Genomic DNA, 72,089 nt, shown 5'->3' with positions numbered 1-72,089 from the left:
TTACCAATGTTGTTGAATACAGTACTGGAAGTATTAGCATGAACATTCAGGGAGAAGAAAGAAATAAAGGATATCAAACTTAGAAAAGAAGAAGTCAAAATATCCATGTTTGCAGAAGACATCATAGTGTAAATGGAAAAACCTAAACACATCACCAAAACGCTGTTAAAACTGATAAACCAATTCAGTAAAGTTGATTACAAAATAAACATTTAAAAAATAGTAACTTTTTTGAACACTAATGATGAACTCACTGAAAGAAAAATAGAAAGAAGGAAGGAAGGAAGGAAGGAAGGAAGGAAGGAAGGAAGGAAGGAAGGAAGGAAGGAAAGAAAGAAAAGAAAGAGAAAGGAAGAGATATTCTTAACATCTATGAACTACATTGAATCTGTTGTTTATATTAATGTTACATTGACATGAAAAAATAAAGTAGCAAAAAAAAAAAAAGAAATTCAATGGTAGAAAAGAATTTGCCCTTGGCCGGCGCCGCAGCTCACTAGAGTAATCCTCCGCCTGCGGCACTGGCACCCCTGGTTCTAGTCCCAGTAGGGGCGCCAGATTCTGTCCCAGTTGCTCCTCTTCCAGTCCAGCTCTCTGCTGTGGCCAGGGAGTGCAGTGAAGGATGGCCCAAGTCCTTGGGCCCTACACCTGCATGAGAGACCATGAGGAACTGCATGGCTCCTGGCTTCGGATCGACACAGTGCGCCGGTCGCAGAGGCCATTTGGGGGTGAACCAATGGAAGGAAGACCTTTCTCTCTGTCTCTCTCACTTCACTGCTTGTAAAAAAAAAAAAAAAAAAAAAGAAAAGAAAAGAAAAGAATTTGCCCATGATGCTAGGGCAATAAATGATGGCACCTACCAAACTTAGATGATTTCAGAGAGAAGGGGAAAAAAAGATTCATAAATGACTGAATAGTTACTTAATTGTCTAACATAAAAACTGAATTTTTAGGAGCATCTAAATATGAAGACAAAATTAAGCATGAGGTATTGAATGAAATGTAGATCAGCCTACATTTAAGAAACATTGTGGAGTTGGACAGGTGACTTATTTCCAGTGCCTTAGTTTACAGATATAAATAAGGAGGGATTTTAAGCTGATAAATTTTATATATTATTTATTAATTTAGAAGTATTCACATTTTTATGACAGTATTTTTTTCAAACAAAAATAACTAATCCCCATGCTGTCTTTCTGTCTTCATCAATTTTATTATTGCTGTAACAGACTATCCAAGACCAGTTAATTTATAAAGAACTGAGGTTTGTACCTTACAGTTCTGAAGGCTGGGAAGTTCAAGGCCCAAGGTCCAGGAGCCAGAAACTGTTGAGCATCCTCTTGCTGTGCCATCCCATGGTAGAGGTTGGAAAAGCAAATGCAGAAAGCGAGGAATGGAAGGAGACAGGGAGAGGGAAGAGGTAGGAGAGGGAGTGAGAGGGAGAAGGAGAAGGGAAGGGGAAGGAGGAGGGAGAGGGAGAGGGAGAGGAAGCAGAAATTCTTTCTTTCCTATTTCACCAGAACTAACCCACGGCCATGATAAAGGTACATGTCGTGAAGGCAGAGCTCTCATGATGCAATCATGGCACAGAATCTCTGCCCCCATGGCCATGCTGTTGCTTTGGGGATTCAGTTTCCAGCACATGAATGTTGGGGAATGCATTCAAGCCATAGCACTATCCATCTATCCATGTTAAATGTATTTTCATATTTGTTAGAATATACAAAATATTTGTCTCATAATGGAGAGATAAAAGAAAATAAATCCTGCTGTAAAATACTTTTAAATTTTATTCCCTAAGACAATAAAAAGACATCTGTTGTCACTAAATAATACCATCGACAGAATTGTTTTGATAGTTTCAAAAATTTGGGTTTAATATCTGAGATGCAGTAAAATGATCTTTTATCTTAAAGGAACAAATTAGATTCATTTTAAATGTACTCTTGCCTACAGCCACTTATTATATATAGTAAAAGTGAGAAAAATCGAAACTCTTGCCTTTTGTGAAATAAAAAAAATTAACTCATCTCTGTTCAACAACTGCTTTATGATTTTTCTGAGTTTATGAGAATTCATTGAGTTCAAGATATTTTTGTGGTAACACTAGATCACAGTACAATGTTTTCAAAAAGATTTTAATGTAAAGTTCTTGATTTTATAAAACTAATAACACTCATAGTTTTGATCTTCCCATGCTTGACTCAGAATTCTTCAAATATCACTTATGACAAATGAACCAATTGGAAGAATGAGTGCCAGCTTGAATATAAAGAATAAGGTTAATTTAAAAAAAAAAATAAGAGAGTAAGCAGGGCTGGCACTGTGATGCAGCGAGGTTAAGCCATCAGCTGCAGTGCCAGCATCCCATATCAGAGCTGGTTTAAGTCCTGGCTGCCACACTTCTGATCCAGCTCCCTGCTATTGTGCCTGGGAAAGCAGCAGAAGATGGCCCCTTGGGCCCCTGCGCCCATGTGGAAGACCCTGAAGAATCTCTTAACTCCTCATTTGGGCCCGGCGCAGCCCTGGCAGTTACAGTTATTTGGTGAGTGAACCACAGGAAGATTCTCTCTCTCTCTCTGTAACTCTGACTTTCAAATTAATAAATAAATCTTTTAAAATAAATAAAGAAAGAAAAGTAGAAAGAGAAATTCTACTGCTTTTTTTTTTCTTTTATCCCCAGGTATTGTTTGTAGACACCCTAGAGTGTGCACAATCCACTTAGTAGCCCATTTCCTCCTCTAATTAATTTAGAAAGCAATAAACATGAAAAACCTGCATGAACAACTTGAAAAATTAATCACATTGCTATTATAACAAGTTCCCAAATTATGAAGTGATTTACACTCTAATATGAAGAGTATATTTATTTGAAAAGTTCGCATTTTAACAGAACATTTATGCCAATTTTTTTCACTGTCATAATGAACATTTTTTTGCTCCAAAACATAACTTGAAGCTGTATCTGTTCAGCTATAGTTGATTAGTCTGAGTTGCTTAGAGGATGTTTTGGGATAGGAAAAGAAACAGGAAAGACTGCCTGCAGAGCACAATAATCAGAAGATCTTACATGGAAATTTTTAGTAATAATATTTTTACAGTGAAAATTGATTGCACATTGGGGAAAGGAGGGTGGGAGTAAGAAAGAGAACAGGAACTTGAGAGAAAATTCAAGGGTTTGAACATCTGATTAAGAAGTACAACTAAAGAATCCAGTAAGCTAAATAAATCTGTGCAGGTGGCTGTGAGTAGAGAATGATTGTTATTGCTGTCATGGGTCAGAAAGTCATTGCTTTTCACACAAAAGAGATAATTGATGTTTCAAACATTATGGACCAAAAGTTCGGTAATGAACCTATGGTTAGTATTGGGGAAATCATGCCTTTCCTTACAAGTTTTGAGGAGCTTTCCTTTATACAATGTCTTTTAGGACTGAAAGAAAATCTATCCCAATCATAAAACAGACAATTGCTTCACCTTTATGAATTAATCTATTTTTCATCTTCATTTATCATGAGTTTCACTGAAACTTGCTTGCAGTTTTTCAGAAAAAGAGAGAGCTAAAAAAAAAAAATAAAGAGCATGCTGAATTGTTTTAATGAGATAAAAGAAGGCAACAGAAGAAATATGAGAACAGAAGCCATATATGAGGGTAATGTGCTTTCAGTTGCTAGTTCTTCCTAATACATTTCCCCTAAATATGTGGCGATTATTTCCTTTCTCCTACTAGCTTTACTCTCTTCCATCTTCCTTTTGTTGCTCATTCTATTGTTAAAGCAAAATTCTTTCCAGGGGAATTTCAAAATTGATGTTTTGTTGTTATTATGATTACTACTATTATGTGAGAGTGAGCTATCTAATCTCCCTTTCTTCTGTAATATTAGAGTTAATGATCATCTGTACTATAAATCTTTTGAGATATAAAACCAGGTAACTACTTGAAGCACGCATCATACCTTACACATAGTCACAGCTCAATAAATGTTTTCTTTACCTGAGAAACAGACTGACAATTGTGCCCCAAATGATCATTATTTCTCCAGCTGATATATGTATGATGTAATTTTGTCAAATAAGCAATATGTACATATTTTTATAAATTAAGTTATAAAGGAATTTAATTATTCCCATATTTTATCTGTCATGTCAAAATACGAAGAACACTTAAGACAAAATACATGAAAACCATTGAAGCAGGAAGAGATCTTGTTTTGAACCCAGGACCGCAACTGCTATGTATTTTTTGTTTAAAAAATGGATAGAGGCAGAGACAGAATGACAGAGAGATCTCTCATCTCATTCACTCTCCAAATGCCCAAACAGAGTGGCATTCACACTAAAACCAGGAACTGGAAGCTCAAGCTGGATCTATCATATGGATGGCAAGAACTAAATGTTCAAGCTTGCTACCTCCCAGTGTTTGCAGTAGCAGAAAGCTGAAATTCCTGTGGAACCAAGACTCCATCGCAGGCACATTCATATGGGATGTGAGCTTCCTGAGCAGTACCTTAGCAGCTGTGCCAATCACCTGCATCCCATTACATAGCTCATCTTCCTCACCACAACACTTCTTACCTCATTTTTCCCCTACCTGAATGATATAATTTTAATTCTAATTACAAGATTGCACATCCCTTTCTGAAAAAATGTATATATAAAACATCAAGAATCTTTTTATTGCAGTACTTAGTGAGGCTTACTAAAGTACAGCTTGATGCAGAAATTCACACTTGTAAGAAGGATTATAGTAAGCTCAGTAAATATATGGAAAAACTCTGTTTCTGTATCTTTCTTCAGACTTCTCCCACCCAGGAATTGATGATGATTCTTGGTGTAGCTTTTTATAGATCCATTGCTGTGTTTATATTTTGTTTTTGTTACATGTCAAGTTGTACACTTTTTGGTTCTGGATCTTTTTTCTTTCTTTTTAAGAGTTAATTACTTCTCTCTCTCTCCTTTTCTCCCCCCCACTTCTCTTTTTTTCTGATTAACCCTGAGTGTTAGTAACCAATGATAGTTTTTCACTCTGCCCTGAGTTGCTTATTTATTTTACAAAGTATAAGACTGGAACTATTTTCTTTTAAGATTCATTTTATTTGAATGGCAGAGTTACAGAGAAAGAAGGAGAGAGCTTCCACTTGTAGGTTCACTCTCCAAATGGTCACAATGGCCTTGGGCCAGGCCAAAGCCAGGAGCCCAGAACTCTATCCAGATCTCCCACATGTGTGGCAGGGGTCCAAGCACTCGGACCATCTTCCCTTGCTGTCCCAGGTGCATTAACATGGAAGTGAACTGGAAGCGGAATAGTCAGCGGGGATACAAACCCACCCACCACAATGCCAGTCTCAAGACCTGAGCTTTTTAAATCCCGAGTTTCCTGTGAAATGGGAGTGGGGACAACAACAACAAAAATCAAATAATTTTGTTGGTACAACTCCCTTCATGCATGGATCCTGAACTCATAGTAGATTCTCCACAAAACAGAAACATCCATGTCATAGCATATTCTGTACTGTACCATTAAATGTCAAGTCTTTGGGGACAGATCATCAGTGCACTTGGGCTACTCTGATTGCTGAAGATAAGTTTCTGATGGCTGTGAATGCCATAAAATCTGTTTCCTATAAATTGAATTATTCTGAAATATGCTTCTGTTTTCTGCACCTTTCCTACACAGCTGTACACTTGCTACTCAAAATGCTCACTTAGGTTGTTATTAAATTTTATACGCTTTTTGCATTATTGATTTAACATTTTATTATATTTTACCAGGATTTTTGGCTAAAGATATCCTAGAACATATACTCTAACAATTTTATAAAGGGAATCCTTGCATGAAGACTGCTAGGTATCAAAGCTCTAAGAACAGAGGTCACTTATAAAATGGTTGACCATATATTTCTTTGTTATCTTTGGTAAAATACAATACATTGTAGTATTGTGAATACGGTAACTTCTAGGTTAATGGCCAGACCAGTTATGACTATTCTGGCATCGGGAGTACTCCAGTGTAATGTCATGTAAACCCCACAAATAGCAGGTGGGACTCTCAGGGGAAATACCTTGGAGAGCTTCTAGCTCTGGTTCTAGTCAAGCTGACATCCTGCCCAAGAAAACCAAAGGCTTCATGGTTTAAGGAGGCAGCCTTGTCTTAGAATACCCCGTCTCTGCAAGTGTCTGAGAGCTAAGACACAAACTCAAGATATACTTCTGATGTTGAGCCTACCACAGTTTCTGTGTGTGAGTTGGGGTGTGGGGATTGGTGGGGTTGGGTGTATTCCATCTAAGAGTTACAGGGATACAAATGATAAATGGTAAGAAGAAAAGAAAGACTGAGCTATTGAGTGCATTAAGCATTCATCTTCTAGATTCCTTAAGCTAATTAGTCTCAGGTCATTCATGTCAGGTTGATTCTCTCACAGTATATTTTTGTCACTTAGATATAGTATTTCCTATTTGTCAAAAATTAGAATAGGAAACAGCAGTAATAAGTTTCTAATAATAATAATAATACCATATTTTTTTCTTTAAAAAGAGAATCCTATCTATCCTCTAAAACTAATATTCACTCATTAATGGGTACACTCATCATCTATCCATGCATTTATTCATTATCCATTTATTTAACAGAAAGCTTTTAATGATAAATTAATTGCCAAGCACTCTTCTAGATACTGGGGATAGGGACATGAACAGGCCAGAGTCTCTTTTCTGAAGAAGGGATTAAATCTCATGATTCAGTTGGGTAAAAATTCAACAATTAAAATAGATAGTCTAATGAAAAGTACTTCACAGCATAAGGATGCCTGATTAAATTAGTGAAGTCAGGGAGAATTTTTCTGAGAATGTAGCCCTTGATTTACATCTTGAAGGAAAAGAAAATGAGTACTCTAAGTGGATAGAAGGGAGTAACAATTCTCCATGCATATGCAAAATCCTGTAGGTATACAGTGAACATAGCTTATTCTGGAGCTACATGTCAGTGGTGAGGTAGGTATGGTCAAGTTGCAGAAAGCCAACCCTTTTATGACATTCTAATAAACTTTATTGCTCCCATATCCCTAATAACAGTTACTGCCCATCTTCTGGAGGAGTGAGGTAGGATGTGAGGGACTGAGGTAGGAGTTAGACTAGGCAGTTACACTCAGGTCCCCACTGTAATGACAAAAGAAGTCCCTTTAAGAGTAGACAAAATGCTTGCTTCTGCCCAGAAGCTGCCTTTTAGCAAGACAAAAGTGCCCATCCCACTCCTCTGAATTTCTAGTTTCATCCTGAGAATAGAAAAACTAATTTACCTATCCCACCCTTCTGATGACTTCTTTATTTTATCATGAGCAGGCTAGACAGAATTACAATTCTGGCACTCTTGTGGGTTTTATATATGCCCCCTGATAACTGTTAGCATTTATTATGTTTTTCCTCTGGATTTTACTTAAAATATCCCAATTTGACCCTCCCACTTGGAGCTGGGACTTCAATAAATCTTGCTTCTCTCACTGTGACAGAAAGAATGAAAGAACAAAAGAACAAATGAAAGAAAGAAAGAAAGAGAGAGGGAGAAAGAGAGGAAGGAAAGAAAGAAAGAGAGAGGAATGGAAGAGGAAGGAAATATCTATCTTCTTCTAAAGGCAGATTTTGTCCCTTGAAGCCTTGGCCCCTCTCCCTCTTGTTCCATTTTTACCATAAGAATAGCAAGAAAGTGGCAATGCCGTCCTTCAGAGCTCACAGTTTGCTATACACAAGTCACCTTTCCCATCCTTCAGATGGCTCTTTGTTCTATCATGAATAAGATAGACAGGTTAAAGGATTGTAAATCAAGTCTTTTGATGGGTTTTGTCTCTGCCTTGTAACTGAATGTCAAGCTGACCTCACCAGGTCTCCTCAATTCTTTCCTGGTACCACTAGTGGATATTTCCTAGGTATTTCATGAGTTAGCTCTGGGTTAACAACCAAAAATACCCCTTCCTCCTCCTGGGCCTTCGTCCTCTATTCTTCTACTCTCTCTCTTTTAACCTAGCCACCTTGGCATCTCTACCACCCTGCACCGAGAGGGCCATAAAGCCCCGAGAGAAATTTCAGAAATTCTACACTCATATATGTCTCCCAACCTATGGAAATACTGATCAAGACTACTGGCCTTCCAAATCAGCTGACTCACTGGTTTAATTATTATTTCCAAACAGATCTTCTTTTGCATAATTGCCCCTCATTCTGTCACCCATCAGATTCTCCTTAGGAATCTCTGGAGGGGAGCCCATCTGCTCTGATGGATGTCCTCTCCCATTAAACCTAACATAATGGTAAATATTAACCTCATACATAAAATTTTGTTTCAACTATAACTGAACATTTGGTTTAAAGGGAAAACATTGTCTTTAAAAATTATTGCTTTGTAAGTTGCCAAACTTGTTTTTCAACTTGGTTTAACAGGTTTATGATAGCAATGGGTATCTCTGTTTTAATGTCACTGATTTATAGTTAAAATAAGTAGAATTCCATATAAATACAATTTTGGCCTTAATTCAGATGGATGTATGATATAATATCAGCATCTTCAGTCATCTAGGTGTAATTGCTAAATTTAAATTGGGTAAATGTAAACATTGGTATTCTTGACACCTTATACACTATAGAAAAACTATTTGGGTTTGTTAACATGTTTTCATAAATTGTCCATATGAAAAATAGCTCAACATGGCTTAAAGGTAACCAAGATTGAAATCTGATGTGTTAGTTTATTTAGAAAATATTGTGTTAATTTGGATAATTTTAAAGCAATGAAATTTTTGCAATAGATGTATGTTTGCAAATATATTGAAATTTTCTTAAAAATCTGTTTAAAACCTGCAGCATCTCCTTTTAATAGTTGTTGCTTAACTGGTGACTCTGTTTTCTGTCAGTTTTCTAGCCAGCTCCAATAAGCTCTTCTATTCCCTGTTTCTGAATCTGTTAACATTGTTCCAAGTTATAGAATACGATTCCATGCATCAGCTCTTAAATTTAAGGTTTAAATCCAATTTTTGGGGATAACCAAAGAGACACATATTTTGTGTTCTGTTAAAGTAATCTGTTGTGTTCTTTTCACCTCTCTGTTAAGTTCTGATTGTTTAAAACAGCTGAGTTCTGGTTTGTTTAAATATAGGCTTATTCTAAAACATTTGAGTAATCACTTTGTATCAGTGGTGAAATCTGGTCTACATTATGTCATGATGTTAAGGGATCCTGTTTCTACCAGATATTTTAAGCCTCCTTGACACCCTTGACAGGCATTCAAAAAAAAAAAAGCTTCCAAATTCTTTAGACTTTGATATTTCCACTTGGTCCCCTGGAAATGTCAAAGTATATGTCTCTCATCTTGAAGAGACACCAACTACTCAGGCTATATGGATTATATTACAGGTACTGTCATATGTGAAGCAGTACTAAATTTTAAGTTATGATAATATAAAATGCTACTGATACAAATGTCCAAAAGTTAAAAGGTCTAGCGATCCCATGTTACCAGACACAATAGTTATCTTAATAACAAAGGCCCAGAGGCCTAAAAGGGATAAATGTTTTGTAAAATCCAACAGATGCTTTCAAAAATATGGTGTGGAGTAAGCAAATGCCTCTTATTTGTTAATGAGTTTATAATTTAATCATGGCTTTTTAAAGTTTTTGGTCATTCATAGTTTGTGCTCTCCTTCAAACACTAAAAATCAGATTTGGTGCTCATAAAAAGCTAAAACATGTCAGTTCTGTGTTTAAAATATATCCTCTTATAGGCTCTGAAAGACTTATGAGTGACTTCTATTGTATTCAGCATTTATCTGCTTTCTCTGCAAGCAGATAAAGCCAATATTGGACTACAGGTTCTAACTGAGAAAAAATGGGAAACTGACTCTATACTGAAGAACTCTCTTGGATATACAGTTTGACCTTTAGACTTTATAGAAGGGATGGCTAACATTTTTCTTTAATAATAGCATAGCCAAAATGAGAGCTTAAATTATGATTTCACAGCTAGATTTACTTTGCCCTGGGCACAGTAAACAGGCAAAATGTCCCTGTCAGACTAAATGGAGGGAGACAAAGTTTCAACGTGAGAACTTAATTTTCCTCATGGGCACTGTCTACCTCACAGAAAAACTATGGATTTCTAGTTTAGGCCACCAAAGATTAAGGTTAGAGTAACCCCCTTGACTTGCATTCTTTCAAAAGTTTCCTCTGGTCTACTTTACCAAACCAGGAGGAAGGGAAAACGAAGCAGCAGAAGAAATGTAATGTTAGGTGTCAGGCCAATTAGTGGCTGCTCTACACATTTCTCTGCCATCAAGGAGACCCAACAGGCTAGTCCACTGCATTGATTTTTGAGGTGAAAAGCCAAGGTTTCATCAGTAGTCACCTTATGACGAGCCCTGGCAGCTCTGCCAGCCAAGAGATGGGTCACTGGAAATGGAAATGTCCTGGAGTCAAAGGACTCCCAGCTCAGAGCTGCAGACCTTGTGTCTCTAAGCTGGAAAGCCCTTCACTCGGCCCAGCTTCCAAAGTAGCTATCACTGCTAAGGGGATGGCCAAGCAGAGTAATCAACACTGCAAGCAGAACTGTAAATTTCCTGTTGGAGATGCCACCTGCCTTCTCCTGGCCAGCCCTCCTCCTAGGCCAACTGAGTAATGGAAGTCAACAGGGTGCCTTTCCCAAGGAGGTTCACACCTCCCCTCTGATGTACCACATGTGAAGAGATGGACGGGTCTGGGTCTCATAACTGGCAAGGTCTTGGAGTCCACATGATTATTGTCAAGTCCCTTCTTTCACTTTCTATTTGCCTGTCAATGGGAAGGCTTGCTCATGACTTGGATAGCACCTTTATTAAGCCCTTTAGTGATGACTCTGTCCTTTGTTTTGGACCCTGTCTAGCCCACTTGGGGCCTCATTCCTTTGAAATCATACCCTCTACTCTTACAGCAATGGCTCTACTCCTGAACCATGTGTATTTGTGGTCCTCTCTTTCTCTTAACATTGTATGATTATTCAGAATATTTCTACAGACAAACCCTTCTACCCACAAGAGAAGAGAGGACTTTCTGCCAGTTTTGGTTGGGATTAGCTTCTCAGCCTCCCTCTCCTCAGTAGTGATCTCAGGAACAGCTTTGGGTCACAGTGTTATCTCGACCAGCTGACTCCAAGAAAACTCCAACAGTTATAAGAGGAGGTCACTAGGTCCATTAAGACCTCAGCTGAGGCCATCTGAGGATAGGATAAAGGAAAGAATCAAAGCCTACACCAACCAGGTGATCAACCAAATGCTACTATAGGGATGTACTCAGTTCCCCACCTAGGAGATCATGACATGAGACATTGCCCCCTGCCAGTGGAGAGTAACTCATCACGCCATGTCAGCAGGAAGCAGCTCTAGATGACAGATCATCATCCACACAACACTTGCTTTATAAAAAAGGGGGGAATGTTAGTAAAATGGTACTACTTTATCTGGGGCACCATATTAAGCCCTGGGCCCCATCTTAGGCTCTGGCCCCATCACCATCTTGTACAATAAGATTCAATCCAAAACCCAGAGGCTGGCACTGTGACACAGTGGGTTAAAGCCCTGGCCTGAAGCGCCAGCATCCCACATGGGCACCAATTCTAGTCCCAGCTGCTCTTCTTCCACTCCAGCTCTCTGCTATGACCTGGGAAAAACAATAGAACATACCCAAGTCCTTGAGCCCCTGCACTCCTGTGGGAGACCTGAAAGTAGCACCTGGCTCCTGGTTTTGGATTGGCACAGATCTGGCCATTGTGGCCATCTGGGGAGTGAACCACTGGATGAAAGACCTCTCTGTGTCTCTACCTCTCTCTGTAACTCTATCTTTCAAATAAATAAAAATAAATCTTAAAAAAAAAGGCAGTTCATATGCATAAAAAAATCCTAAGCCCAGCCTGGCTTGCTGGAAGTCAGGTGACCAAATGGCCCAACCATAAGCATCAGCTCCACCCCTACTCTAACAGGATTTACTGTGCCCACTTCCTTTCCTCTGCGAAGCTATATAAGACCTATTCTCCTAGTAGAGGCTGCTGTTCTCTCCTGCATGGGGAGGCAGTTTGTCAGGGTTCCCCCACCTGACAATAACCTTTTTCCCTTACTTCAGTGTTTGGTATGTTTTGTGTATCTTTCAATAACCAATATGGTTATGTCCTTTCTTACAAGCTATCTTTACATTATATATCAACAAGCTGAATATGCTAAATCATTGCCTTAATTTATTAAAGTAAACATTTATCAATGGATCAATCAATCAATCTATCTATTAGAGAAGTAGAAGTAGAGAGCGACAAAGAAACAGAAAGAGATCATGGCCATCCACTGGCTGTCTCCCTAAATGCCGGGACAGCTGGGACTTGGCTGGGGCAAGGCAGGAATCTGATTACTTGAGACATCATTGTTGCCTCCCAAGGGTCTGACTTAGCAGGAAGTTGGGTTAAGTAGTTGGAACTGAGACTTGAACCCTGGGACTCCAATGTGAGATACAGAGATCTTTTCTGCTTGGTTAAATGCCTCTTCCTACTTATTTATTTTTGATTGCTACATATTAATTGTAGACACAATGTGATATTTCAAAAGGTGTATATCGTATATAAGGATCAGACCAGGGTAACTGGCATATTCATCATCTCAAATATTTATGATTTCTTTTTGTTAGGAATATTCAAAATCCTACTAGATATTCAGAAATATAGAATTAAATGTCAACCAAACTTTCTCCACAGTGCCATGGTATATCATGTTATTCCTCCTATCCAGTTGCATCCCAGCATTCGTTAACTGTTCTCTCCCACATCCCTTCTCTCTTAAGTGCCCAGCCTCATTTAGCTGTTATTCTACTCTACATCAATGAGATCAACATTATTTAGCTTCCACATATAAGTGATAACATGAAATATTTGTATAACTGTGTCTGATTTATTTTGCCTCATACAATGCCTTCCCATTCCACCCATGTTGCCATAAATGGCACAATTCCATTCCTTCTGTAACTAAAAAATATTCCCTTTTTTAATTTTTAAAACTATTCTTAAAATTGCAATATTATTAAACAAAAGGTGGTAGATGAAGTAATAATGTGATAACAGCATATTGGCCAAGGCATCATTTTTTGGTTTCTTATTTGTATGAAATAAGAAAATTCTAAATCTATAATTCATTTTCTTAGGAACTCATTCAAAATTTACTCCTTAAATTTTTTATTAAAAAAGGAATGCTTCATGTATTTCATATATCAAATGACACTTCCCACCCTATCCTTAATTCTGCCTCCTCACCATCCCTCCTTCCTTCTTTTCTTCTCTTATTATTCTTTCACATTTTACAATGACATGCTTTCATTTCTTTTATAATTTCAAGTTTAATTCTCTGCTAAAGAATTCAGCAGACAGTAGCTAGAAAAACCACCATTTCTCAAAAGTATAGACAAGGGCTCTAAACATTGTGTTTTTATATAACATTGTCTTTATCTAGTTATCTGTCAGTGGACACTGCAGTGCGTTACATAACTTGGCTATTGTGAATAGTGCTGCAATAAAAATGGGACTGTAGCTATCTGTTTGACATAACTGATTTCTCATCTTTTTGATATATATCCAGTAGTGGGGTTGCTGGACTGTACGATGGTTCCTTTTCCACTTTTTTGCTAGGAAAAGACTCAGGATGATGTACTTAGATGTTTTCAGACAGAAATAGGAGAACTTTGAATATTTTAATTAGAAATCGAAAAAGTTAATACACAACAAAGTGAATAAAATCACGAAATGGGACATCAGTCCATTATTTTTGGCACTTTTTCACGTGCTTGCCATGTTACAGACCACATCTAGCAGATCAGAAGTTTGACTTTGGCTTTGTCCTTGTCAATATCCTGTTATTGAAGTGCATGTAAGGTACTTCCAGAAGTAAGACCTAAAAGATGAGAATAAATCAACCCTATTAAAATTTACTGTGTTTCAGGCTAAGGGAACACCAAATGCAACACTTTGAGGCAAGAAAAACTTGCTTATTTAAGACACAAAATTAATATCAAAATAACTATAACAGACTGGAACACAGGAAAATGATAGAACATGATGTCAGAGAGTTATGGGATCATTTAAGGCTCTATTAGTTACACAAAAGAATCCAGATTTTTCTATTTCCAATGAGGAGCCTTTTGGAAGGATACAAATAATGTGAGAAATCACAAATTAAAAAAAATTTGTTCCAAAAAACATTTATTCAGAGAGTTTATGTAGGGGCCAGCACTATGGAATAGTAGGTTAAGCCTCTGCCTGCAGCATTGGCATCCCATATGGGCTGAGTTTGAGTTCTGGTTTCTCCACTTCCAATCCAACTCCCTGCTAATAGCTTGGGAAAGCAGTAGAACATGGCCTAAGTGCCTGGGCCCCTCCACCCATGTCGGAGACCCAGAATAAGTTCCTGGCTCCTGGCTTCAGGTCTGCCCAACTCCAGGCATTGCAGCCATTTGGGGAGTGAACCAGTGGATGGAAGACCTCTCTCTCTTTCTCTCTGTCTATTCCTCTCCCTGTCTGTAACTCTGCACATGTAGAGAAGGGAGCCAAATAATAATATTGCTCCCAAGAAATAGATTATGGAGACCTTAATTACACCCATAACAGTAGAGTTTGTAAGAATGTGTAGAAGCTACTAGATTCATCAAGAACACAATAAAACAAAATAATGAGATTAATTGGATGTGGTATATTCAAGACAAATAAATTTAAAAATCTACTCTTTCCACATATTTCAAAGAATCATTGTGCCAAAAAACTCCCAATTATTAGCAGTCAATTAAAATTAAAAGTAGGGGCAGGCATTTGGCCTAGTGATTAAGACATTGAGCAGAATGCTGGCATCCAATCTTGGAGTGCCTCCATTTGATATCTGACTCTATTCATGATCCAGCTTCCCCTTGATGCAGACCCTGGGAGGTAGCAACGATGGCTCAAGTGGTTGGGCTCTTGTCACCCATGTGTGAGATCTGAATAGGTTCCTATATTTTAGCTTTGGCCTGACTCAGCCCTGGATCACAGCAGGCAGTTGGGAAATGAACCAACAGATAGGAACACCCAATGTCTGTTTCTCTCTTTAAAAATTAATTAAATGAAATTAAATAATAAAAAAACTTTAAAGGTGCTTCCCAGGCTCACAAAACTGAGTGACTAAAAGAACTATTTATTAAAATAGAGAATACTTTGATTTATTATTAGGGAATGATGTAAAGACATGATTCCATTTTATTCATTTATACTTGGGGATAGTTTTTTGCATGATCAATTAACAAGATACATAAATTTGAGAAAAGGGAAGAATTATGTATAGATTTGGGCTAGATCTCAGAGCTCTGCATTAGATACTTTATATTATGAGATAAAATGAAGATACCCAAGGAGAAAATACAGATATACAAGAAAAGAGAAATGAAATCCAAACAGCAGTGGGCTAAAAGCTAGCAAGGGAAATCCAGAAGGTGTAAACAGAAAGCTAGGAGAAAAAGAAGAAACTGAGATACAGTAAAATCTACTGAGACAATCTCTTTTAGACCCAATGCAACAGAGACTTTGATCAGATTAATAGTTGAAAATTCACCATTAGGAGTTAGCAAGACAGAAACTTTGAAGTACAGTTTGTAGATCTTGTTAGCTAAAAATTCCTTCATCTACTGATCCAGTAATTATTAAGGAAGATTTTCTGTATACTTCATGTATGCTTTTTAAGGGAATATTTACAAACTTTAGGTTTTCCTGGTGCTTGAATCATATACAATATCTGCAAGGTCACATTCTCATTCAGAAAAAAAAAAAACTAAAATAACAATAAGGAGACCCTGAGTCATCTATCTCTGCTTACATCACTTTACCATCTCAGAAGGCCCATAATCCTGAGTCCACCAGGGGTTTTGTTTTAATATCCTTTTTATATGTATAGTTCTGAATTTGAACACAGAAACATAATCATAAATCCATTTTCCTACAGCTGGTCTTCTCACTGTATCATAATTGATTACTACAAACTTTATATTGTACAGAGATAAAGTCTACTTCATGTAACTAAATGCAGTTACAGAATAGCTCAACAAACTTTATTTTAAAAGCAGCAGGTCTCCTTATTTCTTTATTTATTTGGTTGAGAGCCAGCAAGAGAGAGAGATAGAGAGAGGGAAAAAGAGAGAGAGAGAGAGAAATATCTCCCACCTGCTGTTTCATACCTCAGATGGTCACAATGGCCATAGCAGCCAGGCCAAAGCCAGGAGCCAAGAACTCAATACAGATATCCCCCAGGAATGGCAAGAACACAGCTATTTAAAGCATCACTCCTGCCTCCCAGACTCTGCATTAGCAAAAAGCTGGTCTCAGACACCAGAGATGGGATTCAAGGCGACACTCCAACGTGGGATGTGGGCATCTTAACCACTTAACAAAAAATACTCACTCATCAACAAATGCCAACGAAGGTGGTGATATAAAACAAGAGATTTAACGTAAATAGAGATGAAAGATATGCACAAAATACCTCCTTTTTAAAAATGCATTTTTGTTATAACCACATATATAAATAAATATTGTTATTTTCCTTTCTGTGGAACAGAGGAGCAGCTACTCTCCACAGCAGATATATTCGCACATGAGAGGCACAACTCTGTGTGATAAGTCCACTTCTGACATGGTGTACTATGAAATGTAGACTATACTGCTACCATGAGCAAATAGAAAAATAAAAAAATTCAAAATATTATCAAATATATATTATCAAAATATTATCAAAAATATATATTATAAACATCAAATAGAAAAATAAAAATATCAATACATTATCAAATATATATTATCAAAATATTATCAAAAATATCAAAATATTATCAAAGTTATATTTTTCTAGAAATGTTTGATAAAGTTAACAAAGCCCTGAAAAAATTATGAATATGAATCTTGAAGAACAAAAGGCCATAAAGATGAGTCTGGTGTTTGGAAAAATGCCACAAGGTAGGTAAAAGTTACAGAAAGTAGGCGGAGCTTTTGAAAATCTTGTGAAGTTGGGAGTGACAAAATTACAGTCCAGATCTTCCCATCTTGCCAGAGTATTGCTGGTAAACACCTCACACTTGGGAGCATATTCTAGATGGAAGCCTGAATGGAAAATGGTCTGGCTCTCAAGAAGGACCATAAAATCCAATTGCAAATAATCTTGATTTCTAAAATTAGATTAAGTTCATGCAAAATTATTGGTTCTTCTAGATGCATGCCCTTTGAAGCAATAGAAGATTTAATACTAGAGTTAATTATATACAACTCACATTACTGAACCCAAAGCAATCAAGCAAATTGAGAAAAAAATTCTTTAAAGTGATAGAACATGAATAATAGAATCATATATGCAAATGGTTCAGGTAGTAGAGTTATACAATAACTTCAAAATAATATCCTGAATATTTTTCAGAAAACAGAGTTACAGAATGACATCCATATAGCTATCCCAGATAATTTCAAGTAAACAACTATGAATGAAAGCTTTTGAAAAGAAACAATATTTTAAAAAAATTTATTTTAGAATATGGAAATCTAAACACTAATAAAAAAAGTAACTAGATCTAAACATACAATGAAAAGTTCATTACAGCTTACAAATCACTAAAGAGGCCATTAGTGAAATGAAAATTTAGGTTACAATCCTGCATAAAAGACAGAGTATAAAATGATGGAGCAATCATAAAACATCAGGAGATACCAAAACATTATACTGAGAAGGTTTACAATAAGTGTATTTGGAGTGTCAGAAAGAGAAGAATGGTTTAGACGTAGTATATGGAAATATATTACTATGATTTTCCAAATTATTTGAAAGCTGGGAAAACAACCATAGAAGAATTACTGAACCTCAAACAGCAAAAATATAAAGAAAATAACAATTTATCCATCATAATAAAGCTGGACATAGGCAGAGAAAATGTAAACATCTTAAAGTAGGCAGAGAATAAGGTAAAGATAAAAGTAGACATAAATAGAGAACAGGATTCTCAATAGGAAAAAAGAGACAGAAGAGGATTGCATTAGTTATCTATTGATGCATTACAAATTACTACAAATTCATTGGATTAAAGCACCATGATTTTATTATATCATAGATTGTCTGGGTGAGTAATCTAGAAGTAGCATATCCATATGGTTTTGGCTGTAGGTTTCTCAAGAGATTATAATCAGGCTATCCACAGGAATGCAATTTTCTCAAAACAACTGGAAGAAGATCCATTTCCAAGTTCAGTAATGTGACTATTGGCAGATCACAGATCTTCCAACTTTCAGATGATTTCCTGCAGGCTTCATTTCTTAGGCCACCCCCTAGTTTGGAGGTTGGCTTTCCTGTTTCCATGGAAGCCTCATCACATGATACCTGGTTTCCCTTCGAGAGAACATGAGAGTAGGAGATTCCACCAAGATGGAAGTCAGAGTCTTTTTTATAACCTGTTCTCCAAAATGGCATCTCATCACTTATACTTCACCTGAATTGTTAGAGCCAGGAACTTTCTTTGTTCTGTGTTCTCTGACAGAGCAAAATTGAAGAGACTCATGTGGAATTGCAGTTCTAAATTGAAATTTATAACATTACTCCAAATTTAAAACCTTAAAACTATTATTTTATTTTACTCATGGCAGGGGAATCAATAAAAAGGATAGAACCATCTAGATTAAGGCAAGAGTATCCACCTCCAAGATAGGATGCTTATTTATATGATTGGTGTCCACGGATCCTTTCTCTCTCTCTCCCTCTTCCTCCCTCCCTCCCTCTCTCTCTCTTTCTCTCTCTCTCTCCCAAATGATGTATAATTTTGTTTGACCTTTTACACAATTTGCATATCTTTATCATGGTGGTCTCAGGATAATATTTCTTATGTGGTGTCTGGCTTTCAAAATTCAGGAAAAAAAAAGTGACTTAGCCAGCAATGAACTGTGCCCAGGTATAGTGCTGTATTACTTCTACCCCATTCATTTCATTACTCAGAGTCAACCCAAGGTCGAGATGGTAGAAACAGAAGTCACCTCTTGATTAAGAAGGTCTAAAATGAAGAAGAAACTTGTGGGTTTGAGGTTACTATTGCTACCATGGTTATTTTCTTTAAGATAGACCAATTTGCTAGATCATAAGGCAAGTGTCAACAAATTCAAAAACATTCAAATCATACCATGTATCTTTTTTGACCACATGGAATGAAGCTGAAAATTAACAACTTAAGAAACTCTAGAAAATATGCAAACACATGGAGACTGAATAATATGCTCCTGATTGAAAAAAGGGTCGCAGAAGAAATCAAAAAGAAAACAAAAATTCCTGGAAACGAATGAAGATGACTACACAGCAAAACCTATGGGACACAGCGAAAGCAACAGGAAGATTTATAGCAATCACCACCTACATCAAGAAGTTAGAAAGACATGAAATAAATACTCTACCAATGCATCTCAAAGATCTAGAAATGCAAGAACAAACAAAACCCAAAATTAGTAGGAGGAAAGACATAATTAAAACTAGAGAAGAGATAAACACAACTGAGACCAAAAAACATACAAAACATCAGTGATATAAGAGCAAATTTTTTGAAAAAACAAAGATACACTTTTGCCCAACTAACCCCCCAAATGGGGAGAAGACCCAAATTAATAAAATCAGAGATGAAAAAAGAGATGTTACAACAGACACCACAGATATAAAAAGATTCATCAATTACTACAAACAGCTATATGCAAACAAAGTGGGAAATCCAGAAGAAATGGGTAGATTTCTGAACACACACAATCTTTCAAAATTAACTCATGAAGGCAGAAAACATAAATAGGCCAATAACCAATTGGAGAGTGAATCAGTAGTAAAGATCCTCTCAACACAGAAAAGGCCAGGAGTGGATGACTTCATTACTGAATTCTACCAAACTTTAAAAGAACTAATTCCAAGTCTTCTCAAACTGCTCAAAACTATTGAAATGAGGAAATCCTCCCAAACTCCTTCTATGAGGGCAGCATCAATTTTTTAAAATTTTATTTCAGGCATACAAATTCCATATATTTCACATATAGGGGCCGGTGCTGTGGAGTAGTAGGGTAATCCTCCATCTATGGCACCAGCATCCCATATGGGTGCCGGTACAAATCACAGCTGTTCCCCTTCTGATCCAGCTCTCTGCTATGGCCTAGGAAAGCAGTGGAAAGCATATATATGTGTGTGTGTGTGCATGGGTGCACACGTGTGTATATGTATGTGTGATACATACTATGGAATACAACTCAGCAATAAAAAAGAATGAAATCTTGCCTTTTACAACAAAATGGATGCAATTGGAAACCATTATGGTTAGTAAAAGAAGCCAGTCACCAAAAGACAAATATCACACCTTTTCTCTGATCTGTGGTAACTAACAGAGTACAAAAAATGTAATGCATGTGAAATTGACATTTTGAGATTTGATTATTGATTATAGCCCTTGTCTATACTGTTGAGGAAGAGTGGCTTTTTATTCTTACTCTTTTTTGAATTGTTTGCTTAGTGAGGGTTAACCTTATGAGTTTGAAATAAACTGAAAGCATGTTATTGTAAAAATTAAAAGAAAAATCAGAAAAAAATGTATCTAGTGAGATCCTAGTGGAAAGAACAGGTCATCAAAGAAGGAGGTACCTTTCTCTGAAGGGAGAGAGAACTTCCACTTTCACCATGGCCTTGTCTAAATATTATCAGAGTCAGTGAATTCAGGGGGCTTCCATAGCCTTGGCAGCTCATGACAAGAGCCTAGGGTGATTACTGATGCCATAAACAAGAGTGTCAATTTGTTAAGTCAACAACAGGAGTCACTGTGCACTTACTCCTCATGTAGGATCTCTGTCCTTAGTGTGCTGTATGTACATTGAGATTTAATGCTATAACTAGTACTCAAACAGTATTTTTCACTTTATGTTTCTGTGTGGGAGCAAACTGTTGAAATCTTTACTTAATGTATGCTAAACTGATCTTCTGTATATAAAGAGAATTGAAAATGAATCTTGATGTGAATGGAAGGGGAGAGGGAGTGGGAAAGGGGAGGGTTGCGGATGGGAGGGACGTTATGGGGGGGAAGCCATTGTAATCCATAAACTGTACTTTGGAAATTTATATTCATTAAATAAAAGTTTAAAAAAAAATAAAAGAAAAAATGTATCTAGAAACTTGGCATGTTCAGAGCAAACAAAATAAAATTTATTTTCTCACATATTTTCTGAGGACCAGGAATCTGGAAGTGCCTTGGATGGGTGGTTCAGGTTTTGGGTCTTTCATAAGGATGCTCTCAAGATGGTAATAGGGGTTGCAGCAATCGGAAGGTATGACTGAACGAGGGATCAGCATTTAAGAGGGCCCATTTACATGGCTGCTGCCAGAATGCTTCAGCCTCTACACTGTCAGCAGAAGACCTTGATGTCACAGGACAGCCTGTAAGACTTCCTAGTATTGTAAGTATCTTCTTCCAGAGTCTTCAAAAGAGAGCAGTTCAAAGTTTCAGTTACTCTTTCAACTTCATATTGGAAGCCATGTATTTCTGGTATATACCATTCATTGGCTGCAATACAGCCTGCTTTAAAGGAGAGAAAACAGGCTAACACCTATTTTTAAAAGGTATGTCAAGGTACTTGTGAACATATTCTATAACCGACATATCAACATTACTGAGGTGCACAATTTTACTAAATTTACATCTAATGTATTATTTAGTTCACTTCTACAGCCTCCAACACTTTTTGAATGTTTCTTCCACCCTGCAGTCTACTTCAGGTCCTCTTCCCGCCTCACCCAACACATGGTTCCAGCTCCTAAGGCATATGTTTTACATTCTGCAATAAGAAAAAAAAGCCTGCTTCCAAAACCAACTTCTGGTTCTGATAAATAAATATCCTGAGAGAAAACCTTCTCAAACCATTGCAGTTTTAAAGTAGCAATCATGTATTATGTGTTGTTATCCTGTAAGTCCTATGTTTTGTCAGGGCACGGAAGGTAGCTCATCATTGCCCCAGGAAATGTGCTCCTCCCTAGGAGTGACTCAGTTGTCTGGAAATGGCTGACTGGGCTTCAGGAGGGCTGTGTGTCTGGGCTCTTACTTCTAGCTGTCCACTGAGGTCTTTCAATTCTCCTCCACGGTGCTCACTGGAGTGGTAAACAGCAAGACAGCTTCTCCGCCTACATCTGAGGATGTGAAGCATCTCCTTTTCTCTAAGTGACCTATCTGCAGAGCTTGCGAGTCTGACAATGGCTGTGCCTGGAATTCTTTCATGGTACTGACGTCTTCCACAAGGAGCATTTTAAGAAATTCAGGTGGAAGTGCCTATGCTTGATATGACCTAATCCCAAAATTCACTCAGCATTGCTTCTACTGTGTTCTCTTGACTATACAGGACAAACTCAAGTAGAGGACGACCGTTCAAGGATGACAAGACTAAAAGCTTTGATTCATGTGGGGACCACCTTTGGAAACCAGTTACCTCACAATCCCCAATTAGTTGCTCATTGACTTCTACAATGCACTTTCTTATACTCTGCCCAATGCACACTCTCAGAAACAGCATTTTCATTTGTTAGTAAGGTAAATAAAGTTTATTGCAATGCATTTGCAGATATAACAAAATTAGAATGAGTTTCATGAGGAATAATGATACTCAGTAAACTAGATAATATCATCTCTATTTCCTCAGACCAGTAACTTTTGGTTTTTAGCACCAAAGGAACAATTTTATGGCATTTTTTGTTCATTTAGAAATTTTGTGCACCGCTCCTTGAGCATTCTTATGTGCTCTGGGTGCTTATATGCTTATTCTGTATGAATCTGTTACCACTTTAAATCATACAATTTCCTTTCACTCACAAAAATGTGGGTGAAAGCATTATACTGAATTCTAGATGTTCAATATGTTTTTAGTGCTGCTATTTATAAAGAAAATTATGCATACGTTTACTCAATAAGCAAGAGCTAAGCACCTTTTTCATGTTGGGATCTGCATAATATTTTATGGAAGTATATACCCTTGAAACAGCCGCATAATCCGTCCTTCTCCTTTTCCCACCATCTTCCATCCTGGCTGCACGATTTTGAGTAAGTTGTTGAGTACCACTTATGCTAATTAAAATTTCAAGAGCATTGATAGCCATTTAAATACAGTAATTTTATATACAACAATTTTCTCTGACCTGTCACTGAGACAAGTATAAGATATTTAGATTTTTCATGAGTGTAGAATAGAGTATATTCTGATTTCTGTCAAATTAACAACAGTTGCATAAAAGAATAATCTACAGAATGCAGTCATTGTACACCTTTCTTCTTCCTGTTTGCCCATCCCTTCTTCCTTTCATCCTTTGTACCCATTTATTCTTTCCTGCATCACAATATATAGAAAAATATTCAGTACTCCCAGAATGTCCCTTTTAATGAGATCTTCTATGACTATATTTCTGAAGCAGTAACCTGCTTTAATCTCAATCACATATCTTCTTTGTTACCTCCCCTGCATTTAACACAGTCTATAAGCCTATTTTATGTATTTTCTCTCTCTCTTTAAAAATATAAGCTCTCTCTGGAAACATGGCAGAATAGTGGCAGGATGGTCCAAATCACACAGGGCAAAATTAATATTTAACAAAGGTTGAAACCACATGCCTGAGATAAAGCTGTGGGCTATTCACAGCAAGAAACCCGGAAAGAACAGCAGAGATGGTCCAGGTCTGTGCTGAAAGAGTGAACAAGAAAAAAAAAAAAACAGTAGAGGCTCAAACCTGGAAAGGAGAGCATTGGCCCTTGTGGTCCAGGAGAGAGGGTAGTCTGTGGGTCTGCAGAGCTGCAGAGAGCAGGTAGAGGGAGGGTTGGTGAAACACTTTTGAAGAAAAAAGAAATAAATGAACAAATAGGAGGTGGTACACCTCCTTCCCTGTCCTTCCCACCTTGCAAGGACCAGTAGCAGCTGGGAGAGGTTATTCTGCTCCTTTTTTAATATTTTTTGATTCAAGTAGGTGGCTGCTGCCCCTGCCTTCCATGTGCGTGCTTGGCAATAGTGGGAGTCGCCTCATCTTCAACCCATACAGCAAGGGACACAACAATTCACAAGAATCCCTGCCCTCTCCATGCAAGTGGTAAGACAAGGGGAAGCCAGCCTATTGAAAGCTTGGCCCACCCACCACCATTGAGAAGTGAGCAGGACTTCAGTAGACTCTGTGCACATGCCTGCGACCCACGGATTTATAACAGCTCATAACAGAGGGAACAATGCTCACAAGAAAGTAGCCACAGTTAAAAGGTGCAATTCATTAAGCAGTGTAAATGAGGGCTGAAAACACCAGGGACTAATACCAGGGCATCCCACAGCTGTAAGGATTAAGGCATGTCATGCCCACAGAGGTGAACACCCTCCTTCATACAGATAATGATAGGAGAGCTACAAGCTACAAAGTCCCACAGGGGTCTTACTTTGGATATGTGCTCCACCCTGGAATACTGAACAAAGCAACCAGGCCATACTCAGCACATACCTCTTGGTACTCTCTGGAAGTATAGACATCCTGCTAAGCCACAAAGACACAAAACAAAGATAAAAGCAACAAACAAACAAACAAACAAAAAGAAAATTAAATAAGAATAAGGAAGCCCCCATGAGCCCCCCAAAAGAACTCTACAACACTTCAATAGTGAAGATAAAGTATATGCCAGAAATAGAATTCAGAAAATTAATCATCATATTTCTTAGAAGCAAACAGAAGCAAATTCATGAACTAAATGAAAGTTTTTCCCATGAAATGGAAATATTAAAGAGAAATCAGAATGAAACACTAGAAATGGAAAGTCTTAACAACAGAGTAGGTCAGACAGAAGAAAGAATATCAGAACCAGAAGACAAATTTCTGGAAATATTATAGTAAGACCAAATAAAAGAAGAAGAAATTAGAAAACTAAGAAGCATGGTTGGAGATCTACAAGTTTTTATCAAGTGACCCAATTTACAGATCCTAGGAATTTCAGAAGGTGTAGAAAGAGAGAAAGCATTAGAAGGACTCCCTACTGAAATAATAACAGAAAACTTCCCCAATCTGGAGAAAGAAAGAGACATCCAAGTACAGGAAGTATACAGAACTTCCAGTAGACACGAACAGAAAAGATCTTCATCATGTCACATTGTAGTAAAAACTCTCCACAGTAAAACATAAAGAAAAGATCTTAAAATGTGCACAAGAGAAATGCTGAATCACATTCAGAGAAAATTCAGTGAAACTGCAAACTTCTCATCAGAAATTCTACAGGCAAGAAGAGAATGACAAGATATATTCCAAGTCCTAAGATAAAAAAAAAAAAAAAAAAAAAAAAAAAAAAAAAAAAAAACTGTCAACCCAGAATACTGTACCCTGAAAAGCTCTCTTTTATAAATGAAGGAGAAATGAGGATCTCCCACAAGAAACAGAAATTGAAAGAATTTGTCACTATTTGCTCAGCCCTAAAAAGATACTCAAGGATGTGCTACACACAAAAACACAAAAACAGGAACATCATTACAAAAGAATATGACCACAGAAAATGATCCAGCAAAAGTGAAAAAGAAAACCTAAAATATAAAACAGGAATATTTATGAAAACATGGAAGGGCAAAGTCAGTACTTAACAGTAGTCACCCTGAAGGTAAATGGTCTGAACTTCTCAGTTAAAAGCCACAAACTGGCTGAATGGATTAAAAACAAAACTCATCAACTTGCTTCCTACAAGAAACACATCTTAGCAACAAAGATGCATGCAGACTGAAAGTGAAAGGATAGAAAAAAAATAATCCATGCTAACAGAAACAAAAATAGCTGGTATAGCCATTCTAATATCAGACAAAATAGACTTTAACACAAAAACAATTAAAAGAGACAAAGAAACACACCATATAATGATTAAGGGATCAATTCAACAGGATATAACTATCATAAGTGTATGTGCACCTAATTACAGGGCACCTGGCTATTAAAAAGAAATGTTAATGGATTTAAAGGGAGATAAAGATCCAAATACGATAGTAATGAGGAACTACAATACCCCATTTCCAGCAATGGACAGATCAACCAGACAGAATATCAGCAAAGAAACTAGAGACTTAATCCACACTATAGACCGAATGAACCTAACAGATATCTAGAGTTTTCCATCCTGCAGCCAAAGAATATAAGTTCTTCTCACCAGTGCATGTAACTTTCTTTAGTATTGACCATATGCTAGGACATAAAGCAAGTCTCAGCAACTTCAAAAAATGTCAAAGCCATGCCATGCTTATTCTCTGACCACAAGGGAATGAAGTTGGCAATCAACAACTCAGGAAGCCCCAGAACATATGCAAACATATGGAGACTGAACAACATGCTCCTGAATGAACAGTGGGTCACTAAAGAAATCAAAGAAGAAACCAAAAACTTTCTGGAAACAAATAAAGATGACAATACGACATATCAAAACTTATGGGACACAATAAAAATAGTATGAAGAGAAAAGTTTATAACAGTTGGAGCCTACATCAAGAAATTGGAAAGGCACCAAATAAATGAGCCATCAAAGCATCTCAAGGACATAGAAAAACAACAGCGAGTGGGAAAAAATAAATAATTAAAATTAGAGAAATCTGCAAAATCAAAACCAATAAAACAAAGAGCTAGTTTTTGGAAAAAGTAAATAAAATTGCCATACCATAGGCCTAACTAACCAAAAAATGAGGAAAAGGCCAAAATTAATTACATTAGAGATGAAAAAAGAAATGCAACAGCAAATACCACAGAAATAAAAAGAATCATTAGAATTTACTACAAGGAACTGCACAACAAAAAACCAGGAAACCTAGAAAAAATGAAAAGATTCCTGGCCATATATGACCTACATAAATTGAGTCATGAAGTCAGAGAAAACCTAAACAGACTAATAACCAAGACAGAACTCAAATCAGTAATAAAGACTTCCCAACAAAGAAATGCCCAGGACTGGATGGATGCACTGCTGAATTCTACCAGACAAATATCGCTTCTCGGCCTTTTGGCTAAGATCAAGTGTGAATTCTACCAGACAATTAAAGAATTACTCCAATTCTTCTCAAACTATTCAAAACAATCAAAAGGGGTAGGGAATCCTCTCAATTTCTTTCTGTGAAGCCAGAATCACCTTAATTCCTAAACTTGAAAAAGATACAACAGAGAAAGAGACCTACAGACCAATCTCTTTAATGAACATAGACACAAAAATTCTCAATGAAATAGTAGCCAATCAAATCCAAAAACATATCAGAAAGATAACCCACCCAGACCAAGTGGTATTCCTGGTATGTAGTGATGGATCAACATTGGAAAATCAATGTGATACATCACATTAACAAATTGAAGAACAAAAAACATATGATTATCTCAGTAGACACAGAGAAAGCATTTGACAAAATACAACATCCTTTTGAGATGAAAACTTAAAGCAAATTGGGGATAGAAGAAACTTTTCTCAACAGAATCAAGACAAACCCACAGCCAGCCTCCTACTGAATGTGGAAATGCTAGAAGCAATCCCACTGAGATGAAGAACCAGACAAGGGTGCCCACTTTCACCAATGCTTTTCAATATATTCCTCAAAGTTCCAACCAGAGCCATTAGTCAAGGAAAAGAAGCCAAAGGGGTACAAACTGGGAAGGAGGAAGTCAAACTATCCCTGTTTGCAGATGACATGCTCCTATACCTAGGGGATCCCAAAGATACCACTAAGAGACTATTGGAACTCACAGAAGAGTTTGGAATTGTAGCAGGATATGAAACCAACACACAAAAACTACAACCTTTATATGCACAGACAATGCCACAGCTGAGAAAGAGCTTCTAAGATCAATCCCATTCACAATAGCTACCAAAAAAATCAAATAACTTGGAATAAATTTAAACAAGGATGTCAAAGATCTCTACAATGAGAATTACAAATATTAAATAAATAAATAGAAAGAAGATACAAAAAATGGAAAAATCATCCATGTTCATGGATTGGAAGAATCAGTATCATCAAAGTGTCCATACTGCCAAAAGCAATTTACAGATTCAATGTGAAACCAATCAAAATACCAAAGACAGTCTTCTCAGATATAGAAAAAATGATGTTGAAATTCATATGGAAACACAAGAGACTTCTGAGAGCTAAAGCAATCTTATACAACAAAAACAAAGCTGGAGATATCACAATACCATTTCAAGACATATTACAAGGCACTTATAATCAAAACAGCCTGGTACTGGTACAAAAACAGATGGATAGACCAATGGAACAGAACAGAAACACCCAAGATCAATCCAAGCATCTACAACCAATTTATATTTGAAAAAGGAGTTAAAATCAACTCCTGGAGTAATGGCAGTCTCTTCAATAAATGGTTCTGGGAAAACTGGATTGCCACATGGAGAATAATGAACACAAGACCCTTACCTGACACCTTTCACCAAAATCCAATCAAAATAAGCTAAAGGCCTAAATCTCTGACCCAATACTGTGAAATAATTAGAGAACATTGGGAAAATCCTACAAGACATCACCATAGACAAAGAGTTCTGGAAAAGACCCCAGAGGCACAGACAATCAAGCCAAAATTGACAAATGGGATTACATCAAACTGAGAAGATTATGCACTGCAGAAGAAACAACCAGCAAAGTAAAGAGACTATGAAAGAATGGAAGAAAATATTTGCAAATTATGCAACTGATAAATGAGTAATAATAATCAAGAAACTCAACAACAATACAATCAATCTGGTTAAAAAATGGACTAAGGACTTAAACAGACATTTTTCAAAAGAGGAAATCCAAATGGCCAACGGACACATGAAAATATGCTCAGGATTGCTAGTCTTTGGAGAAATGCAGATCAAAATCACAGTGAGGTTTCACCTCACCCAGGTTAGAATGGCTTTCATATAGAAATCAACAAGAAACATAATCCACTGTTGGTGGGAATGTAAACTGGCAAAGCCACTATATAAGCGTGGGGATACCTCAGAGGTCTGAATACAGACCTACCCTGTGATCTAGCCATCCTACTCCTGGGAATCTACCCAAGGGAAATTAAATCAGCATTTGACAGAACTATCTATACCTCCATGTTTATCACAAGTCAGTACACAGTAGCAAAGACATGGAATCAAACCAAATGCCCGTCAACTGAAGACTTTATAAAGAAATTATGGGATATGTACACCATGGAATACTACACATCAGTAAAAAAAAAAAAAAAAAAAAAAACAAAAAAAAAAAAACAAAGTCTGGTCATTTTCAGAAAAATGGACAAAACTGGAAAACATCATACTTAGTGACATAACCAGTCTCAAATGGACAAATTCTATATGTTCTCCCTGACTTGTGATAACTAATAGAGCACCTAAATGACAATATGTAGAAATGAAATTGACACTTTGAGAAGCAATGATTTTAAACATCCCTTCTCTTGACTGCTGAGGAACAGTTTCTTATTCTATATATTTTATTCATCTTTTCCTTTATAATATTTTCATTATCTTTTTCTCTTTCATATGATTCATTAAATGCTATACTTAACATAGTTAACCATATATGTATAAACTTAACAGAAAATATATCTTAGTAAATAAGAAGAGTGAAAATAAGAAAGGGAAGAGGAAGTGTGGTGGGAGAGAGTTGGAGGGCAGGCACAGTGGGAAGAATCACCAAGATCATAAAGTTGTAATTGTGGAATGTATGAAGTTTCTAACTGCAAAGCAGTATAGTCCTGCATATATTCCAACAGACTTACTTCTAAGGATACAGCTTAACAACTAGCCATAAGACTCCAAAATTCCTTAGGCTGGCTGATAAAAATTGCAGGTTAAGTGTAATAAAGATCAAATGGATAGGAATAAATGGCAGAGTGACCATATAGATACTATCAAGTGTTAAAGTGATCATATAAATAAGACTAATTTTTGGAAAAACTAATAGACAGAATTAAAAAGGAGTGGATTCCAACATGGGAAGCAGTCCATACAGCAGCCTCACAGAATTGCAATCACTTAAGTGGAACTCACACCTCAGAACCAGCCCTTAAGTCATTTCAGTCTGGCTGGAAAGCTCAGGAGGAGTATTTCAGGCATGCAGAGCCAAGACATTTCAGAAAACAGAATCCTACATTAAGGAACCCTGTGGGTGAGACCCCACTGGAAAGAAGAGAACACCAAAGAAGGAGGTACTTTTCTCTGAAGGGAGGAGAGAACTTCCACTTTGCTTATGGCCTTGTCAAGCTACTGGATCCAAAAGGTTTCCATAGCCAAGAAAGCTCATGTCTAGAGTCTTGAGTGATCACTGATGTCATGTTTAAGACTGTTATTTGTTAAATAAACAATAAGAGTCACAGTGCACTAACTTCCCATACAGGACCTCTGTCCCCAAAGCATTGTATCATGAGACTTAATAGTAAAACTTGTTCTCAACAAATCACTTCCATTTAATGGATTAAATGGAGGACATTATTGTATCTAGTAAGTTATAGTTATGTCTAAGAGCTCACAAAAGATGTATCATCCTTGGATTCTTCTTGAAAGACAATTAAGTTTCTAAAAGTAACATAGGGAGAGGAAGGAAGGGAAAAGAGAAAGGGGAGAAAAAAAGCAAAATTACCTTCGAGAAGCAATAACAAAGAACAGACCTTGTTTACACCACTGTGGAATAGTTCTCTTAGTTTTTTTATTCCATTCTTTATTTTTCTTTCATTCTGTTATTTTTCCTTTCTTGGAGTAAACAGGAGAGGGAGGAGGAAGGGTGGGGTAGTGAGTCAGAGGGCGGGTGTGATATGAAGAATTACTGTGTTCTTAATGTTGTATTTATGAGATACATATATATAAATAATATATAAATAAATAAATAAACAAATAAATAAATAAAAATACAAGATCACAGGTCAGGTATATATTAGAGTTGTTAATAAATCCATGGGATGCCCAAATCCATGTTGAAGTACCTGGATTTGAATCCTGGCTCTGTTCCTGGTTCTAGCTTCTTGATTATTCAGATGCTGGGAGGTGATGGTGATGGTGATGGTGATGGTGATGGTGATGGTGATGGTGATGGTGATGGTTCAAGTAGCTGCTTCCTGTGCCACTCAGGTGAGAGGTCCAGATTTAGATCTGAGCTCCTTGTTTTGTCTCAGTTCGACCCTGGCTATTGCAGGCATTGGGGAATGAGCCATCAAATAGTAGATTCCAGTTTCTCTCTCTCTTTCTCTCTATTTCTCTCTTCTATGTGTGTGTGTGTGTTTGTGTGTGTCCCTCTTTCCCTTTCAAATAATGAAATAAACAAATACAATTCAAAAGAAGATAGTACAAGATCATGAAAACTAAATACTTTTTGAGTATTAGTGTACCATTGAGCACTTAGTATGCTTCTAGACATAGTAGTAAATACAGATTTGTTGAATAAATTAGTGAAATAATTTATTACAAATGACTACAGAAACTGAACAAAACAGTGCATTGTGCACTATTTTTGTTATTTTTCCCAATATAATACTCTCCTCTCTCTTGGTAGCTCTTTATTTTCATTCAAATTTTCACACTTCTCTATACAAGCCAAATATTTGGGAGAGACTAACTTTACCCAAAACTCAAATGCAGCATATAAATCAGGGCAAAAGAATCGGTAGGTGACATTCTCCAGGCTGCAGTGAGAAATGCCATTTTCCCCAGTTAAGCCAATCAGGAAGTTCAGGAAGCAGTATCCCAGCAAGGCTAATCCAATGGTCAGTTCCTAGACCTTTACTTATTTCACCTCTCAGTAGCAATTGATACATTATTTGATGAATGCTGTTATGTATCACCAAGAAGCTTATTCAGAAACAAAGGATTTTTTTTTCAACCACCATTCAGGATGCCACGGTAGACAGCCCAAAGTGGTTATCCCATTTCATGAGTACCTCAGTTGAAGACAGCTGCCCAACCCGAGCTCATACCTTTTGTTGGAAGCCTATGTCCAATGACTGATAGATTAGTATAAGTACTTTGTGCTCTTGCTAAAAATTTTGACAGCTCTAGAGAGTTCTTCCATTCTCTGCGATTCCTGCAGGATCACCTAAAGCTTCCACTGAGACAGCAAATAATTTGACTTTTCTGCCAAATCCTGCTCTCTTCTTGCTCCAACAGCTGTATTTCACAAAGACAATCTTTAGCAGACAGCCTACGTGTTAAACTTCTAACTGATAAATCAAGACATGTCAACCAGAAGCAAGCCCAGTGAAACAGATGCACTGTATCCCTCTTACCCTAAAAAGAAGCTATGGAGTAATTAATTAAGAGCAGAGCAAGCAAGTGATTATATTTTTACTGACTCCTAGAGGCAAATAAAGAATATAAAGGAGAATAGGCACATTGTGGGAAAGCAATTAATTATATTGCAACTAATTATATTTTATCCATGTGGTGGTTATTTTAATGTATCAACTTGATAGGGATGAGAGATATCTGAATAGGTGATCAAACTGTTCTGCTTGTCTGTGAGGGTGTGTCTCTGGAAAAGATTAATATTTGGATAAGTAGACTGAGTAAAGAAGACCCATTTTCACTAAGGTGGGTGGATATCACCCAATCCACTTAGGGCCCAACTACATTAAAAAAAAAAAAAATTGGAGAAAGGATGAATTTGCTGTCTGCTTGAGCTGGAGCATCCATTTTTTCCTAACCTCAGATATCAGAGTTTCTGGTCCTTGGAACTCCGGATCCTAAAACGTAACACTAGCAATCAGCTGCTGCCGCTTCTTCCCTTGGTTCTCAGGCTTTTTTCCTTTAACTGAATTGTACCATTGGTGTTGCTGTTTCTCTAGCTTGCAGATAGCAGATTACAGATCTTGGCATGCATAATCATATGAGCCAATTCCCATAATAATTTTTCTCTTATATACCCATATATATCCTATTGAATCTATGTCTCTGGAAGACCCTAATACAGCTAGTTTGTAAAATATGCTTGAGATTTACTGATCATTTTTTTGTGTGTGTTTGAGAGGCACACAGAGATCAAGAGTGAAAGACGGAAGATAAAGAATGATCCCATAGGCTGGTTCATCCCCAAATATCTAAAATACCCAGGACTGGGCCAGGCCAAAGTCAGGAACCAGAAGCTCAATGCAGGTCTCTTATATGGGGCGGGCAGCTATCAAGTCACCTGAGCTCTGCTGCCTCCTAGGGTTTGCTTCAACAGGAAACTGGAGTCAGGAGCCAGAACAAGGACTCAAACCCAGACACTGTGAAATGGGATGTGAGAGTCTTAACCCCTAGGCCAAATGCTTGTCCCAGACTTAGTATTCTTAAACATGTTTATCACAATAAAACTCTAAGATGTCCGTGTTTGTCAGAAAAAGCATACCAAAACTAGAACCAAAATTACTTGATGAAGATAAAAGTTTCCAATGAGTTTGCAGGCATTCTCTAAAGTGCTACTAATATTCAAAAGCCCACTGATTGCCTGAGGTTTCTTTCACAAGTTAAGGTGACCTTATTCTAGAATTCCAAAATGTTACATTTTCACCCAGCATTTATTTCATTGTTCCAGTCATTGATTAAAAATTAAAGTGTAGAGAAAGAAAAGACAATGCCCATTTGTCAGATGTAGTTTCTAAAATCTAGCAAAAATGTAAAGCATTTGGTTAATCATCCATTCTTTGATCCAATTAGTATTGGCTTGAGTTGGACAAGATTTGGTAATTGACAGATTCATTTTTAATGAAATCAGCTGCTGGCTTGGCATTTCTAGGCAAAAAAGTATGGTTTAGTATCTAAAAAAACTAAAACACTGGACTGTGTTCCAGGAGACCAGATTCAAAATCTGTCACTTCTTTGAAACATGACCTTGCTCATCCTTTGAACTTTTTGAGGCTCATTATAATTATTTTTATCTAATATTGTGGGGAAAATATGATAATGCATATGAAAGTATTTTAAAAACTGAGATGTACTTGAGGAATCATCATTATTACTATTATAATACGATTCACATGTAGTCAGGGTGTTAGTATGTACTTCTCAAATAATTAGGATAGATTTAAGAAGAAAAAGAAATTATTCAAAAAGAATCACATATGTCATCTTTATAGAAGCCATGGGAATAATTGAGAATAGAGCTTAGGGATTACAATTTAGCATGTAGGAAACTCAACCAAGGCCGCATTTCAGGAATAGTCTGGCGAATATAACACCTTGGTACTATCAGCATACTTACTCCATCTGCATCAGTGGTTTAGCACTGCTACTGGTCAAGTTCACAGGAAATAAATTACAAACCTTGTCTTCACAGGACTAATTCCTGTTTGTTTGTTTGTTTGTTTTTAAAGATTGATTTATTTGTTTAAAAGCAGAGTTACATTGTTGTGTCCGAATTTCCCAAGGCACAGTCCGGATGCAAAAGCAGAGGTTAATTTGTTACCAGCCGCCTGGGACCCCCTACCCGCACACAGCCATTTAGCTGCTCAGAGGCAAAAGGCCCCTTCGTTTGCATAAGAGAGGTTTTTATAGCCTCACACTTGCAAGGGTGCAGGTCATCTCCTACAGAGGTTACCTTCCTACTCTCTATATGGCAAGGTATTGGGACCTAACATGTTCGTTGGTTCATTTAAATGTATAGGCTATGTGCGTTATGTGGCGGGAAGGCAACACAAAGGGGATGGCATGGGGAGGCACCGGCGGGCAGCTTTGGGCCATAAATTCCAGGGGAGCTGGTGGGGAGCAGAAGGTCATAAATTCCAGGAGAGCTTACTTTCTTTGTTCTCAAGCACCCCGCCTGCCCCCTTCATGGCCCACGATAAGGCCTATACAGCAGGCGGGGACTCCAATCCCTACAACACAGATGCAGAGGCAGAGAGAGAGAGAGAGATCCTCCATCTGCTAGCTCACTCCCTAAGTGGCTGCAAGAGCCAAAGCTGCACTGATTGGAAGCCAGGAGCCTGGAGCCTCCTCTGGGTTTCCCATGCAGGTGCAGGGGCCCAAGCACTCAGGCCATCCTCTACTGCCTTCCCAGGCCATAGCAGAGAGCTGGAAAGGAAGTGGAGCAGCTAGGACTCAAACTGGCACCCATATGGGATACTGGCACTGCAGGCGGTGGCCTCACCCACTATGCCACAGCGCTGGCCCCTAATTCATATTTTAAAAGTATCTGATGAAATGAACTGTAGTATAACTTCTGTGCCCTACGTACTGTGGTCGGTCTGCAAAGTAGTTTTAATAGCCAAAACTAGGATCCATCAAGATACCATTAGTTGTTAATATCCCTTTTCCAAATTATTATGGATCAGAAGTATTTTGATTTTTTTTTTTAGAATTTGGAATATTTGGGGCTGGCGCTGTGACCCAGTGGGTTAATGCCTTGGTCTGAAGCGCCGGTCTCCTATATGGGTCCGGTTTGAGATCTGGCTGTTCCACTTCCAATCCAGCTCTCAGCTATGGCCTGGGAAAGCAGTAGAAGGTGGCCCAAGTCCTTGGGCCTCTGCAACCATGTGGGAGATGTGGAGGAAGCTCCTGGCTCCAGGCTTTGGATCAGTGCAGCTCCAGTCGTTGTGGCCAATTGAGGAGTAAACCATCAGATGGAAGACCTCTCTCTCTCTCTGCCTCTCCTCTCTGTGTAACTCTGACTTTCAAGTAAATAAATAAATTTTTAAAAAAATTTTGGAATATTTGTACACATATAATAAGATATTTGGGGGATGAGATCCACAACTGAAGATGAAATTCATGTATGTTTTATATACAGTTTATACACATAGCCTGGAGGTAGTTTTGTACAACTGTGTGTCGCACACCTTATTCTGTCTGTGACCAGTCACATGAAGTCAACTGTGATGTTTTCCACTTGTAGCATTATATTGACACTTAAAAAGCTTATGATTTTGGGCATTTTTGATTTTGCATGCACAGACTAGTAATACTAGGCATATATGTGGGATGAATTATACCAAAACCATTTTCAGTTTGCAGTATGGGTAAAGGGTCATCTAAGTACAGGGAAACTTCCAGTAAAATTTTAGTAGTCCACCACTCTACCTCAATGACCCATTTAGAAGACCAATCTTGGCTAACAAATAATGATAGGATCCATGATGTAGCTGTTAGTCTAGATTTATAATAATTACTTTCAAAGAAATGAATGTCAAATAATGAAGCTGGCAAGGATAAGGCAAAAACACAAAAGAAAAGAAAAATGCCTTTATAATTATATGGAGTATTGAATTGCTAGTGAACAGGAGGAAAATGTTCAGTTCTAGTGAGACAAAAGCAATTACTTCAAATGATATTACATGGGTAATTTTTGAAAATGAGCTAAATCACTTGTTAATTATATAAACAATGAGCAAATCTTTCAATTTCCCAAAGAAAGTATACATCTTTTACTCTTTATGAAGTTTTGAAAATTATTAATATTTCTTAGTAATAACATGAAAGAAAATCTTAGTTTCAAAGTGTTTTAGTCATGCCAATATACATAAGACTCTTCACAGAAAATTTCAAATTTATTGACTTTTTATCTGATGACCATTAGAATTTTTCTATGACACGAGGGGAGAAAAATGAGAGTAATATTTTAGTGTTGCAAGATGATGACAATAACTTTGGAAGATATTTTCACCTTAAATATCTCTCTCTCTCTCTCTCTCTCTATATATATATATATATATATCCATCTATATGCAACTAACTTTGTAACAACTTCCCAAGTCACAGAACTTTTTCTCACCAATCACAGAATGCTATTTTACTTCATGGATATACCAAAGGCCATGAAAAGGGATATTAGATTATGCTGATAGAAAGGAGAGGAACAGCTTATTATGTGTTTCTAATGAGGGATCTCAGTCAGCACTTAGGAAGCTTATCTTTGGTTCAAGAATCTCTGCATTAACTCCTCATGAGAGGGGAAGCAGGTGAAATGTTAGGAAAAAAATCCTGCTGGATTTTCTGCTTGTGATAAGAGTTTGGTATCATGTGGACGAAAGTCTTATCTGCTCTACAGAGACTCTATAAATCTATGAAGGTATAGCATTGGCCCCATGCCAGTTCACAGATCTGTTAATGTAACTAACCTTTTTTCTGGTTTATAACTGGGAAGTTGGTTCCCCACCCGTAATACCCTCATCCATCTTTGGAGATGCCCTGTGTGCCAATGGAAAGTTCTCATAGATCCCTGCCTCCTCACAATTGAGTACTTGTATGTATATGTGGTAGAGATTCATCTGACTCATGAGTGGGACAGGACAAAAGTGATGGGAAATTAAATCTCCAGGACCAGTGGTCAACCCATGAGTTATTGTTGGTGGAGAAAATCCAGCTCTGAGACTTTTGGATACTATGCTTTTGTGCTTTGCTCTCTGTTGTTTCTCAGAGAGCACCCAGAGAGGCTAAACCTTAGTTTCTCATGGTGCTGCCATATTGTCAATCAATGCTTTCTGGCTCTCTCCTCTCCAGTACCTAACTAACCTCCCTCTCCCGTCATTGAGCTTCCTGGGATCCCATCAGAAATAAACTCCTAACACCCAAATTCTTGTCTCAAATTCTGCTTTTTTCCTAATATATATGTCCAGTTAATATTAGTTTTTAAAAAAGTCATCAGGGTTGCTGTTTTGAAGATCCAAGGTAGTTCAAAGAGGAAAACCTCTGCTGATAGATGTGTTGAAAAGGAGATGGCGCTCTCTGATCTTTTCTGCCTTCTGATTGTGGTTGCTGTGACCTGCTCTGGCATCTCTATCCTTCTTCATGTTTGCCACAATTCCACAACCTGAAGTCCTCCCGCACAGAATAGGCACAAAGGAATACATGATTAGAATTCTGTGCTTAAGCTGTAGGAAGTAATCATTTTGTTGAGATATTATTTCTGATAAATTTGAATACTTGTTTCCTACTAGTCATACTTTTCTTGGACTTGTTTCTCAAAACTTTAGAATTGTTGCTTGTGGAAATGATATGTAAAACATTAAATTCTGTGGTCTGCAAATTTCCACGTCTATCACCCTTGTTTTCCTTCTGCTCAGTCCACCTCTACTCTCCAGCTACCTTGAAATCATCTTTTTCTGTTTTATTTAATTCTCTATCTATAATGCAACAACAACATGACACAAAATTGCCTGGAAAACAGTAGAAGCTTCATAAATATTTGTCAAGTGAATCAACTGAATCAAGTAGTTGGTAACTTAAAGTTGGACAAGTTGATTAACTTCCTTGTGCTTCAGTTTCTGAAATGCAATATGTGGATAATAACATCCCACTTTTTAGGTGATTATTTTAGAATTCAAATGTAGTGCTTAACATACAATAAATATTCACTTTCATTGCTTTGATTATTATCAATGTTACATTATTTTAATATATACTAGGTGATAACAATATGCTAGACATTGTTAGGTGTTGGGATAACAATAATGAAACCTACAAACAAGTTCACTAAACTCATTAAATTGTAGAATGATGTGTTTTTTAGATAATATACAGACAACCTTTACACCTATATTTTAATTAATGGAATATTTTGTGTATTTCAGTGGTTATTACATTTTTTAAAAATGCCAGGAAAATGACATCTTCTAAAAACACAACTTAATGACTTCAACAATGTAAAGATAGATTCATTAGTGGAAATAATAAAGACAGGAAAGATTGTTAAGAAACTATGTCAATGTTGTAGGCAAAAGATTTTAACAGTAGTGAAATCAATACATCTGGGAGTCTTTACCTGAATAAAATAGTTAGAGCTGGGAGGATGGCTGTTCAATTAACTTACTGAGAGATGATAAGAGGAAGAACATTAGATAAAGGGACTTAGGATAACTATATATTCCCAAGGGTCTATTGGCGAAAGCACTGCGGAACAGGGTGTAAGCAGGAGTTGGGTAGGAGGAAACAGTTCTTGGTACTCGCTGGAAGCATTGGGAACAGGGAGGTCTTTATCTGAAGCTTTGACCTGGGAACATAGAGAAAGTGAGGGTTAGGCTGAAATGATGGGTAAGGGTTGCTGATGTAGTTACAATGGTGTAACGGGAAGAATACCCAGAGGAGGAGTTCAAGAACACATCAGGAACATTTCCTAAATTTATTCACAAGGCTGTGTCTCTCCTCATTTCAAAGTTGCTTCTTTCATACATGAATTTTCATTTTCTTTGAAAGACAGAGAAACAAAGACAATGAGTGATCTCCCATTTGCTGGTTCACTTTCTAACTGCCTACAATAGCCAGGGCTCCGCCAGGCAGCCTAAGTCTCACATGTGAGTGTCAGGGACCCAAGTACTTGGGTCATCATATGCTGCCTTTTCAGGGTGCGTACCAGCTGGAAGCTAAGATCAGAAGCAGAGCCAGAATATCAAACCCAGGCCCTCTGATACGGGCTGTAGGTGTCTCATGCAGCATCGTTATAGCTGTATCAACCCCTGCTTCTGTTTTGCTAATAACTCAATTGGGATAATCAAGAATTTTATTCTCTGTGTTTGGTTGCCAGGGTCACCTTCTTTAAATGAAATGTTTTTGTTCCTTCAGATCAAAGAACAATTTACACTCTTTCAGAGTTTTGTTTTGATTTCTTAAAAGCTCTAAAAGATATGGATTCTTTCCTCTAACACAAACATAATACTATCATCTCACTTAAAAATGCTTCTTTAATGCCATGAAATATATGAGTGATTCAATCTTTCCTTTGGCTTTTGTGACTCATCTGTTCCTTATTTTGGCAATATATCAGCCCTGAATTTTTATTATTAACAGATTTACTTTTCTTCCTCCTGCCAAGGTTAAAGGACAAAGTTTGGGTTTTCAGAAAATTTCTCTCATTCCTCTGGGGATTTTAACAAAATACCACTAACTGAAATCACCTGAAACAATCAGTTTGTATGGCCCTGAAAATATAAAAGATGTCATTGAAATCAAATAGCCCAAAGCTATTACAACCTTAATACCTTGAGGTTTAAGTTATTAAAGCAAATGGCATAGTGTCCCTACTTCCTATGAAAAGAAAGGGCAGTGTAAGTTCATGACAGAATGAAAGATTTTGGTAATTTGCATCTAACTCCATAGCCAGAGGGCCAAAAGGTGGTTAAGCAAGACTTGTGAAAGCTTCAGATTATGAAAATTGAGTATTTCAGAAGATAGAAGTGGATGTTCTCCCACCACAATTTGTACCCCATGAGAAATAGTTTCTATGGGACAGCCACTGTATTAGTAACCTTCCAGCTAAAATACTTCTCACCATATCTGCATCAAAGAAGGGATATAAAGCTCACTTTATAGCCTCGCCCGGCAAAGTTCAGAGAAATTATGTAATATGTCCAATATTGCGTAGTGAGTAGATTTACTAGGCTTGTTGGACTCTAAAAAAAAAAAAAATGTGGTCTTTTCATGACCATACATTACTTCCCCTGGTTGTAGTCAAGATGTGTTAGAATGTGCTCTGTTTAGTGAAGAAGAGGATTAAATTCGAGCCATACCTATGTGAGACCAACCCTGAGCTAACCTCTGTGGAGAGGTTCTGTCCTGTGTATCTTAATGGCAAGGGAAGTGAAATGTGTCCTGCCAGAGCAACTGCCTCAAATGTTGGAGTTGGGTCATACCTAACTTTCTTACAAAGGTGCATTTAATTGAACTTTCCTTTAAGTTTACCTTTAGTGCCAGAGTTCAGTCAGGAGTACAGTAGCACAATAAGAATTTTACAAGTAAGGGATTTATGATATGGTTTAAATTATTGACTTATATTAACAAGACCTTATACTAATATTTGACAACAAATGAAAGTAAAGGTTTTATAGGAGATGGATAGGCACTAATGATCTCATTTGATATTCATTCAGAGCATGCAGGATAAGATTGACAGATTTAACAACTAAAAATACCAACGAAATCATTAAATTTGAATTTAAGATAAATAAGACTTTTTTTTCTGTTTTTAGGGTAATTATGTCTTATGCAATATATATGTTGCCCATATGAGGATAGTTCCAAAAGTATGAAACATAAAATTGAAAGATGCTTACTATGGTCAAAGTTGTTTTGAAGTCTCTGCATAAGAATGACTTTCAAAAAGTTGATGAAACGTGTGTATTATAAAACATGCCATGCATTGACTTCAATTGTTTTTGCATCAAAGTAACCTTATCCATTAACTCAATTTTATATAAACTTTTTTTTTTTTTTTGACAGGCAGAGTGGACAGTGAGAGAGAGAGAGACAGGGAGAAAGGTCTTCCTTTGCCGTTGTTTCACCCTCCAATGGCCACTGCAGCCAGCGCATCGCGCTGATCCGAAGGCAGGAGCCAGGTGCTTCTCCTGGTCTCCCATGGGGTGCAGGGCCCAAGCACTTGGGCCATCCTCCACTGCACTCCCTGGCCACAGCAGAGAGCTGGCTGGAAGAGGAGCAACCGGGACAGAATCTGGTGCCCCGACCGGGACTAGAACCCGGTGTGCTGGCGCCGCAGGCAGAGGATTAGCCTAGTGAGCCACGGCGCCAGCCTCTATAAACTTTTTTAAAAGTACTCGTAGCACATCTTTTCCATAGCTTATCTAGAATTGAAATTTTCCTGGGTTTCCTGCAGTATTTTAGCTGGGGTCTAAGAGCAGGAAAATGTGAGAAGTCAAATGTGTTCAGTTCTGAAGTCGACCTGTGTTGGAGAAGTTTGTGCAGTGTGTAAAAACAATTGCCAGCTCTGCGGCTCCACAGCTGTGTCTGGGGTTGAACCAGGGGTGCTTCTTGGTTTTCAGTGACAGTGTCAAGAAGAGGCACAGGGCAAAGGTGAGCAAGGACAGCCTGGGACCCACCAGGCACCTCTGTGACAGTCAGACATGATGTCTAAGCTCAGTCGGCTTTGGAGAATGCTGGCCTTTGCACCTGCCGTCTGAACTGCAGAACCTGTCTCTGCCACACAGGGAAATAGGCAGTAGGAAAGTTTTAGACAAATCAGTCTAATCCAATAAACTATATCTACCCTTTTTGCTTTAAACTTTCTGTCTCTGTCTCTGTCAGTCAGTCTCTTTACTGAGCTAGATGGAATACAAAATGCATAGAATCTAAGTGTAGTTACATGAGTTTTGACAAATTGACATACCTGTTTAAGCATCACTAAATCAAGACAGACAAATACAATACCCATGTGTATGTGCACTTTAGGATCTGTTTACAATTCTTTATGTTTACACTCGACATATTTTCTAAGTTCTATACAGTAATTGTTTCTTAATTAAAATAAGAATGAAAGCTTCAAATACAAGTTTAAGCACATTTCACAAGTCTGATACACTGAGAAGGATTTTTAAAAAAATATTACTTAATAGCAAGCTACAAGAATAATACGTTGGATGCTGTTCTCCCTGATTCCATGTTGAACAGGAAAGGCGAGAAATAATGACAAATGTACGGATGGTATCACATTCTGTTTGTGCTTATATCAAAGTAACATTTTCAAAGATAAGAAAACAGAAAGCACAGTGAAATAATCTATGTAAGTATCCCCCGCACGATATCCGACCTTTGGTAGGTAGTCAAAAAATATTCGCTCTTTTCCATCTATTAAAATCTCAGGATTAGGAAGTCTTGCAAAGGCTAGAAAATGGAATTGATGACTCGCTGATAAAATGGTTTTACCTTCTAAAAAGGCACAAGAATGATAGAGACAGTATTATGACTTTTTCAAAGTTTCACATAGATTAGATCTCTAATAAGGAATGAACAGGGGAAACTGTTTCCATGTAAAATAAACAGAGTGTTGTCAGTGAAAGTCAAACCTACCTCATTGGTTCTCCAGAGGAATCATTTTATTCATGCTATGTATACACAAAGAAAATTTTTCAACGATATTTTCCTATTTGGCATGAAAATTGCTTTCTGAGTCTCTAGCCTTGTTTATGAAATCAGAATATTTTGACTTGGGTGTAGCAAAGCTTAATAAATATGTGCAGGAGAAATGAAAGGAAAATTAGGCCACATGGGAGGCTAACTGGGTGGAGAGGGCTCTCTTTTTATGAGGCCAGAATCATAATATCAGGAGGAATTGTACTGGAAATGTTCCCTTAGTCTAACAGAGGAAGAAGTGTATAATGCTTTTACTCGCATTTTACTATGTAAGACCAGCTATCAACAAATCTGTGTTTTCCACAAGTTACCATACTCCTCCCTCCAGGGTCCCACTCCTTCTAGTGTTGTGTAATCTACATGATGGCTAATGTAGACTAAGAATGCAAGAACCTGCTGCTCTCCCTCACGCTTCCTTTCTCATTGGCTGCTCTCCCCAGCGCCCAGCCAAATGTTTGGTGCACTCTACCCGCTTTTTTGCTGTAATGAATTGAACTTCTGTGTCTCTAAAAATGATTTGCATTTTGTTAGAGAACTTAAAGGATTTAAAATAATGCATCACTAATGTAAAAATTCAGTGTGGAGAGATTCTGATAAGATTTCTTCCCAATACTTTTCAAATCATTTTCATTGAGTTTTGCTACCTTTGCTTATAGATGCTGCCATCATTTTATTATTTCTTTTTACATCTTCAGTCTCATTAACCACTTGAACTCTTTAACCAACCAGTTGTACACAGCCTGGTTCTGCTGCCTGTACTGGTATTCTTCCGAATATCACAGTCTGGCAGTGTTTAAACCACCCCAGAGGAAGGGATAAGATCACGTTTGAAAGTGTTTCCCAGTGGGAAATACAACCTGCCATGGAATGGAGAAAGACATTCTGCAAGAGAATGAGCCAGGTGGACTCAGCAGCTGAGAAGCACTTCAGGACAAACAACTCTTGAAAAACTGACTCCATCTGAAGTCTTTTTGAAGGTACAGAGAAAAATCTGTTAAATAAATTATTTATATACAATATAAATAATATAAGACATAAATGTATGATATAGGAAATATGTGTATAGGAAATAAATGACCATCTTGAATACCTATAAATAATTAAATGTAATTCAGGTGCACATACATTACATTTGTATAAGAGGAGATACATTCAAACCTATCACTGCAAAGCAGACTTTGGGGTTGGGGTTTGAATCCTAGTTAAATTCCATTCTCAAATAGAGAGCTTGAGTACCTGTCAGTATGATACTGCCTCACTGCATTTCATTTCTAGCACTAGTTGTTTCAGCACTCTTGGTGGGGTGTTTTCCTTATCCTCTGGCCTCCTGATGTGCTGTATAGGAGACTGCGTAGAACTGCAATCACTGATCTTTACCACTTGAGGGGATATTTCCTTTCTTAGCTCAGTCTGCAGCACCCTATTTGTGGTGGGTGGAGGGATGCAGAACATTGAAATGTCATTTTCCATTATTTTATTTTCTAGAACAAAAAGTGCAGCAGCAGATAATTTTGCAGTGTTCAGGTGGGAGGAGACCCTGACCTTCTGAGCAAGGTTCTCTACTATAGTGTGAGAAATGCCATGCGGTCCCAAGTTCTTTCACACAGAGGGTGCTGTTGTATTTCAGCATGCAGAATGGTAGAGGAAAACCATTTCCCCCATGAATATAACGTCTCCACACTTTCATTCAGTATAAATTCCACTATTATATCAATAATACATTATATTATGATCTTAATGTTTAGATCTTGTAATCTTATAAATGTACATCTTTTTCTTGATGTCATTAATAGTTCTCTGGAAATTTATAAAGCTATTTGCCAGAAAGCATTTTAAACCAGGTTCATTAATTTTTCTAATTGAACTATTAGAGGGTAATATAGCATATTTCCTTTATTTACAAGGTATGAATATGAGAGAAGAAACTCATTTCCTCCCTTGATTTCTAGCGTTGTTTTACAAGTAACACAACATAAAAATAAAATAAATAGATAGGAAAGGAATTTTTGAAAAAGAAATAACAGTATCTAAGTACAAGTTAGGGATATTTTTATTTAAAACCATCAATCACTGCTTAATTTAAATTTAACATCTTTTAAAAATAATGCTATTTAGTTACTTGATGATTTACTTTTCTTCCAAAAATTGAGGAAAGCAAGGGCCTCAAAACATTCATCAGATTCATGAATTCAGTAAACTTGGTACTGAAAGACATCTCGTAGTTTAAAAATCCAGTCAAAATAATTAGGATTAGTCCATATTCCCCCTTATATTGTTTTCTGTCAAATCACTTGCTTTGATTAAACCTCAGTTTTTCTCTTTTTTAAATGGGAAAAATATAATCTGCCTTATAGGACTGTGGTACATATTGATGAATAATAAATATCTAAAGCAATAAATTTGATAGAAACATAGAAATTAGCTTGCTTATTGCTAACTGTGAGAATACTTATCTTGATTTTTCTTGAAAATATTTTAAATGATATTGTTTGAAAACAGCTTAGATCCTTAATAGTTAAACTTTTTCTAACAGAAAATGCCTCTACTGAATTTAAAGATGTCATTCCCTTCATCTGCATTTTTTTCAACTTTTCCATGCAGACTGAAAATAGAAATAATTAAGAGCACCTCATTGCGCATCTCCTTTTTCTACTTGAATAGAATTAGAGTCTAACCCTATTATTTTTGTTTTACAGTTTGAAAACTAATGACCAAATTAAAAACTAATTTGAGCAGTGTCATCTCTTCTTAATCAAGGACAAATCTGTATAATAAATTAAATTTATTGACATTATATCTCTGCTGGTTAATATTATTTATTTAAAAACGATGCCTAGAAAATAAAGATTTTGGGGTGGGCATGTGTTGTAGCACTTCAGGCACTGCTTGGATGCACACCTCCCATATCAAGAGCCCATGGTTTCAAGGTTTTGGCTCCAGGTTAGATTCCAGCTTCCTGCTAATGCTTACCCTGGGAAGCAGATGATGGCTCAAGGACTTGAGACACTGTGAGACATGTGTTAGACTCAGAGTCAGCCCAGCTCTCAAAGTTGTGGAGTGAATCAACATTGGAAGATCTTCCCACCCCCCTCCACTGGTGTGTGTGTGTGTGTGTGTGTGTGTGTCTTTAAAATGAATATATAATGTTTTAAAAAGAAAAATATTTTTTAACTTTTATTTAATGAATATAAATTTCCAAAGTACAGCTTATGGATTACAATGGCTTCCCCCCATAACGTCCCTCCCACCCGCCACCCTCCCCTTTCCAACTCCCTCTCCCCTTCCATTCACATCAAGATTAATTTTCAATTCTCTTTATATACAGAAGATCAGTTTAGCATATATTAAGTAAAGATTTCAACAGTTTGCATCCACATAGAAACATAAAGTGAAAAATACTGTTTGAGTACTAGTTATAGCATTAAATCTCAATGTACAGCACATTAAGGACAGAGATCCTACATGAGGAGTAAGTGCACAGTGACTCCTGTTGTTAACTTAACAAATTGACACTCTTGTTTATGGCCTCAGTAATCACCCTAGGCTCTTGTCATGAGTTGCCATGGCTATGGAAGCCTTTTGAGTTCACCGACTCTGATCATATTTATACAAGGTCGTAGTCAGTGTGGAAGTTCTCTCCTCCCTTCAGAGAAAGGTACCTCCTTCTTTGATGACCTGTAAAAAGAAAAATATTAACAAACTTGAACAAAACTTAACACCTATTACATAGAATACAAGACTTAAAATATTTTCTGGAGAATTTTTTCCATATAACTCTTCCACTAAGTTCAAATTTGATGTTTACCAAAATGACATTCCTTTCAATATGCTCTTTGAGTTTCTGAATCACCCTACCTGCTACTTCTTATATCCACCTGCCCTCCTTGCTTTTCCTCATGTAATCGCACACTTCTGCTGAGTAAGCACTTACTCCATAAAGGTCTCCACGCCTAATGCCATCTAACTCAGAACCCCCACATTGCCATTTCTGTCAGCTCTGGCAAACCGATGTATTTGAGTTTTTAATTTTATACTTCAATATTAGTTGTTCTACATACTGGCATATCTGCATAATTGATTAAATCGCAATATAGTCTTCCATGAGAACTAGGAGTAAATTCATTGATTTACTATTTTACAAGGTCAGCTTTTGTTTTCCCGCTTTAGAATCTATAACCTTATATGTAGAAAATGTACTGAGTAAATATTTGTCTTTTATTTCTTTACTCCTCCTTAGTTTTTCAAAAATGAAATCCATGGATAATTTTTAATAATATGCATGTTTGGTGAACTCTTGGAAGCTTTCTCATAGACTCTCATGTCATGGCCATAAAAAACATATTGATAGGAATTTTAGGACTCTTCTTTGAGGTGAGAAAATTGAGGACTGGTTAACCCAACTAAAACAACACAACTGTTAAGTGGTAGAATCAAGTGTTTGACCTGGTTGTTTCTGGAATGATTTAGAGACAGAATAGATGAATTTTTTGCAGAGAAGGCGCTAAATTTAGACTGCTCATGTTAGAATTATGTCTATATCACCTAATAGCTGCATTATTTTGAACTAATTGGCATCCCCTCCCCCAATGTGAAAAGTTGATCCTAGTTGCACTTACCTGCTTGGATTTTGGTTCACAGTCAATCAGTTAATAGAAGGAAAGCACTTAGAACACAGAACTGGCCCTTACTAAGGGTTCATAGATGCAGCTGCTGATATTAATAAGAAAAGGGAAACGTTATGTGAATGCTGTAGGAATAGTCTTTCATCCCAACTTGGTTGTTAAAGCATCATTTAACACAATAAAATAACTATAAAATAAACAAAGAAGAAAATATAAAATAGAAGGGAATCTATCAGGGGAATGAAAAACAAAAAATGTTTTAATGGAATTGGGTTAAATTTAAAACAGCTGTTTGATATCCACTTATATGACACAAGGCGCTAATAATTATACAGTCATCTCTTGCTATCCACAGGGCATTGGAACCTCTTGGGACATCAGAATCCTAGGATGCTCAAGTCTCTAAAAATGAAAGCATGTTATTTTTGTGTGTAGCCTATGTACGTCCTCTTGTATACTTTCAATCTTCTCTAGATTGCTGTAATACCTAATACAATGTAAATGCTGGGTTCATAATGGCTATACTGTGCTGTTTATGGAAGAAAAAAACATTCTGTGCATGTTCAGGACAGCTGTAAGTTTTTGGAGTATTTTTGATCCATAGTTGGTTGAATCTTTGGATATGGAACCTGCAGATACAGAGGGTTCCTGTACTATGAATTGGGGGAACTAGAGATGCCAACACAGCATCCCTCCCAGGAAGTATCATTGCACTGCTGAGAGGAAGAAAGGATGCAATGATCTTATGACTTCTCTGCCTAAGGCTGAATGGGATAGTACAGTCCAAATGTCTTTAAGTACATTTCCTGAAACTTTGTCAACATTCACTGCATAATGACTCCTGCCAAGTTTAAGAATTGTTGACTTCTTCCTTGGAAATAGAATTGTAACTGGCATGATCTGTAAAATTTGTTGAAAATTGGATCTTCCTGTGCCACTGACCACCAAAGGGCTGATTATTTTAAAGGAAACAGGCAAAAGGAGAATCTCAGATCATTTTTATTGTGGTAAAAATATTGCTATTTTGGCTGCCTACTTACATAAAAAATTCCTACTGATTGTATAAAAAGAATTTCACATTAATCCAGAATCATATCATATGTCCAAAAAACGTATCTGATAAACACAATGCATATCATTATAGATCAGAACTCCTAAAATAAATCCGAAGGATTGGTTTACAACAAAATATTCCCCTAATTATTAGAAAATATTTCCACTTGGCATAGGGGATAGCTCAGATGATAAATTTATACATTGGATTTATTTTCAAGAGTTCCTGACATTACACGAAAACACTTTATTCATTGCATTCCAAAATAATAGCTAAGTTACAAGTAGATCTTTTTGTTTTTTTATTATATGTATGATCATCACAAACATACAGTGATAAAGAATTCACTGTTGCCAAGGTGCCACTCCATCATATATGAGAAAGAACTTACCAACTGAGTTTGAAATACTAGCTATAAGGGACACTATCTGTTCATTTCTCTTGTTTTACTTTCAAAGCCACACCTTTGCATCATTTTTGATAGTAAACAGTTAAAAGATGAATAAGTTTTTATCTTCTGACAAAATCTGTCAAATTTATCTTAGTTTATGATTCTACAAAAAAGTGTTCATTTTGTAGAATTTAACTTTTTCATATCTCACAGTGAGAAACATATAAATCACCATAGTTTCAATTTTTCTTTGATTTCCACCGTGTTTAAAGCAAAACTGAAGGTTCAAATACAGTAAACATTGCCTCCAAGTTCCTGGAAGAATTATCCTTGTCTTTTCTGTTCTATTTAATTCTACAGCCACAAAGGTCTGACACTGAATGGGAATTTTTTTAATATTTTATTTTTAATTTAATTTAAGGTATGCAAGTTTCAAGCACTTCATATATACAGCTTTATGAACATAGTGATACTTCCCACCCATTCTCCCTCCTACTCACACTCCAACCCTTCTCTTATTCCCTCTCTTATTCCCACTCTTAATTTTTTCAAAGATCTATTTTCAATTTACTTAGTACTTGTAAGTTTAACCCTACACTATGTAAAGAGTTCAACAAATAGTATGAAGAAAAAAAAACACTATTCCTCAACAGAGGAGACAAGGGCTGTAAATAATCATTGAGTCTCAAAATTTCTGTTTCATCCCAACACATTACAGTTTACTTACTTTGTTAGTTATCACAGATCAAAGAAACATATAATATCTATCTTTTTAGGACTGAATTATTTCACTAGGTATATAATGATTTCTAGTTGCATCCATTTTTGTTGCAAAATACAGGATTTAATTTTTTTACAGCTGAGTAGTAGTACTTCATAGTGTATATATGTCATAATTTCTTTATTCAGTCTTCAATTGATGGACATCTGGATTGATTCCATAGCTTATTTATTGTTAATTGAACTGCAGTGAATATGGGGGTATAAGTAATTCTTTCAGATGCTGATTTCTTTTGGTTTGGGTAAATTCTCAGAGGTGGGATGGCTGGATTGTACTGTGGGTCTATATTCAGATTTCTGAGTTAGCTCCATACTGTCCTCCACAATGGCTGAACTAGTTTACATTTCCACCAACAGTGGTTTGGGATACTGTTTTCCCTATATCCTCACCAGCATTCATTGTTTGTTGGTTTCTGTATGAGAGTCATTCTAACTAAGGTGAGGTGAAAACTCATTGTGGTTTTGATTTGCATTTCCCTGATTGCTAGTGATCCTGAACATTTTTTCATGTGTATGTTGGCCTTTTGAATTATCTCTCTTAAAAAATTCATGTTCAAGTGGTTTGCCTATTTCCTAATTGGATTGTTAGTTTTGTTGTTGTTGAACTTATTGAGCTCTTCACAGATTCTGGATATTAACTCTTTATCAGTTGCACTGTTTGCAAATATATTCTTACATACTATAGGTTGGCTCTTCACTTTGCTGAGTGTTTCTTTCATAGTACAGAAGCTTCTAAGATTGACTTATTTCCATTTGTCAATTTTGGCTTTGTTTGCCTGTGCTTCTGGGGTTTTTCTGAAATAGTCTGCCTATGCCAATGACTTTCAGAGTTACCCTAATGTTCTCTAGTAATTTGATGACATTGTATCATAGATTAAGGTCTTTGATGCATTTTAAGTAGATTTTTGTAAGGTATAAAGTAGGGGTCTTGGGGGCTGGCACCATGGCTCACTTAGTTAATCCTCCACCTGTAGCGCCAACATCCCATATGGGTGCCAGGTTCTAATCCCGATTGCTCTTCTTCCAGTCCAGCTCTCTGCTGTGGCCCAGGAGGGCAGTGGAGTATGGCCTAAGTGTTTGGGCCCTGCACCCGCATGGGAGACCAGGAGGAAGCACCTGGCTCCTGGCTTTGAATCAGCGCAGCACTGGTCGTAGTGGCCATTTGGAGAGTGAATGAATGAAAGGAAGACCTTTCTCTCTGTCTCTCTCTCTCTCACTGTCTATAACTCTACCTGTCAAAAAATAAATAAAGTAGGGGTCTTGTTTCATACCTCTGCATAGGGAGATCCTTTTTTCACAGCACCATTTGCTGAAGAAACTATTCTTTTTCCAGGGATTGATTTTAGCTCCTTTGCCAAAGACAAGTTGGTTGTAGATGTGCAGATTGATTTCTGGCACTTCTATTCTACTCCATTGGTCTACATGTCTGTTTTTGTGCCTGCATCAGACTTTTTTGATTATAACGACCCTGTAGTATATCTTGAAATCTTGTATTTTGATGCTGCCAGCTTTGTTTTTGTTCTGTAAGATGGCTTTAGCTATTTGATGTCTCTTGTGTTTCCATATGAATTTTACCATGATTGTTTCTAGATCATTGGTATTTTCATAGTGATCACATTGGATCTGTAAATTGCTTTCAGTAGTATGGGCATTTTGATGATAATAATTTTTCCATTCCATAAATATGGAGAATTATTTTTCTTTTTTATATCTTATTCTATTTAGTTCTTTAATGGTTTGTAATTTTCATTGTAGAGATCTTTGACATCCTTGGTTAAATTTATTCCAAGGTATTTAATTTTTTATAGTTATTGTGAATGGGATGAATCTTAAAAGTTCTTTCTGAGGCATAGCATTGTGTGTCTATACAAAGGCTATTTATTATTGTGTCTTAATTTTCTATCCTCAAAATTACCAAAATTCTATGAGTTCCAATAGCCTAATTTTAGTGGAATCTATAGGATTCCCTATATACAGAATTATGTCATCTGAAAATAAGGACAGTTTGACTTCCTCCTTTCCAATTTGTATCCCTTTAATTTCTTTTTCTTGCATAATGGCTCTAGCTATTACTTCCAGGACTATATTGAATAGTATTAGTGAGAGATGGCATCCTAGTTGGTTCTAGATCTTAATGCTTCCAACTTTCCCCATTCATTATAATACTGGCTGTGGGTTTTTCTTAAATTGCCTTGTATTGACACATGTTCCTTTTATACCCAATGTGCTGAAGATTTTCTTCATGAAAGGTTGTTATATTTTTCAAATGATTTTTCTGCATCTACTGAGATTACCATATGGCTTTTGTTCTTCATTTTATTAATGTGATGTATCACATTCACTGATTTGAGAATGCTGAATCAACCCTGCATATCAGGGATAAGACCCACTTGGTCCTGGTGAATGATATGTTGTGAGATTCAATTAACTAGTAGTTTTTTTGAAAATTTTTACATCTACGTCCAACAGGCATAGCTCTATAATTCTCTTTCTTGGCTGTAACTTTTTCTGGTTTAGGAATTAAGGTGATGCTGACCTCACAGAAGGAGTTTGGCAGGATTATCTCCTTTCCAATTGTTTAGAGTAGCTTGAGAAGAATTGGAATTAGTTCTTCTTTAAATGTCTGGTAGAATTCATCTTTGAAGCCATTGATGCTGGGATTTAGAAGTTTATTTTTAAGATCAATGAATTTGTCAGTCACCTAAAATCACATTGGCACATTAATAATTGAAACTAAACAAGTAAATAACATTAAAAATAAAGCTATTTCTAAGAAATTTCAGATTGAAAATTAAAAGATAACAAAAATAACTGATCTGAATTAAATAAGATTAACAGTAAGAAAAAAAAAAAAAACCTAAATGAAAGATCTCCGCAAGTGAGATCCCAGTGGAAAGAACAGGTCATCAAAGAAGGAGGTACCTTTCTCTGAAGGGAGGAGAGAACTTCCACTTTGACTACGAATGGAAGGGGAGAGGGAGTGGATAAGGGGAGGGTTGCGGGTTGGAGGGACGTTATGGGGGGGAAGCCATTGTAATCCATATTCTGTACTTTGGAAATTTATATTCATTAAATAAAAGTTTAAAAAAAAATATGATCAGAATCGGTTGTCGCTCCCACACTCGCGGAGGAACGACACCGGACCCTGCATTGTTCTCTTTCCCCGGCCCTTCCCAGGTTAGCTGCCTGTCCCTCCCCCCCCCCCCGTCTCCATGGAGGGGCGGCACCCCCGCCGCTTCCCCCACTTCCACGGAGGAGTGGCACACCGCCGGCCGGCTCTCTCAGGGGTTCCTCAGATGTTCCTCCTGCATGTTGTCTCTCTCCTCCTTTATAGTCCTCTTCCACCAATCCCAACTCTGCTGGTTTCTCTCCCCACGCGCTGAGCACGCTGCTCTCCTCCAATCAGGGGCAGGATCAGCTCCTGCAGCTTGTTAGTCGAATTGGTGAGGCAGCTGTGTGGAAGTTGTTTATTCCCTCTCAGCGCCATATGGTGGGAGATCAGGTGCATAGAATTAGTCTTAGCAGTTCCAGTAATTTAGTCTAGTCTCGGTTGCTCCCCACAATTGGTGAACTCAAAAGGCTTCCATAGCCTTGGCAACTCATGACAAGAGCCTAGGGTGATTACTGATGCCATAAACAAGAGTGTCAATTTGTTAAGTCAACAACAGGAGTCACTGTGCACTTACTCCCCATGTAGGATCTCTGTCCTTAATGTGCTGTACATTGTGATTTAATGCTATAACTAGTACACAAACAGTATTTTTCACTTTGTGTTTCTATGTGGGTGCAAACTGTTGAAATCTTTACTTAATATATGCTAAACTGATCTTCTGTATATAAATAGAATTGAAAATGAATCTTGATGTGAATGGAAGGGGAGAGGGAGTGGGAAAGGGGAGGGTTGTGGGTGGGAAGGACGGTATGGGGGGGAAGCCATTGTAATCCATAAGTCGTACTTTGGAAATTTATATTCATTAAATAAAAGTTAAAAAGGGGGAAAAAGTAAGAATTAATGAGCAAGTAGTATTTTGAGATTTAATGTAAATATCAGTGACTACTTAATGGCAGCAATTGCCATGAAAATATATAAAAATTGTTGTAATGAGATGATCAGATTTTACTTTATCCAAACACGTTTGTATATTTTCACTGTTTCCTGAGTGAGTTGTTTGCTTTCAATCTACAACAAATTCTCACCATGAACAACAAATAGTGGGCAAAATGAAACAAGCCTTTGTGATAAGGAATCCTTCTAGTGAATAGAAGGACAAACTTGCTAGCAGGTAAATACGTCAATGAATTATGTCTTATGTCAACGTTATCATAGCTTTAAAAGCAGCATCAATCAATTTAGAACATCCAAAATACTGCTACTGATTTCTTAGATAAATAAATAATTCTATAGCTAACTCATAACTTTAATGATACATTTTTGTACCTTTACAATTAAAAAGTCATATGGTACTCCATTTCATAATAATAAATCCTATCAAAACATGGGTATCATTACTTATTTAAAATGAAAAGACATAATTCATTTTACCATGTTTTGACTCCATATGTTTGACAGCTGTATTGATCACCTAAAAACCTGTATTATTACTAAGCAGTTATTAAACGCAAGTAAACAAACTCTTTTACTTATTTTGGTTTTCTTTTATAACAAAAAGTTTGTAAAATACATCAATCACATAGCTACAGTATGACAGATAAGCTTTATACATTGATTACTTGATATTTGGACATGGAGGCCTCATATAATTCTCATTTCAAAAATAATATACTGAGGTTGGCATTGTGGCATAGGGGGTTAAGCCACTATACTTGGCATGCCCGTATCCCATATCTGAATGGCTGGTACTGAGTCCACCTCTGCTTCAGCTTCTAATCCAACTTCCAACCAAAGCACCTTCGAGTTAGCAGATGGTGACCCAAGTGTGTGGGTTCTTATCACCCATGTGGAAGACAAAGAGGCAGTTCTGCATCCTGGCATCTGCCCAGCATCCTGGTATCATCCTGGTATCTGGTATCAGCCCCACCTAGCCCCAAATATAGCAGGCATTTGGGGAGTGAAGCAGCAGATGTAAGCTCTCTGTCTCTCCCCCTACCCCAACTCTCTGTCTTTCCACCTTTCAATTAAATCAAATATCTATATATAAATATAGATATAGAAACATAGATATATAACATACTGAAATTATTTATTTATTTTTTATTTAATTATTTGAAAAGCAGAATTAGAGAGAGAGAGAAGAGAAGAGAAGAGAAGAGAAGAGAAGAGAAGAGAAGAGAAGAAAGAAAAGAATGATCTTCCATCCGATGTTTCACTTCTCAAATGTCCACAATGACCAGAGTTGGTCCAGCGAGGAGCCAGGAGCTTCTTCCAGGTCTCCCATGTGGGTGTAGGGGTCCAAGCATTTGGGCCATCTTCCATTGCTTTCCCAGGTGCATTATTACGGAGCTGGATCAGAAATGGAACAGCTGGGCCTCCATTTGGTGCCCTTATGGGATGCTGGTGCTGCAAGCGGTGGCTTAAACCACTATGCCTGTTGCCCCTTGAACATTTTTTAAAAGGAAAATCAGGGCTGTGAAGATGTTGTTTTGGACTCTGGCATCCCTTATTAGTCTCAATTAAAGTCTTGGCTACTTTGCTTCCCATCCAACTGTATGACACTGCACTTGGGTAGCCAGCAGATGATGATGCAAGTTCTTGGAACCCTACCACACACTGGGAAACCAGGATCAAGTTCCTGGCTTCTGACTTCTACCTAGTTCAAACTTGATTGTTTTCACCATTTGGGCTGTGAACCAACTAATGAAGACTCTCTCCTTTTCTCTCTGTCACTCTGCCTCTCAAACCAATCAATTAATCAAAAATCTTTTATAAAAAGCGAAATATAAGACCATTTTATTTAGGAATGATTCATTAAAACTGTTGAAGTATGTTAGACGTTTCTAGTTTAAATGATAAGTAATTCATATCAATGAATAGCAAACCATGGTTGTGTGCCAAATTGGACCCTTTATCTGTTTTAATTAAGTAAATTTTATGGGAAAATGGCCGTGTCCATGTACTGGCATAATTGCGGTTCCTTCCTCACTATAAGGGTGGGATTGAATAGTTGCAGCACGCATATGTCCCTCAGGCCCTAAACTATTTACAGAATACGCCCTTTTTCAGAAAATATTTCCTGACTCTCAATGTAAAGGATCTTGGAAATGGGGCATTCACTTCTGGTTATGCTAATTGCTTTGAGAAATCTTTTCTTAAATGCCAGTAAAAAGGAAAAAAAAAATCATTGGCCTTCCAAATAGAAAAAATCTTTTGGAGAAGAAGACAGAATATACTCCAGTTCTTAATATACTTTCTCAAGATTTTGTTTCCTTATTTTTTGAGTTAAAAGATGTTTATTTTATGAGCCTAAAACATAAAATTACTACACAGTTACTTATAATACATATTTTGATAATACATATGTTCCACAAATTTCTTAAATCCATTGTATTTTGGTGATATTCATTTATTAAATTTTTTACTTATATAAGGTGAATAAATTTCATGTATTTCATATTTACATATTTAAGAGCATAGTGATACTTCCCATCCTGTCCCCACAGCTGACCATGCTACCACTTTCTCTCTTCTGTTCTTTGTTATTTTTTTCAATTATATACTTTCAGCTTATTTTATAGTCACAAGTTTAAACATCCACCAAATTAAGAATTCAACAAGTAGTAAGCAGAAAAAACATTGTTGCTCAAAAATATAGAGAAGGGCTGTAATTACTAATCAAATCTCAAAATGTCAATTTTGTGCATATAATTGCATTCTGTGTTCTGTATATTAGTGACCACAAATCTGGGAAAATAGATTATATTTTTATTGTTGGGACTGGCTTAATTCACTAACAATAGTATTCTCCAGTTGCATCCATTTTGTTGCAAAAGACATAATTTCACTTTTTTTACAATGGAGTTGTATTCCATAGTGTATTTTTACCACATTATCTTTTACCAGTCATCAGTTAATGGACATCTGGGTTGATTCTATATCATAGCTAATGTGAATTGAGCTACAATAAACATGGAGTACAGATAACTCTTTTGTATGCTGGTGCCATTTCATTTGGGTTAATTCCCAGGAGTGGGATTGCTATTTCATATGATAGATCTATTTTTAGATTTCTGAGTTTTCTCCATTCTGTCTCCCATAATGTTTGTACTCGTTTACATTCTTACCAGCAGTGTATTAGGGTATGCTTCTCCACACATCTTTAACAGCATTTATTGTTTTTTTTTTTTTGATGACAGCCATTCAAACTGTAGTGAGGTGAAGCCTCATTGTGATTTTGATTTGCATTTCCCTGATGGTTAGTGATCTCAAGCATATTTTCATATGTCTGTGGACCATTTGAATTTCATAATTTGAAAAATGCCTGTTATGTCATTTACCCATTTCTTGACTAGATTGTTTGTTTTGCTATTGTGGAATTTCTTGATCTTTTTATAAATTCTGGATATTAATCATTTATCAGTTGCATAGTTGGCAAATATTTTTTTCGTACTTTGTTGGTTTCTCTTCACTTTGTTGAATGTTTCCTTTTCAGTGCTGAAGCTTTTTAGCTTGATGTAACCTCATTTGTTGCCTCTATTGTCTGTTCTTATGGGGTCTTTTCCAAGAATTCTTTGCCTATGTCAATGTTTTGCAGTTTTCTGATGTTTTCCTCTAGTATTTTGATTACGTCTGATTGTAGATTTAGATCTTTGATCCATTTTGAGTTGATTTTTGTATAATGTATTTGGTATGGGTCTTGTTTCATAGTTCTGCATGGGCAGATTCAGTTTCTCCAGCACCATCTGTTAAAGAGACTGCCCTTTCTCCAGAGATTGACTTTAGTTCCTTTCACACAGATTAGTTAGTTGTAAAGCTTCATGGACTGATTTCTGGGGTTTCTATACTTCTCCATTGATCTACTAGTCTATTTTTGTACCTCTAATGGCTCTTTTGATTATAACTGCCTTGTAGTATGTTTTCAGATCTGGTATTATGATATGATGCCTCTGGCTTGGCTTTGTTATGTATGATTGCTTTAGCTATTCAGGGTCTCTTGCATTTACATAGGCATTTCAACATCATTTTTCCTAGATCTGAGAAGAATGTCCTTGATATTTTGATTGAAATTTTGCTGGATCTGTAAATTACTTTGGCAAGTATGGACATTTTTATAATATTAATTTTTCCAAACCATGAACATGGAGGATTTTTTCCATTTTTTGTGCCTTCTTCCATTTCTTTCTTTGATGTATTGTGATTTTCATTGTAGAGATCTTTCACTTCTTTGGTTAATCATTCCAAGGTACTTAAATTTTTTGTAGCTATTATTAAATGTGACTGCTATTACAAGTTCTTTTTCGCCATGACATTGTCTGTATACAAAGGCTACTGTTTTCTGTTTGTTGATTTCATATCCTACAACTTTACCAAACTTACGAGTTGCAAGAGTCTCATAGTGGAGTCTTCCTGTTACTTTATATATAGGATCATATCCTCTGCAAAAAGGAATAATTGGACTTCCTTCCCTGGAATTTGTATCCCTTTTTTTCTTTTTCTTGTTTAATGACTCACTCAAAAAATTCCAACACTACATTGAATAGCAATGGTGAAAGTGGGCGTCATTGTCTGGTTCCGGATCCTAGTAGAAATGCTTCCAAATTTACCCTATACTATATAATATGGGCTGTGTGTTTGGCATTTATTTCCTTGATTGCATTAATTAATGAGTCCTCTATCTCCAATTTGCTTAAGTATTTTTTATCATATAGGATGCTGTATTTTATCAAATGCTTTCTCTGCATCTTTTGAGATAATCATATGGTTTTTGATTTCCACTTTGATTATGTGATATACTACTGATTTGCATATTTTGAAGCATCCCTGAATAGCAGGAACAAATCCTACTTGGGTTGGGTAAATGAACTTCCGATGTGTGTTGGATTCAATTAGCTAGTATTTTGTTGAAGATTTTTTCATCTATGTTCATCTGGGATATTGTTCTATATTTCTTTTTTTTTGTATCTTTTTCTGATTTTGGATTTAAGGTGATGCTTTCCTACAAAAGAAGTTTGAGGGATTTCCTCTGTTTCAATTGTTTTGAGTAGCTAAAATGCTTGAGAAGAACTGAAACTAGTTCTTCTTTAAAAGTTTGGTAGAATTCAGCAGTGAGGCAATCCAGTCCTGGACTTTTCTTTTTGGGGAGGATCTTTATTAAAGATTCAGTGCCATCTTTTTTTATTTTTATTTTTTAGACAGGCAGAGTTAGAGAGACAGAGAGAGAGAGACAGAGAGAGAGAGAGACAGAGAGAAAGGTCTTCCTTCCGTTGGTTCACCTCCTAAATGGCTGCTATGGCTGGCGCGCTGCGCCGATCTGAAGCCGGGAGCCAGGTGCTTCCTCTTGGTCTCCCATGCAGGTGCAGGACCCAAGTACTTGGGCCATCCTCCACTGCACTCCCTGGCCACAGCAGAGAGCTGGACTGGAAGAGGGGCAACCGGGACAGAATCCAGCGCCCCAACCGGGACTAGAACACAGGGCGCCGGCACTGCAGGCAGAGGATTATCCTAGTGAGCTGCAGCACTGGCCCAGTCCCATCTTGATAACTGTTCTATTTAGGTTTTCTAGATTTTTATGACTCAATTTTTAAAGATTGTATGTTTCCAGATATCTATCCATTTGTTCTACGTTTTCCAATGTGTTGTCATTTAGCTCTTTGTAGTAATTGTTGATGATTCTTTTTATTTCTGTGGTATCCATTGCAACATCTCCTTTTTCAACTCTGATTTTACTGATTTGTGTCTTCTCCCTTTATTTTTGTTTTAGTTGGGCCAATGGTATCTTGATTTTGTTTAGTTTTTCTAAGTCCACCTCTTCACTTCACTGATCTTTTTAAAAAGTTTTTAGTCTCAACTTTGTTAATTTTTCTTGAATTTTAATTATTTCTTTCCTCTTACTAATTTTGGATTTTTTTAGTTATTATTTTTTAAGTCCTTGAGATGCACTGTTAGATAATTTATTTGATGTTTTTCCAATTTCTTGATGTTCACACTAATTGCTAAAAACTTCCATCATCACACTGTTTTTGCTGTATCCCATAGGTCTTGTTATGTTGTGTTGTTGTATTAATTCATTTCCAGGATATTTTGGATTTCCCTTATGATTTCATCTATAACTCAGTTTTCATTCAGGAGTGTTTTTTTCCATTTCCATTCATTTGCATATTTTCTAGAGTTTCTCAAGTTATTAATTTCCAGCTTCATTCCTTTGTGATCAGAAAAGATAAACGGTATAATTTCAATTTTTTTGAATTTGTTGAGACTTGCTTTATGGCATAGTGTATGTACTATTTTATTGAAAACTCTATGCATCAATGAAAAGAACGTGTATTCTGTAGCAGTGCTGTGAAATGTTCTGCAGGCATAGTGTAGATTAGCTTTGTTTATATCTTTGTTTTCTTTTTTTAAAATTATTTATTTCAAAGGCAGAGTTACAGAGTGGCAGAGACAGACAACCTGGCACTGGGTGCAAATACATTTATGATAGTCACATCTTCCTGTCCAGTTAATCCCTTAATTATTACATAATGCCCTTCTTTGTTTCTTTTAGCAGTTTATGTGTTAGAGTCTATTTATTTCTGATATCAGGGTGGCTATGCCTGCTCTTTTTCACTTCATATTAGAATGGAATAACTTTTTCCAACCTTTCATTTTCAGTCTGTATGTATCCTTGTTGTGAGATCTGTTTCTTGCAGGCAGCAAACTGAAGCATCTTGGTTTTTAATCCTTTCAACCAGTCTGTGTAACTTTTAATTGGAGTATTTAGTACATTCACATTCAAGGTTATTATTGCTAAGTAGTGGCTTGGTCTTGCCGTTTCCCATAAACATTTCTATTGTTTACCCTGGATTTCCTTTGACTTTTACTAGGTGATTTTCTGCCCCCACATTCTTCCATAATGACGACTACCTTTGTTTGTTTCTGTTTAGAACACATCCTTAAGCATCATTTGTAAGGCTGGACAGCGGTGACAACATCTTTCAATTTCTGTTTGTTTTGGAATGCTTTATTTTACTTTTATTTATAAATGAGTGTTTTGCAGGGTATAATGTTCTTGGTTGATAATCATTTTATTTATTTATTTATATTTTTTGACAGGCAGAGTGGACAGTGAGAGAGAGAGAGACAGAGAGAAAGGTCTTCCTTTGCCGTTGGTTCACCCTCCAATGGCCGCCGTGGCTGGCGTGCTGCGGCCGGTGCACCGCGCTGATCCGATGGCAGGAGCCAGGAGCCAGGTGCTTTTCCTGGTTTCCCATGGGGTGCAGGGCCCAAGCACCTGGGCCATCCTCCACTGCACTCCCTGGCCACAGCAGAGGGCTGGCCTGGAAGAGGGGCAACCGGGACAGAATCCGGCGCCCCAACCGGGACTAGAACCCGGTGTGCCGGTGCCGCTAGGCGGAGGATTAGCCTAGTGAGCCGCGGCGCCGGCCTGATAATCATTTTACTTTTGGCACTTGAACTATGTCACTCCATTCTGTCCTAGACTGTAGGGTTTTTGATGAGAAATTAGCTGTCAATCAGATTGGAGATTTGCTGAAGATAATGTGGCATTTCTCTCATGCACATTTTAGAATCTTATCTTTTATGTTTTAGTGTTGAAAGCCTAACTATAGTGTGTCATGGTGAAAATCTTTTCTAGTCATATCTATTAGGGATTCTGCTTGCTTCCTATATTGGATTTCCTTCTCTTTATCTAAATTGGGGAAGTTTTCTGCTGTAATTTCACTGAACAGATCTTCTAATCCACTCTCTCCTAAGATCTACATGTTAAGTCATTTAATATTATCCCATAAATCTTCAACAATATATTCAGTGGTTTTTTTTTTCTTATTATTGTTCTTGTTCTTTTGTTTTGTTTTTTTTTTTTTTTTCTGTTTGACTGAGACATTTCAAAAGATTTGTGCTCTAACTTGAATATTCTTTATTCTGCCTCAACAAGTCTGTTGTTAAGGCTTTCTATTCTATTTTTATTTGATGTTTTTGAATTCTTCATTTCTAATATTTCAGTTTGATTTCTGCTCAAATCTCTATTTCACAAGAAAAATTTTCATCCATGTTGTACATGAACTTCTGTTACTCATGAATTGTTTTCTCATTTTTTTTCCACTTTATTTCACTCTAGCCACTAAATGGTTGGAGACACTAGGTTTCTCATTGTTTGTAAGTAATCTTTTTGCCGTTGGTTCACCCTCCAATGGCCGCCACGGCTGGCGCGCTGTGGCCGGTGCACTGCGCTGATCCGAAGGCAGGAGCCAGGTGCTTCTCCTGGTCTCCCATGGGGTGCAGGGCCCAAGGACTTGGGCCATCCTCCACTGCCTTCCCGGGCCACAGCAGAGAGCTGGCCTGGAAGAGGGGCAACCGGGACTAGAACCCGGTGTGCCGGCACCGCTAGGTGGAGGATTAGCCTATTGAGCCATGGCACCGGCCTGTAAGTAATCTTACAAGCATTCATTTCATCTCCTTTTAAGGTATTTCATCAATTTCTTCATCTTCACATTCTAAATTTGAAGTGTTTGTTTTGTTCCTTTGGGGAGTCATATTGTCATCTTTTATCATGTTCCTCATTTGTCTATGTTTATCTTTAGGCATTTGTGTAACTCCTTGTTGGTTTTCTCCTCTGATGGATTTTTTCTTTGAAATATGCTTCTGGGGCTTAATGGAGTGTCTGTTCCTTTGGTAGATATTCAGAGGTGTGTTTGTGTGGGGCCAGGAAGCTCTAGTCAGTGCTTGGGAGCGGTGCAAGAGTCCAGGGTGAACTCAAGTTTGACATGGTAGATCTCTATTGTCAGCAGAAAAAAGGATATAATTGCATTAGGTGGTATGATCACTGCCCCACCTTCTCTCTGTCAAGGTGATGCATTCCTGAGATGAGTCCAGAGTGTCTGTATATCCCACATACACAAGTAAATGAACCAAGTGAAGAATCTGTGTGGTTCTCAGCACGAGTACGTGAGCACAGAACCATCTGAAATGACCCACCCCAAGCACTCAAGGAACTCGGAACCTCTAAAGACAGACACAGTGATTGCACAGAGACCCAGGTATATGCTATGCCTTTCATGCAGTCACAGAATTCCCACAGTCTTAGCATGCAGGCCTCCCACAGACACAGGGAGCAGGGGATCCACTCAGCTCATGAGCCTACTCCATCCACAGAGTGATCCGAGGCCTTCCCAGACCCAGCTGCAGTTTGGGTATGGTCACCTGTGATAGAGTGAGGGAAGGAGAGTGCTTCACAGACTTAAGAGGTCTCCCCACCATCTGAAAACCCTCCAGGACAGGCTCAAAGTCAGTATGGACTGCAAATTTATCTCTCAGATAAAATTTGCTACTTGCACACACAGGAGCTACAGCTGCCTGCACTCGCCTTTTGAAACTGGCAATTCCTCTCTGCTTGTTGCAGGGAGTCCTTGAGGGAGGGGATGGGAAGCAGGCAATATTCTATCCCTTCATGGCTTTAGATGGGTACCCTGCCTCCACTAGTACTCTGGGCCAGGCTCAAAGTCAATGCAGTCTGGAAGCTTTTCCCCGAGAAAGTATCAGCAATGAAATGGCCTGCCGCAGACTCTTCATTTCTGTCTAAGAAGATGGCACTGCCTCCTGACTTCCTGGATTTTTGCTGCTGGGTATGGTGCTCGATGAGAGCAGGTTAGGGGAAGGAAGAAAGACATCTCCCCTGCTCCAAGTATGGCAGTTCCTCAGACCCCCGTCATCTCCCCAGGCTGAAGCACAAGTGGGGGATGGTGGAATGTCCTGTCAACTAAAACTCTACTCTGAGTGGCAAGTGGCGGGGTATGCAGCAATTTCTTCCTACCTTGAGGTGGTAAGAATGCAGCCAGTCATAGCTGGCAGCTGACTGCATTACAAGATTGGCTCACCAGTGTCTCTGTCTTCTCTCCTCCTAGTCCATGCTTTTTTTTTTTTTTTTCTTCTTCTTCACCAAAAATTTCCATCCATCATTCAGACCCCTGGAAATGTGGTCCTTCGTTTTTTCTTCTCAAATCCCAGAGCAGCTGAAGATAGTGTGGCTACTCTCTATTCAGCCATCTTGCAGCCCCTCACCAGTTTTTCTATATGTACTTGACATCATACAAACAAATTTGTGAGTACCCATTCTCATATCAATGCTTAAATATTGACATTATTCTGTAGAACTATTGCATTAATGGCCCAAAATAATAGTCCCAATCTGCACCTTTGTTCTAAAATATTGTCATCTCCGTACACTTGGACTCTGGGTTATTCTTGGGATTTGCTTTGGCTGAAGCAACATTGTGCCAAATCTGAATGCAGTTCTCATGTTTTCAGAGCCCTGCACTGGCATGAGGAAAATTCATGCCGAAGAGACCACATGCAGCAATATTGAAGCACTCAACCCAAACTATTCAAGACTACTAGTCCTTAAATAACCAACTAGTTGAGTATATAGGCTTGAAGAAGCTGAGTTGAGTTCAGTCAAGTCTGACCCAGATAATTAGACAAAGCCAGACAACCACATAGATCCACAGAAATAGTATGTGATTATTGTTTTTTGCTGCTGAGTTTTGGGGTAGTTTGTTACACAAGAACTAACTGATGTGATATGTTTTATACCCCACTTTAAAGATGAGAAAGTTAACATAGCATGCATTAAATAACTTGATTAACAATGCACAGCTAGGGCCCTGCACTGTGTGTAGAAGGTTAAGCTGCTGCCTGCAGTGCCGGGATCCCATATGAGTGCTGGTTCAAGTCTCAGCTGTTCCAGTTGTGACCCAGCTTCCTGCAAAGGGACCTGGGAAAGCAGTGGAAGCTGACCCAAGTCCTTGGGCCCCTGCACGTACATGGGAGAGCCAAAGGAAGCTCCTGGCTTCAGATCTGCACAGCTCTAGCCATTGCAGCCATACAGGGGTGTGAACCAGCAGATGGAAGATCTCTCTGTGTGTCTATATGATCTATTCTTGCTGTAGTAATAAAATTCCTGAAGTCTTCTGCAAAGCTCTGTTGCCAAAGGGAAAAAGTAGATAAGCATGTGGAGTTGCAGCAGATATCTAAGAGATGAGCTGGAGGTAAATAAATCACAAGTGGACACTTGGTGCTGAGAAACTGACATGGACAGAAGCTTGTTCTAAACAGAAATTTCCCCACAAATTTCACACATATTCCAAGTAAAAGCACATGTTAAGGTACACCACACAAGATCATAAGTAAAGCACAGTAGGGTTTACAGAAATATTTCCTTATAGTTTTCTTTATGATTTCCAGGTAATATTATCATTTCTTATGTGAAATGATTTTTTTTTTGGAGTACCAAGAATTCTAGGTGTAGGTGTTGGCAGTGAAGAGTGAAAAGATAGATCCAATCTATCTGGGTGGGGAGGAAAACAAATGGGGCCTGTGGGACAAAACCTCAAGACAGTTCTCCTAATCATAAGCACAGCAAGAGACATCTGTGGCCTACCTCCCTAGTAGAACCAGACACACAATACATCTTGAAGAGCAGAGTGAATTCCTTTGTGTGGATTTAACAGTTAATTATATCCTAGATATTGTTTCACATGGAACAATGTCTCATGAAAAAACTGAGTAATTTTCAATAGCAAAAAGCAATGCAAGATAAAACATTGGAAGCTCTTCAAATGTCTATTGACTAAAATTGAATAAATTAAAAGCACTATATTTGTACAATGGAAAAATGTTTAGCAGTGAAAATAAAGTTTACTCTTTTTATTAGGTGAATAAATGTGAATTATATTAAATCAAAAATAAAGAATGCAAAGTAAATGTCTGATCTTTATGAAAAAGGTGATAAACACACAAAACTAAACATACTGATTAGGGACATACACATTTGTGGTAAACCTTTGAAAATAAAGAAATAGAGTGATAACATCATAAACACAAAATTGAAAATAGTGGCTATCTCTCAAAAAAGAATAAAGGGGTTGCTATTTGGAGAATATATTTGGCAACTTTCAAAAGCATTGATGATTAGGTTCTATTGGGAAGTAAGTATAGTTGTGTTCATTTTTTTAGTGTTATGAATATCTTACACAATATCTTACATTAGTACAGAATTGACATGTATTAACTATACAACAGTGTCTTTTCAATAGGGTTGATTAATATACTTGTTTCCTTGACAAATTAATTTTTTTCCAGATTCACATTGCTTTTGTATAAAATGGTGCTGTTGACTTTCTTGTGTGAGTGACAATGAAATTGGGACACCATCCTATTTGGTAAATTACTCATAAATATTCTTTGATTCACAAATACTCAAATTAAGATATATTTGTATGTAAGTGTTCAATGTTCATTTTGATTGTCGCATGTTAAGCACACGATCACAGTTAAATTCAAAGTGAGACTCATCTCAAAAATGAAAGTGAAGGAATTTTTAATTTAAAAGAGCAGAAGACGTGACAGTCCATTAGAAGATTCAGGATAAAATATGGACAATATGGGGCTGGCACTGTGGTATAGTGGGCTAAGCCCCCACCTGTGACTCCAGCATCCCATATGGACACGGGTTCATGTCCTGGAAGCTCCTTTTCTGATCCAGCTCTCTGCTATGGCCAGGGAAAGCAGTAGAAGATGGTCCAAATGTCTGTGCTCCTGCATCCACATGGCAGACCAGGAGGAATCTCCTGACTCCTGGCTTCAGATCTGCCCAGTTCTGGCTATTGCAGCCACTTGGGGAGTAAAAGACCTTTCTCTCTGTCTCTCCCTCTCTCTGTAAATCTACCTCTCAATTAAATAAACACATTTTATTTAAAGAAATGGAGGCCAGCGCCACGGCTCAATAGGCTAATCCTCCGCCTGTGGTGCCAGCACACCAGATTCTAGTCCCCGTTGGGGCACCGGATTCTGTCCTGTTGCTCCTCTTCCAGTCCAGCTCTCTGCTGTGGCCCATGAAGGCCGTGGAGGATGGCCCAAGTCCTTGGGCCCTGCACCAGCATGGGAGGCCAGGAGAAGCACCTGGCTCCTGCCTTTGGATCAGTGCGGTGCGCAGGCCACAGCGCGCCAGCCGTGGCGGCCATTGGAGGGTGAACCAACGGCAAAAGGAAGACCTTTCTCTCTCTCTCTCTCTCTCACTGTCCACTCTGCCTGTCAAAAAAAAAAAAAAAAAAAAAAGAGAGAGGGAGAGAAAAAGAAAAAGAAAGAGGAAAGAGAAGGGGGGGGGGGAGACTGCATATTCAGAGACTGGAATGTAGATCATGGGAGGCATTGAACTTGAACCAGACCACTTGACAAATCTGATAGAAACACATCTTCACCTTCAATGCAATTTCTTTGGAGTTTGTGATTCCTCCTTGGACTGGTTCAGTGTCTGAGAAGACAGGCAATCTATGTGATAAGAAAAGCTCAGATGGGACAAGCTGATGGCTGAAACACAGCGCCCAGGATTCTGAAAGCACCCAGTATTCCACCCCATCTCAAAAACTCTTTACAACTTTGGTGCTGAAGTCAGAGGTGGGGAAAAAAAAAGAAAAATGTACTTTGGAGGGCAGACGGATAGTTTATGATGTTTCCTTTATGATGGATTACCTGCTCTCTGGTACAGCAACTGAGAGAGACAGCAAGGTTACAGGGAACATAAACTGAAGGAGAGCACTAGCATTTCCTGAATTCTACACAGGTCCTGCGGCTTTGATACATGACTGCCCTGGACAAGGCCATCAATTCCCTGTGCAGTACCATGCCGAGTGGAATATGCAATTTGTATGATTATAGTTATCATTATTACATCAAGCTGAACAACATTTTCAGGTCTGTGAACTAAAGAGAGAGAGGCACCAGAGGGACTTGAATTTACACTGACAGAGGAGAGGAAAGGGCAGAGGGGAGAGTTTTGGAAATTTGCTTCTACTCCCTTTTCTGTCGGATACCAATTCTTCACATTGGAGGAGCTATCTGAGCTCTAGCAAGACTGACTGTGATGTAGTGGAGCCAACGAACTTGCATTTTTATAGGCACCCCCCAGGTGATCCTTAGGGCATTTTTTTTAATGATGCAAGACTAGATATAGTGTAGTTGATTCCTTGTGAGATTAAGTCCCCTGAAAACATCTTACTCTTATAACCGAGAACTCAAATGTACTATTAATTAATCAGTTGGGTTTTGTTAGATGATCACAAGCAGCCTCTTTGAGTGGCAGGGCTTCGTTTAGTTTCCCTGCCCCTAGATGACTGCTTAACATGAAGTCAGCATTAATCAATAAAGTGAGGCTTCCCTGAATGAGGATATTCATACCATGAGTCAAGTTTGTCATTAAACATTAGATGCCACTTGACACAGCTTGTCCATGTGGTATCTCTTCTCCACGTGGCATAACACATTTCTCTAATGTCACAGTAAGTATGTAAATAAAGCTCAAATCTTAACTTATAGTTTCTTTTTCATTTTGCACTACAATATTATACTATAATTTAACAACATGTAGTACAGATTTATTTAAATAAAAATATCCTAGAGGTAAAATCAAACCCGTAGTCGCCTCTGGAGAACATGGTCATTGTTGACAAATGCTTTATTCAAAGCCAGAGTTTGCTTATTTAGTTATATGAATTGAAATGTCAAAGTTTAACTAGAGTATTGACATTATTGAAAGGGTAGCTATGCACACTGTGAGCTTAAAGGAATATCCAAATGATCACAGCATAGTTAATTATTTCAAAACTGAAAGCTGTGGACACAGTGTGCTGAGGTGGTATACTATAAATTTATGTTTTTTCAATTGTTAACAAATTTTAAGTGACTTATAGATCACATTAGTCTTTAGTTTTCTAAAAGAAATGTCTACATAGAGACATTTGGGAGAACAAAAACCTTTTTGTTCTTGTTATAACTGTATTTGGATGAAATGCTATAAAGTTCACTGATGTTTTCATTTTGTTAGTTTTGTTTGTGACTTTTGATGTTTTATTTGTTTTGATAAAGACTACTTCCTAGAAAAATCCTACAGCTGGCAATGAATATGAGGAGACTTTAGATGGCTCCCAGAGATGATTAGAAATGTGTGTGCTTCTTAGTAAATGATCAAGATCAACACTATGCTAACCAGTCAGCGGTTCTTCAGTGGTATTTTGCTCAACATGTTTCTTAGCAAAAGATGAAATTGAGTTGAACATTTGAACATAGAGTATAATGTTAATTTAAATTATTTCCCAGGACATTATAATATCTTATGCCTATATAGTTGGCCAAATTGGTTGGCTCTTGATGGACAAAATTGTAGGTACATATTGTTTTCATCTTTTGAAAATGTAGGCATGAGCATGTTCATATATGTCCTATTTTTCTGTAATGAATATGTTTCCCTTGTTAAAAGAAATGGAAATTCTTTTAAAACAAATGAATGTGAAAATATCTCATTATGTAGAATTAAATTAACTGTAATTAAATTACATTAATTATAAGTTTTCCACCTGGATTTATTGTGCACAGTCATCATAATTTTTATTGAAATCAATTTTCAATCATGTTCAAAAATAGTTAATTTGTGCTTACCAAATGTCAAGCCGTGTTGTAGGGTCTGAGATGCAGCAACAGAGGAAGATTCTGATCCCATTGAGCTCACATCCAAGTCAGAGAAATTAGGCAATAAACAGTGATATGAAATGTCCTGTGATTACAAATATTGTGGGAAAATAAGAAAACATATTGAAGATTGAAGAAGGGTGCAAAGGTTCTGTTTTATACTGCCTGGGTGGGGTAACAGACATGGGCCTTTCCAATAGAGACTCATTGAAGCAGGTGAGCCAAGCAAATGTCTCCTAGAAGAATTTCATAAGTAAGTACAGAGGCACCCAGTAGAAGGTGTGCTTGGCATTTTTAGAATCACAGAGGCCAAAGTGGATATAAAATCAGGAAGGATACAAAATCAAAAAGGTTAACAAGAGCCATATTTTATGAAATCTTCATAGCCATAATGTTTTGAAAGGGGTTGAGAACATTTCGTGGGTTTGTGAGCAGAAATACCATGATCCATCTCATTTTATCAGGATCCTGCTGGCTACCATGTGGACAATAAGCTATGGTAGGCAAGGAATGGAAGCCTAAAAGCAAGTATGGTACCAATGAACGGTCAGATGAGGGATGATAATTCACATTCCCTGAGTTTCTGGCTGAGTAGTTCTTGTCTGTCTAGAAATGTTCAACTTTCCTGATTTTTTGGGGTCTTAGGAGGCTTCCTCTGTGGAATAAAAGAAAGCCTAATTGGTTACTATCCAAGGCAACCATGAACCAAATTCTCAAGCCCTGGCTTCCAAGTATCTCCAGCTTTATATCTATTATGAAGAGTAGCATTACTATAATGACAAAGATTATTCTTTCAATTTTATTTCACCATTTAATGTATAATTCAGTCCTATTGAATAGATGTTTAGAGAGTAAAAGTATTAGCATGTCAGTGATTTATGTTGAGTTCTATTATACCTATTTTCATTTAAAATTGAGTGTTATTCTTCTGTGAAGAAGAAGAGAACAGAGGAATTTAGATTATGAACTTGGAACTGTTGAATTTTTTCTCTGCAAGAGTCACTGCTTCTTATATGTGAGGGTCAAGTGTGTCCAGGAAACCAATGAAAAATATGATTTAATCTCCAGGAAAATTTATATCTAATTTCAGGTTTCTCATAGTAACTCTAAAAGAGAGAAATGAAAACAAAGAGTGGAAAGGGGTAGATTAGATAGTAGAATAGATTGTTTACTTGCCTTTGCTTCCTGGATTTTCATTCTTTTTTTTTTTTATCTCTGCAGCCTTGAGAATTTATTGGCACCCATTTCGTTTGTCTTTCTCTGGTTTAAAATTGAGGTGATGAGATGGAATATTACCTGTGTGCTACTGAACATTCATGAGTGACATGTGATAGTTGCCTGGGAAACTAGAGATGAAATTCTACAGGTCTTTGAAATGCTTTACATTTGAGAATAAAGCTCAACTGAGGTTTAAACAGCATACTGACAGAGAGTGTTGATCTCCATGTTATCTGTTAGGATATTTGAGTTTCATGTAACAGAAAGCCCCTAACTCAAAGTGGCTTATCCAATAAAGAAATTTATCTAATATTTGGTAATCCTTGTGTAGTGTAGTGAGAGGCACAGTATAACCAAGAATCCAGATTATTTTCTTCTTTCTTCTTTGCTAACCTCAGCAGTAGTTACCTCTTGAGGCTGATCATCCTGTGGCTTCAGAATGGCTGTCAGTGATTATCAACGACATTAATTCCTATTTACAGCTAGTAAGAAAGAAAAGGAAAGGAAATGGTAGATTTCTCCCTTAAAAGTAGAAAATATTCTTTCTGTTCAATCTGATTGAAAAATTTGATTCACATGTTTAGCCTAAAGAAGGCCATCCATTATCTAAGTGGCTTAAACTAAACAAATCCCATCTGAGGGCGACATGAATCTCTGGACTAAATGGGCTTCTACTGGGCAGAAGAAACAGGAGTATAGGTGTCACATGTCATCTCCGTCATACAGTGGGAAAGCAATGGACAACATCAGACTCTACACTGGGAAAAAAACTCTAAACAAATGAAATCTATCCCCAAGTCATCAAATAGTGGACAGGTATGTCTCAGATTTACGATAAAAAGAAAAAGAAAAGGGAAGCAGTTTTGTTAGTTCCCTTTCTAGAATCTTGAAGCTCCACATTAAAGCACTTAGAAATGGTAACTTTAAGCCATAAGTGATTCTAATGCCTGTGTTAAACTCCAAGAGTTATACAACAATACTTGTTATGTTGGAAAAATAATTTACTCTATCCTGGATTTCTTTTTTAAGAGACTTGCAATAAATTACTTCTAACACCTATATCAACTGTGCATGTGGTATAAATATTAGTAAGCAATTAAGCAGGTCTTTAAAGAAGTTTTTCCTCTTTCTTGAATCATGAACGCATTTTCATTATTAAAAATAATTCTAGCAGATAGCCTAACCACACAATGGAAGATATATTTAGATAGATTCTTGCTTTATTATAATCAATATGTGAAGAATGCATTAGTTTTTTTTTTATTTTTTATTTTTTGACAGGCAGAGTGGACAGTGAGAGAGAGAGAGACAGAGAGAAAGGTCTTCCTTTGCCGTTGGTTCACCCTCCAATGGCTGCCACGGCCGGCGCACTGTGGCCGGCGCACCGCGCTGATCCAATGGCAGGAGCCAGGAGCCAGGTGCTTTTCCTGGTCTCCCATGGGGTGCAGGGCCCAAGCACCTGGGCCATCCTCCACTGCACTCCCTGGCCACAGCAGAGAGCTGGCCTGGAAGAGGGGCAACCGGAACACA

Source organism: Oryctolagus cuniculus, chromosome 4, assembly GCF_051225735.1.
Source record: "Oryctolagus cuniculus isolate XC-2025 breed Fujian yellow rabbit chromosome 4, ASM5122573v1, whole genome shotgun sequence".
NCBI lineage: Eukaryota > Metazoa > Chordata > Mammalia > Lagomorpha > Leporidae > Oryctolagus > Oryctolagus cuniculus.
The sequence above is the reverse complement of the archived record's forward strand: the minus strand, read 5'-3'. Positions refer to the sequence as shown.